Raw genomic sequence first — 72,089 nt, 5'->3', positions numbered from 1 at the left:
AATATTCAAATATATAATATAGCTCAGGACTCAGAAATCGATTCTCTCTCATTTAACGTCTTTGACTGTATAATGTCACATGTCATTCAATTCTATCATCACCTGAATTGACTCTATAATGTTTCAGCTTTAATTAGTGCTCATCTGATCATTTTTAAAATAATTATTATTTATTTAACTTTTTTTAGGAATAAAAAACAATTAGTTTTGGAATCTTTTAACGTCTCTAAATTATTGCACTTATCATAAATATAAATATTTATATGTAAATAAATCAATTGCTATTAATTTTGCCTGTTGTCTTCTTTATTTATTTATTTTTTTTGAATAAATATATACAATATATGTAGCTATCTTAGCTTGGCCTAATTACTTCATCCTGCATAATTTAAATGGCACATAAATATTTACAGAGAAGAGAGGATCAGAGAATAGTGTTTCAAATTTAAAAAATAAAAATAAATGGCAGTATTATTTATGGTTAGAAGAGACATTATGACAAAATATTGTCTTCTTTCTTATTTATTGCAATGTCTAAAAATAATTTTGGTGCTCTGTTCAAGCTTTATTTTTCACTCATGCCTTCATATATTTGTTTTAATATTTCATCTTGGTCACAAATTTTGTTGCAAACAGAACTTTAAACAATTACATACGGCTGGTTGGTAAGAAGTCCCATCACTACAATAATATATAATTATTTTCATTAAAAAAAACAGAACAGAAGAGAACATCATTCGATATTTTTATAACTTTTTTTTTTGAAAAATTATCTTTTTTACCTCCTGTACTTATGACACTATACTATTATGCCCCTTAATCTATTCAGCTTATTACAAATAGTCCTTGTATAATTTTATATGCATACATTTAGTCCTTCTGTTTATTTTGTTTAAAAATACTGTTTGTATTGATGATGTGGTATTATAACAAAGGATAGAGTAGTAATTTCATCTCTTTTTAGAGGAAAAATTGACTATGAGGTGGCATAATAACTGACAATGAAAGATGATTAAAAAATGATTTCATAACCTTTTAAAAAAAATTTAATAAAAAAATTTATTAAAATAATTCCAATCGTTTTTTAGCAATTCAAATTAGAAAAATGTGTAAAATTAGGATTCTACAGTATTTGAAGAGATGGATATCACTAGAAAGAACATGAGATTTTTGGAAAATTAAGGTAATGATATTCTATTTTTTGGGATGTTATTTTTCATTTTTTTTTTCCTGTGATTGTAATTTTTATGACTTGTAATTTATTTTCCTAATGGTATATAATTTTTCAACTACTATCTATGTATAATGCCACATTATTAATTTAACAGTCAACTTTAGTCAATTTTAACAAAATTAGATAGAAGGATTATACTATTCCAACTGATATATTTTAGGGGGTATTTTTAACTACACTTATAAATTAAGGGGCATCATAGTATAGTGTCATAAGTACAGGGACTAAAAAAGCTAATTATTCTTTTTTTTTTTCAGTTATAGCATGGACTCTCACTACATTAGCTATAACTTTTTTTTTTTTTTTTGAGGGGAAGGTGCCCATTAAGAAGAAAGGAACTCCGATAAATCACAAGGGTCATCACCAATCCAGATTGCTACTTCATCTAACCCTTTAGCCCAAGCTGTCAGATTGTGCGCGAACGAGTTTGCAGATCGGTTGACATAGGTAACAAAGGCTCCAGAGATGAGAGATAAAGTTTCCTTAATTTGCTTGATGAGGTCACCAAAAGGCGAAAGATCTTCTTTAGTGTGCGAAATAGCATCCGAGATAGTTGTACAGTCCGTTTCCACGCAGTGAATGGGGAAACACTCATCGATACACCACCGCAAGGAGAAGAGAAGAGATTTAGCTTCCAAAGTAGGAACGTCTCCTCCCCTGCATGAGAAGACGCCACTGCCGCCACTACCAAGCCGTCACTGTTTCGAATAATTCCTCCAAAGCCAGCTCTTGAAAAATCCTTCGGGACTGTGGCATCCACATTCAGTTTTAAGCGACCTGGATCTGGGGTTGTCCAAGAAGTGGCCGAGCGGGTTCTGCTTACACCTGCTTGATGGTTCCGAGTTGAAGTTGCTGATTTGTAGTCTGCCAAGAAACATTGTGCAAGTTCCACTATGGCGTCAGACTGATCTTGAGTTTGTCTTCTAACAGCCCTGTTCCTGTTATTCCAAATAAGCCAAGCAATGCAGAGAAAGGATTCTACCTCCTCCTTTGTTAAGTTAACATAGATGGTATGTGCAATATCATGAAAAATAATAGTGGGAAGGGAATAAGAAATGTAGTCATAAAAAATCGTACCTTTCAAGACTCTTCGAACACTCTTGCAAAAGAAGAGAGCATGAGAAACAGACTCAACATGGTATCCACACCGACTACAGGTAGGGGACTGGACGATTTTCCTAATGGCCAGATTCCTAAGAGTTGGAAGAGTAGAGTTTGAAGCGCGAAAAGCAAAATGTTTAACCTTAGGAGGGATATCAAGGTGCCATAGATTTTTCCACCAAGGGGAGGGGGTCGAAGAGGAAGGGATATCGGGAGGGGCAGAAGAAGATAGACTCAGATGGTAACCAGATTTAACCGAGTAAACCCCCGATTTTGTGAATTCCCAAATCAGAGTGTCGCTAGAGGGTTGAAAGGGTAGGGGGATGGAGAGAATTTCCTGAACAATGTGATTAGGAAAATAGTTTCTAAGCAGATGGGTATCCCAAGACATATCATTCCTAATCAGAGAAGAGACCGTATCAAGCGCAGGTATGAGAGTGGTAACTTGGCGATGCCCAGGAATCCAGTGATCACGAGAAATGAAAGTGCTATGCCCATTACCTATTTTAGAGATAAGGCCTTTTTGCAGCAGCTCTTTTCCCCAGAAAATGCTTCTCCAAACAAAAGAGGGGGAGTGACCTAAAGAGCAATCGATGAAAGAAGAATTGGGATAATACCTGGCAGCTAAAATCTTGGCAACAGTTGAGTTTGGATGCTTTAAGATACGCCACGCTTGTTTAGCCAGCAGAGCTGGATTGAAATGGGCAAGGGAGCGAAAGCCGAGCCCACCATCTTTCTTAGACTTACAGAGCTTTTGCCAACTTTGCCAATGGGTTTTAGGCCGGTTGTTGTCATTGAAACCCCACCAAAAGTTGGCCATAATGGACTCAAGGGAATAGCACGTGGCAGCCGGGAGACGAAAGCAGACCATGGTATAAGTGGGGATGGCCTGGATGACCGACTTAATAAGAGTCTCCTTGTCACCTTTGGAGAAGACCTTGTGTTTCCAGTGGTTTAGGTGGCCCCAAACTTTATCATGAAGGTAATGGAAAACTTGTTTTTTTGTTCGGCCAATATTTTGAGGGAGCCCCAAGTACTTTTCGAAAGAGGATCTCACCGGGATAAGCAAGTAGTCCGAGATAGGGGTTTGATCACGTAAGGCCACATTCGGGGAAAAGTAGAGCGAAGATTTTTGGAAGTTCACTTGCTGCCCTGTTGCTTTCCCATAGAGAGTCAGGACCTCTTTAATGATATTGCAAGAATGGATGGAGGCCTCACAGAATAAGAAATTGTCATCTGCAAAGAGGAGATGGGAGATGGTCGGGGCCGTGCAGGCCACTTTGAAGCCAGTGATTGTATTGTTCCTTTCGTGCTGCCTAAGAAGAGATGAGAGGCCCTCACCACAAAGAAGGAAGAGATAAGGAGAAAGAGGATCCCCTTGACGGATTCCCCGCGTGGGAGTGACATGACCTGCAATTTTGCCATTGATATTAAATTGGAGAGTGATTGTAGAGATGCAGGCCAAAATAAGCTGAATTATCTGAGGCGGGAAATCGAACTTCCTGAGAATGGCCAAAATAAACGACCATTCCACTCTATCAAAAGCTTTAGCCATATCCAGCTTAACAGCCATCCAACCTTTTTTTCCCCTGGCTTTGGTTTTGATTGAGTGAGCGACTTCCTGGGCAATGATTATATTATCAGAGATAAGTCTTCCCGGGAGGAACGCACTTTGGTTAGGGGAGATGAGGTTGTTAAGGACTAGCTTAAGTCTGTTCGCAATCGTTTTGGAGATGATTTGTAAGTTATGTTGCACAGACTTATAGGCATGAAATCCTTGACTGAAGTGGGCTGCTTGGTTTTAGGGATAAGAGTGATGAGAGTGGTGTTAAGAGGTGCTGTGTTTCCATGCCCATTCAAAAAGCTCATTACCGCAGGAAGCACATCTTTCTTGACAACTGACCAATTAGCTTTGTAAAAATTGGAATTAAATCCATCCATGCCAGGTGCTTTATCTAAAGGGAGCTGAGTAAAAGCTTTTTCAACTTCGTCAACAGTGAAAGATTCACTCAGGAAAGATTTATCAGTGTTAGACAGAGAGCAATCGATGCCATCCAAGACACTATGAATGTCGTGGGTAGATGGCGTTGAAGAAGAGAACAGCTCGTAAAAGTAGTTTTCAATTTCGCGAGTGATGTCTTCGTCCGAAGTGACAAGGCCTCCGTTGTCCGAATAGAGTTTAGAAATCTTGTTGACCTTCTTTCTTTGGGAAGCTTGGCGGTGGAAGAATTTGGTGTTCTTGTCACCATGGGACAGCCATTGAGTTCTGGCTCTTTGTTTCCAGTATGTCTCTTCTTTGTATAGAAGAGCATCAACCCTAGATTGAGTATCTTTGATGCTTCTAATAGTATGATCATCCCAAGTGCTGCTATTTCTAGCACGCTCCAGATCTCTCTCTAACTTTTCAATTTGAGTTTTGAACTGGAAATCTTTTTTGTGCTTCCAGGTATTCAGCTGAGTAGCGCAGGTGGCTTGAATTGCCGCAAGACGAGAGATTTCATCAGAGAAGCCAGGCTGAGTGGTCCAAGCCAAATCTAAGGTTGAGTCCCAATTCGGCTCAGAAAGCCAAACATTCTCAAAAAGAAAACGTTTATTGGTACGATCAGGAGATGGAGCAGCATCCCTGCTGGTAACAATTTCAAGGGCTCTATGGTCTGAGCCAAAGAAATCGAGATGAGAAAGAAGAGCATCCGGAAAAAGATCAAACCAATCAGGGTTAGCGATGCCCCAATCAATGCGTTCTTGGATATTTCTTGGGGAAGCAACATTGTTGTTCCAAGTAAGCAGAGGGCCTTTCGGGTCAAGAGGGGCTAAGTTAAAAGAGTTGAGCAAAAGCCTGAAATCAGGGGAGGGGCCCCTATCGGGATTTCCCCCTGTTTATCATCAGGGGAAAGAAAAGCGTTAAAGTCTCCCACAATAAGCCAAGGATCACGGGGGTTGTTATCCCCTATCCTATTTAGAATTTTCCAGGTGTGGGGTTTATTCGCCTCATTAGGAGAACCATAAAAAACAAGTAAGATAGAAAACGACATTATCAACAGAGAGCGAAACATAACAATCAAAATGACTAATGGATTGAGAAAGCAAAGTTAAAGTTACATCATTAGTCCAAAATAATAAAAGACCTCCACCTCTACCAATCCTAGGGACTTCCAAACCGGAGTCAAAGTGGAGCTTAACTCTAAGCATATCAACAACGTTTTTAGAGAGTCTAGTTTCCATGATAAACAAAATATCAGGTTTACATAAATTAACCAAACGAGAGAGGTGATGGAATGCACGATCACTCCCGATACCACATGCATTCCAGCTCACCAGCTTCATGGTTGAGGGTAGGCCTGCCATAACAGGAGAGATCTCAGTGTCCTGACGATTGTCGGAGCGTGAGTGCTTAACTTGGTGGCAGATACGCAAATAAGGACCCCAAGTTTCACGAAAAGATGGCCGATAAACTTCAAGAAGGTGGTCGAGAAAGGAAGAAACTAACTCCGCTAGTTGCTCAGATCGTTTAAAGAACGGCAAGTTGAATACTTGCACCCAAAGAGAAATTTTTAGAAGGCTATCCCCATTGAGAGTATCCAAGGAATTAGGAATGTCCATTAACAGGGGCTGGTTTAGATAAGTCCAAGACTGCTGGAGCAACACTCGGCGCCTATCTTTTTCGCATCCAAACTCAACTAAAGAAAGGCCATTTGACCGATCGGTAATAGTAACTGGGATTCGGGAAATGTGGTTTTACTTTTCGGTCATTTTATCAATAAAAACCTTATGATTGAAAGACTTAACTGAATGCAATTTAGCCACCAGGAAAAATTGGGTTGGGACTTGTTCGGTTTCATTTATGATTGCTGGGGTGGGTTCGTACAGGGTTCGAATGGTGACCTCGTGAGTGTAGAAATAACAAGAGGAGGAAATTGTGAAGATACTAGAAAACCAGAGCAGTAAGCTACAAAGGAAAGAAAAATTAGGCTTATATTTCGGCTCATTTAGGAATGAAAACAGAGATCCTTTTATGGTAAAATTTCCTAAAAGAGCAATAAATAAAGGACTTAGCAGTTGAAAATCACATCCCAGAGATAAACACTCACTAAAATAGGTGAAGAGATCTGCAGTGCAAACATTAAATGAGAAAAGCTTTGAAATAAATATAGGGCAAAGTACTTTCTATATTTAGAATAATTAAAAGAAGATGATTTTCTTTTCCATAGGAATAGTGAAGATCAGAAGAGTTATTTGGAATTGTAGTGCGCATACAATACCAACAAAATGAATAAAGCAAAAGGTCAGGGAAGGATTTAAATTTCCTTCTGTATTTATATCTAAGCATCATGATTGTTTCCTTATTTTGCAGGGACGATTTGACAGAAATCAAGAGATTTTGAGGGGGAAAAGGAATACCTGAGGGGGACGCATTAATGCTGGGTTGGGAAGATGAGAGGAGGTGCTGGCCGGAGTTAGTGGTGAGGCGGCTGGGGTTGCACAGATTGGTTCGACGAGGGTGGTTGTAGCTAGCCGAACTAGCAACGTCACCGTTCGAAGAGGAATCGAAGCCACCATGATCTCGAGATCTGGGGCTGAGAGAAGGTTTCACCGTGTGGAAACAGGTTGGGTTCAGATGTGAACAAGAAAAGTTTGATGAAGCCATGTTCATCTGAATGCTCAAAAGGGAGAGAGAAGCTTGAGATATTCGAAGAGTCTAAAAAGTTTTTTTCCCCACTCATTAGCTATAAACATTTACACATGATATTATTGTTGGGAATAATAGAAAGTATTTCAATTCTCCTTTAAGATTAGTATTTGCGGGAAAATATAATGAGGATTTGGAAATTCTTTTCTTATATAAAAGATCAGTCGCAACTACAATCATACAACATATTTAGAAGTTTTGAATATCTTCCAATATAAAAAGTACTTTACAAATAATAATTAAATGACTAAGTGCACACTAAGAAATTATCTGGTAGAAAATAAAAAACACAGTAAACTTGCCACTATAACAATAATAATAGGTACATAATATTACACTTTCAAATTATGATAGATACTTGAGGAATACGCTCAAAACTTTCACACTCACTAGTGTGATAATCTCACCATCTCTCTACAAAATATTTTTCACAATTTTATAGGAACTCTCAGCTTTTTTCTTCTCTCTTAAATTTTTCTCACTAAGAGGTATTATTCTCGCTATTTTTGTGATGGTTGTGATGGGATAAACAAATGAAAGGGATGAAGCTCTATTAATAGGCCTCCTTGAATGTATGAACAAGACACAAATTATCAATCTTGCATTAAATGCATAGTTCAATATATGAATATCCCTCAAGTCAAAAATTACCATTGTAATTCCACATAGTTGAAAAACACAACCCCATTTTCACATGGTTGAAAATCAACCACTACCCATCAATTCTCCCCCATTTTCAATCCATGAGGAAGAATTAGTCTTATATCTTCATCATCGAGAACTCATCTTAGGAGGCTTGGAACACAACTCAAGCTTATGCTAAGAAATCACCTTTGTTAGCATATCTGCTGCATTCTTGTCTATATGAATTTTTTGTACTTGGTATAACTTCTTTTCAAATGCGTCACGAGTCCAATGATATCTAATATCAATTAATTTGATTTGTTCTATAGTGGTAAGTAGCATTCTTACTTAGGCCAATCGCACTTTGACTGTCCCAATGAATCACGTACCTTTCTTACTTCAAATCCAATTATTGGAGAAAATTCTTTAGCCATAACATTTCTTTCCTAGCTTCTGCAAGAGCGATATACTCTGCTTCTATGGTAGATAAAGCAACACATTTTTGTAATTTAGAATGCCATGACACAACTCCCCCTGCAAAAGTACATATATATCCAGATGTGGACTTTCTATCGTCAAGATCACCAACCATATCTACATCTGCATATCCTTCCAACATTGGTTCTCATTTCCCAAAACTTAGGCACATTTTATATGTCCCTGTCCAATATCTGAAGATCCATTTTATAGCCTCCCAATGCTGCTTGCCCGGATTTGTAAGGAAACAGGTTACGACTCCCATTGCATGAGCAATATCCAATCTCATATAATCTATTGCATACATCAAACTTCCAACCGCTGAAGAGTAAGAAATAGCCAACATGTTTCACTTTTCTTCTTCCGAAGAAGGACGTGGGTTCTTAGTGAGTTTGAACTGGCCACCAAGTGGCAAAGAAATTGTTGGAGCTTATTTTACTAAGATCTAGATTTACTAACATGTATGTTGATTATGATCTATAGTCTAACATCCAAAATATGAATTTCTTAAAATAATAAAATAAACACATATAAAGTTGTAAAAAACCTTACATTGGTGGCAGCGAAATATAATGGCTTCTTCTGTTCAGATCTCTAACCCTTGTTCCTTTCTGTCGCGGAGTATAACTAAGAACTGAACCTGTACGTATCTCCTTAGATGATAGAATCTTCACAATCTTACACACTATATTTGAGTATTGCCTTGAATTATGTGGGTAAACACTCACTCACTATAGGGATCTCAAAAATTTGAAGAGGAAAAAGATAGGACTTTGAATTCTAGAGAGGAGCCTCTCTTATTTTGTCTGACAAAGTGATTTTGAGTTATCAGCTTATGAAAGTAAGAGCCTATCATTATCTATTTATAGGATTTCTTCTAGGATTAGGATTTAAATTATATGGAATTAAAAATATATATAAAAAATAATGGCTTATTTTTAAACCTTATGGCCAAACCCTTTAATGGGCCCTATAGGTTTCAATTTTATTATTTATTTAACTATTTATCTTTTCTTTTACAAATTTCATATTTTAATTCTTATCCTATTAATATCAAATTTATTTATTTAATAATATAAATAATTATCAAATAAAATTGTTATATAATCTTATTTATTAATTAGACCTTAAAGTCTGTTAATTAACATATAAATCCTAAATTATGTCTCTTTCTTCTCAGTTAAGCTCTTGCTTAGTGAAAATTCATAAACAAGACATAGACTAGTTTAGAATTCTAATTGGTTAATTAAAACGAATTAAATGAGTCTACAAGCCAATATTATATCAACTAGTGTGGAGACCATAATCTATATAATCAAGCTCTCAATAAGTAAATTCAAAATTTAACAAGTAGATTTCCAAACTTATTAATTCATCCTGACTCTACCATAGATTCAAAATTTCACTTTTGATTTTATAAAACGCTCTATATGTTTCAAATATAGATACACTATTAATTATCTATTTTTTCAATCCAAATAATTAAAGATCCTCCATAGATGATTTACATCGAGTAGGGATAAATTTACTGTTCTACCGCTCAATGTATTTTATCCTTAAACCACTTAGCTTCCTATAAATGATATTTTAATAAACTAATATAATTACTGAAATAAGAGCTATTCCATTTATCTCTGTTAAGCCAAGCTCAAAGGAAATCATTATTTCACTTCTATGTCATTATAGAAGTTATAGATTTTGTATCTATTGTTAGAGATTTTATTACAATGGAAGAAAATCAAGATGTATTACATCTCTATTGTAAAATAATACAAAGACTAAAATAAGAGATTGATTAAATATATGTTACAACACACATATATACACTATATATTGCATATATATAAAGTAGAAGAAGAAGAATACAACACATGTAATATAATACATATATAATAAGAGAATAATATACATGTATATACACTCACTGACAACCTTGAGTGTTGATTAGTGGGGATCACCTTGACTTGAACAAGGTATAACACCTTTGTCCAAAAGCTTATCTCCCCTATCTCTAAGCACTAAGGGAACTCTCTAGCTAGGAAATAAGTTTGGGAATTATCAAACCTTAGAGTTTTCTAGCAATTTACTATAGAAAACTTCTCATCTCAATATGAGCACCTTAGACCACTTTATATAAGTGTTTACGATATCACCATTTGAAATTCAAACTCATAACCCCCATGGATGTTATGGACTCAAATGTAACTCATGCACACACCATAACTCGTATAGCATTAAGAATTTCAAATTAAGATGTGTAACACTTTTTTACACTCTTAATATTGGTGATAATGGTGGAGGTTACTCATAGTAACAAGTAACTCCCTCAAATGTTACAAAATGATGAAACCTAATATATAATGTCATATGTTACATATTAATTTGTTACACATGTTACCTATTAAACTTAAGACTAGATCTTTACAAGTATTAAGATAGCTAACCATCAATGAGTGAAACACTAAGGAAGTTTAGGTCCCATCCCTAAAAAATTCATGCTTTAATCTTTTACGGAGATTGAGCGATTTGTTATAACCTTTCACTATTTATTACTTGTGAATCATACATGCCAAAATGTAGTGTTCACTTTGTGACCACTTTTCTCCTTAAGTACTTAAGCTTTGAAAATTCAATCATAAAAGATTAATTTTTACACAACTCAAATTATCAATAATTTTGATATCATGCATATCAAAATTAAATACTAATTTAGACACCAAACATGTCTTAATTATACTTTATTTTAAGACACCGAGAATGTCTCAAATTCTCATATCGGAGTATGTGCTCCCTCACTTTCACAATTCACTATCAAGATAATATCTTAATTTTAAAATATAGAAGACCACATTGTCTCTATAATTTCTCTAAAATTTAATTTCCTTCTTGAAATTATTTTCACTAAAATTTGACACCAAATATGTCAATATCTCCACTTATGCACATAGCCAAACTTGATTTAGAATTTGAATTCAAAATCAAATAAATTAATTAACAATATTTCAACACACTTTGATTAAATTTGTTGCTCACCCCCACATTACTAGCATAAAGTGAAATTTTTTATAAGAATCACTTTTAACCGATATTAGTTATCTATAAAATCTCCACATTATTTAAACAGCTTTAATTTAATTATTTTTTCAAAATGCCTCTTAGAGATCATTATTAGAAAAATATCATTTGACACTCTTAGTTTTCTCAACAAAATTAGAATATCAAACTTACATCATCACTTACAAAATAATGTGATTATTTTACCCATTATTTTAAAGTTTTCTCCTCAATTAGATTAACTCAAATAGTACACCAAAGTTAACAAAATTCTCATGAATTTTGTTCACAACTTTGATTATTTAAGATTCATAATTGCTTCTCCAATTTGTTATCTTTGCATAATTTTTGAATCCACATTGATTTACTTTATTTGAGTCTAAAATTGCTCTTCCAATTTATGACTCAATTCACAAGTGTAGATCCACTTTTGATCCATTTGTTCTTGTTATGACAAGATAATTCTCATAAATGTAACTCTCATAGTTCACTTTTTTTATCTCATAAAATGAGATAATTATCACTTTTAATTATTAAAGAATGTAAGTTCTCACAAATTATAATTTCTTTTCTAAAAATCACTAATGAAAAAAGAATTTCAAATTCTCTTTATTCAATGATAATAATAATCTTTACATCTATAATATATACAATATTGGAACACTTCTTAATGGGTATTACCCATTGATGGGTACTAAATAAATTTAACTATAAATATTAATTTTAAAAATATTAAGCCATTAGATTTTGATCCGATGGCGAATAATAAAAGAGAAATTTAAATTTCTACGCTTAAATTAGCTACTTAATTAAAAAAAAAATCAAAAAATACATCTTTTTACAATATATCAAAAATAAGTTTATATGAAATATATTTAAGTAAAACTCAATATTTTTTTATCATTTTTTTTGCTGAATTTTTTTTATTATTTTTTTTTTCAACCTATGGAACAACCTCAGGCCATATAATGAAAAAATGAGAGATTTTTCTAATTAAATAGAAAAATTAAGCACAAAAACTCAATTTTTTTAATATTACCCATTCATGGGTAATACCCATTAAGAGTGCACCCATATAATATTATATTACTATCAACATTATATTATCATACTACATAACTCATATATCAATATAAAATTAATGTATAACTCCCATACATAAAATTATAACTCCCAAATAATAATTTTATCCTAATTAATATGTTATGTATGTTACTAACAATATCTCATGTATAACATACACATAATATATTAATTATTACACAACTATATATGCTACATATCTCACATATATATAATCTTTAACATACATATGATTTATATTATATACACATAATATATATTATTTATGCATGTCTCATATAAATACATAAAAATAATTATTTCTACATATTTAATCTCACTAATATATATTATATTACATGCTCTATATATATTACTCATATATACATATTATATATTATATATATACATTTAATAACATGATATAAATTCAAATAGCATATTATCTACTATATATAATATATGATATAAACCTATATGATCACATAAATAAGCCACGTATACAGATATATAACTCACATATATATATATTTATCATATAAAATAGCAAATCACATAATATTCACCACCATGCTCACCCAATAAATGATTTTCACTCAAAATCTCTTATCCTTGTATTCTCAAAATCTTATTTATTTCCTATTCCATTAAAATTGGATAAGCTTTTAATTGTTAGAGAGTTTATTACAATGAAAGAAAATTAAGATGTATTACAACTTTATTATAAAATAATACAAAGACGTAATAAAAGATTGATTAAATGTATGTTCCAACACACATATCTACACTATATATATTGCATATATATAAAAGTAGAAGAAGAATACAACACATGTAATATAATACATATATATAACAAGAGAAGAATAGATATGTATATACACTCAATCACAACCTTGAGTGTAGATTAGTGGGGATCACCATGACTTGAACAAGGTATTACACTTTTGTCCAAAAACTTATTTCTCCTATCTCTAAGCACTAAAGGAACTCTCTAGGAAATAGCTTTGGGAATTATGAAGTCTCAAGGTTTTCTAGCAATGTGCTTTTTGATAGAAAACTTATTGTAAAGCCCGCTTAGTTAATTTGGAAATTAGCAGTTAATCATGATTATTTATGAAAATTATTTATAGCTATTTAAATAATTTATTATATTGTTATTTATGGAATTCAGAAATGTATGGTTATGTTATTCAGTAGTTTTCATATTTTGCATTTCCGGTGCCCGGTATTTTGGAACTCGGCGTTTGGCTCAGTAGAAATCACAATTTAGTACGTTAGTAGTTTGGGACGGGTTTTAGACATTGGGAATGTCAGGAATGGCCGGGAATTTAGAATTTCCCAAAAATACCCCTTTAGTATGATTTATGTGATTTTACTGTGGAGGGGCAAAATGGTCTTTTTGCCCCAATGACTTTTGTCTTTTAGTGACTTGATTAAATTGAAAATAAATGTTATTTTATTTAATTATTGGCTAAAATGTAATATGATATGTGGCTTTAATTCATTTTCTTCATTTTACAAAAAATACTAAGTTTAGAAAATAGAAATTGGAAAGCTCTCTTTCTCTCTTTTCCTCTCCTTTTCGGCTGGGTTGTGCAGCAAGGAAAAAGGAATTTTCCTTGGTAATTCAAGCTCATCTTGTGTAGATTTTGTGATCCCTAGTTGCTAGTAAGTTTTTCTTCAACCTTTCTTTATGTTCTTGAAGTTTTTGAGGTGAAAATGGTAGGTTGCATGTTAGTTTGTATGGCTGTTTGTTACTGTGTTTAATTGTTGTTTACAGAAGCTAAATTAGGTTTAAAATGAATGGATTATCTAGGTTTTATTGCATGCTTGCTACCTTGTTTAAAGCTTTGAGTTTTCTATGTAAAATATGTGATTTTGATGAAATGTGGTGTAATCTGTTTCTGTGTTGTTGCTGTTGTTTTTGTTTGTTTTCAGAAGCTTAATCATGCATATTTAAGTAGAATTAACCAGGTTTGAATGCATGTTTGTGGGATTTGCTTAAGTTTGAGTTTAGAACTCAAAGCTTGAGCTTTAATGGCAAATTTTGTATCTGAGGTTTCTGGGTTGTTTTTATGCTTTGAAAATGTTCTTTGGGGTATTTAGAGCAGGTCTGGAAAGTTTGGTTTGAATTGGGTTTGATTTGAGTGAGTTAGGAATTTTTGAAAAGTTCCTGCGAGGAACCGGAATTCCGGTTGTGCAACCGGAATTCCAAATGAGGGTTCAGTAATTCCCAGAACCCAATCCGGGCTGGGCAACCCGTCCGGGTTGGGGAATTTTCAGAACCCGTGTTTTTCCTCGTTTTTATGTTTTAAGGGGTATTGCCATGCTTTTTATCGATAGGGAAACTTTTAGTTCCTAGTTTAAGTCCGCGGGAAGTGATTTAGCATGTCACTTATAGTGTTGTGATTTTTATGGTTTAGGAGCTTGTAATCCGCCGCTCAGCTAAAGTTCCAGTCAGGTTGACCGGCACACCTGAATTCCGAATCCAGGTAAGATTAGTATAACAGTATGCATATGTAGATTACATGTTTAGCGTGCATGTAGGAAGCCTGTTAGATTACATTAGTTATGTATGTTGGCTTCGAACCATCCAACCCTGCCACGTCGGTACAGGCTGGAGTATGACCGGTTCGACCAATCAGGCTGGCACTTGGTTGGTGGTTCCGTGCTATTGACCTATCCCGTCGGTACAAGCTGGAGTATGACCAGCAGCCGGAGTATGACCGGTTCGACCGATCAGGAGGATACTTGTCAATAGTACCGTCCCTGTGAATGTTCAAAACTCAGTACCATGTTGGACATGGCAGTAGTGGCTCAGTACCGTGTTGGACACGGCAGTAGCGGGACTCAGTATCGTGTTGGACACGGCAGTTAGGCTTATGTATGAGTATTATTATGCTTTTCTTACTGAGTCTGTCGACTCACAGTTTATGTTTATGTGTAGGTAAAGGCAAGGCTAAAGCTGATGGGCCGTGAGCGAGCTTGTGAAGATTGTACATGTCGGGGCGGTTAGGCCTGGAGCGTACGATCATCGGGACAGCGAGGCTGATTTTTGTAACTGGTCGTTAGACGACCTTTATTTTGTGTAGTTAAATCTTTTTGTAAATAATTTTATAATCGGGATCCCGAGTCTTTTGTAATATTGTTTTATAAGTTTAATTAAAAAGCAAAATTTTAATTAATCACGTTTTTCCATAAACCTCGTTGATTAGCAACGAGCTGCACAACATGTTTAAAAATCACGTAATACGCCTATGTTAGTTAGGGTTTTACAATTTGGTATCAGAGCCGCCAGGTTGTCTTCCGAAGATCGTTACGACATGTACAATCGTCATCAGCAGTTAGCTCGTTTCACGGTTCAGTAAGCCTTTATTGCTTTAGTAGTTTATTTTATTCAGTTATGAAAAAGAAAAGCCTGTTAGGAAGCATGTTAGTAGCCTGATAGTAGAATAGGCGCATGTTTTGTTTTTAATTTCCAAATTAAGCGGCATTAGTAAGCTCTCCTTGAATACGACCTGATATGCCAACTCTTGGTTTCGCAGGCGGTTCTAATCAGATGGACGCCAGGCGGACTACCAGGAGTCAGGGCAACTCCGTAGGGTCGAACCAAGGACAGGGAGCTTAGTTTCCCCCACCTGTTAGGGGCCGAGGTAGAGGTCCCTGAGGCAGGGCTCGTGGTCGGAGTGATGAGAACCCGCCACAGGCTGCCCAGGCTCCCCCAGCCGATCAGGGAGCCCAGAATTGGGAGTTACGGTTTGCGGAGATGCAAGCTCGGATCGAAGAGCAAGACCTCGAGATTCAGAGGTTGAGACAGCAGGGTGCTCCTGCAGTTCCAGTGCCCATAGTTCCAGTGGCACCTGCCCCTGCTGCCCAGGCCGAGATAGTGGTGGCGGCCCATAGATTGGAACCTCTGTACGAGGGGTTCCGGAAGCAAGCCCCCCGTTGGTTTTCCTGGGAGGTCCGGACGTAATGAAAGCCGAGCAGTGGCTGACGGTGATCACCAAGATTCTGAATTTCATGGGTGTCACCGGTAACGACAGAGTGGTGTGCGCCACATTCCAGTTCCAGGAGGACGCTCTGGTCTGGTGGGACATGGTGTCTCAGATCTATGACGTCACCACCATGACCTGGGAAAGGTTCCAGGAACTCTTTAATGCAAAGTACTACAACGAGGCGGTCAGAAGCGCCAAGAGGAAAGAGTTCTCTCACCTGACTCAGCGTGAGAACATGAGCGTCACTGAGTATACTACTCAGTTTGATCGGTTGGCGAGGTTAGCCTCGAGAATTGTGCCGACCGACTTCAGCAAGAAGGAGAAGTATCTGGACGGGTTGAATGCCAGGATCAGGCATGATTTGATGATCACCACAGACGACAGCACCACCTATGCTCAGATGGTGGAGAAGGCACTGCGTGCTGAGGGTGCAGTTGGGTGTATGTCAGAATCAGCCAGTACTCCGGTGAGTGGCGGGGCTCCTACCCCTCCTGCATCAGGCTATAACAGGGGGAGTAGTGGTTCGGCCATTGATCAGAGGAAGAGAGCACCCACTGCTTCCGGTGGCTCGAGTCAGAACAAGAGGTTCCGGGGGAACCAGAACAGAGGGAGTCGTCCTGGTGGTACTGAGACCCGATTCTCCTATCCCGAGTGCCCTAGCTGCAAGAGGCACCATCGGGGCGAGTGCAAAGGTCAGGGATGCTTTCACTGTGGCATGCCCGGACACTTCAAGAGGGACTGTCCCCAGCTCCGATCAGAGGCACCGAGAGCTCCAGCGATACCCACTCCAGCCAGGGTGTTCGCTATCACTCAGGCTGATGCAGATGCCAGCCCATCAGTTGTCACAGGTCAGCTTTTTATTAACAACTCGCTATATTCAGTGCTGTTTGATTCTGGGGCTACACATTCTTATGTGGCGGCCAGAGTCTTTAGTAAATTGGGTAGACCGTATGATAGATATGAATCAGGGTTTGGAACCCTATTACCTGGCGGAGAATTGGTTATCTCCAATAGGTGGATTAGGTCTATGCCGATCAGGATAGATGGTAGAGAGTTAAGTGCTGATCTGATAGAGATGAGTTTAGTCGAATTCGATATTATTTTAGGAATGGATTTCCTATCTAAATATTCGGCGAGCATTGATTGTAAAAGGAAGATGGTGGTCTTCCAACCGGAAAGTGAAGAACCATTTGTGTTTGTTGGTTCAGAGCAGGGATCTCGGATCCCGGTGATCTCGACTATGTCAGCTAGAGAATTGTTGCACGGCGGTTGCTTAGGGTTTCTGGCCGTGGTGGTGGACACCACTCGGCCAGATACCATTCGGCCAGAGGACATCAGAGTGGTTCGGGAATTTTTGGATGTTTTTCCCGAAGAACTTCCAGGGTTACCCCCTCAGCGGGAGATTGATTTCGTGAGAGACTTGGCACCAGGGGTGGAACCGGTTTCCAAAGCCTCGTATAGAATGGCTCCAGCTGAACTTAAGGAATTAAAGATTCAGCTCCAAGGGTTGCTTGACATAGGGTTCATTCGGCCCAGTGTGTCACCCTGGGGAGCCCCGGTTTTATTCGTCAAGAAGAAGGATGGATCGATGAGGATGTGCATCGACTACAGGGAATTGAACAAGCTGACGGTGAAGAATAAATATCCATTACCTAGGATCGATGATTTGTTCGATCAGCTTCAGGGGAAGACGGTCTTTTCTAAGATTGATCTCCGTTCGGGTTATCATCAGTTGAGAATCCGAGAGGAGGACATTCCAAAGACGGCTTTCCGCACTAGGTATGGACATTATGAGTTTCTAGTTATGTCATTCGGACTAACCAATGCTCCTGCAGCATTCATGGACCTGATGAATAGAGTATTCAAGGATTTTCTCGATATCTGTGTGATTGTGTTTATCGACGACATCCTCGTGTACTCTCAATCAGAAGAGGAGCATGAGTTACATCTTCAGATGGTACTGCAACGGCTTCGAGAACATAAGCTTTATGCCAAGTTCAAGAAATGTGAGTTCTGGCTATCTCAGGTGTCCTTCCTAGGGCACATTGTGAGCAAAGATGGGATCAAGGTAGATCCCGGGAAGATCGAATCCGTCAGGGATTGGCTGAGACCGAAGACAGTGACAGAGATTAGAAGCTTCTTGGGTTTAGCTGGGTACTACCGTAGGTTCGTCGAAGGGTTCTCTAAAATTTCAATGCCCCTAACCGAGCTTACAAAGAAGAATCAGCGATTTATTTGGTCAGACAAGTGCGAAGCTAGTTTTCGACAACTAAAGCAGAGGTTGATTACCGCTCCAGTACTAGCTTTACCTTCGGACAAGGAGAAGTTCGTAGTATATTGCGACGCATCCAAACAGGGTTTGGGGTGTGTATTGATGCAAGCCGACCGGGTCATCGCTTATGCCTCCCGTCAGTTAAAGGATTATGAACAACGATACCCGACTCATGACCTAGAATTGGCCGCAGTGGTTTTTGCATTGAAGATTTGGCAACATTACCTTTACGGGGAGAAGTGTGAGATCTATACCGACCATAAAAGTCTCAAGTATTTCTTTACTCAGAAGGATTTGAACATGAGACAGAGACGTTGGTTGGAATTAGTGAAAGATTATGATTGTGAGATCCTCTATCACCCTGGAAAAGCCAATGTAGTGGCCGATGCCCTGAGCAGAAAGGGTCCCGGGCAAGTAGCTAGTATGGTTCAAATCTCACCTCAGCTAGCAGAGAATATGGTTAGATCCAGCATTGAGTTTGTGGTAGGTCAGCTTCACAACTTAACGCTGCAATCTGATCTGTTGGAAAGAATAAAAGTCGCTCAGATGACGGACCCAGAGTTAGTAAAGGCCCGGGATGAGGTGTTGGCTGGTCAAGCCAAGGACTTTTCAGTGTCAGACAGTGGGATGCTTTTGTATAAAGCCAGGGTTTGTGTTCCGAATAGTGTGGAACTTAGGAATGAGATCTTTGAGGAGGCTCATTCTACCCTGTATTCTCTGCATCCCGGCACCACTAAGATGTACCAAGATTTGAAACCGTACTTCTGGTGGAACGGTATGAAGAAGAATTTGGTAGAATTCGTATCGAGATGCCTCACTTGTCAGCAGATTAAGGCTGAACATCAGAGACCAGCAGGGTTGTTGCAGCCTTTAACCCTACCAGAATGGAAGTGGGAGGATATTACAATGGATTTTGTGGTCGGGTTACCTAGGACCACGGGTTTATTTGATTCTATCTGGGTAGTGGTGGATCGATTTACGAAATCTGCTCATTTTCTGCCCGTTAGAACAACATTCACAGTGGATCAGTTGGCAGAATTGTATGTTAGGGAGATTGTAAGACTTCACGGAGTACCGAAGTCTATAGTTTCAGACAGGGATCCGAAGTTCACCTCCAAATTTTGGCAAAGTTTGCAACGGGCAATGGGTACAAAACTGAAATTTAGTACAGCATTCCATCCTCAGACAGATGGTCAGTCCGAAAGGACAATTCAGATATTGGAGGACATGTTGAGAGCCTGTGTTATGGACTTTGAAGGCTCATGGAATAAATATCTACCGTTGATAGAATTTTCTTACAACAACAGTTATCAGAGTACGATAGGGATGGCTCCCTATGAACTGTTATACGGTAGGATATGTAGATCCCCTATCCATTGGGATGAGACAGGGGAGAGAAAATACCTAGGTCCAGAGTCAGTGCAGCGGACCAATGAGGCAATAGAGAAGATAAAAGCTAGAATGCTTGCCTCACAGAACAGACAGAAGAGTTATGCAGATCCGAAACGTAGAGATGTTGAGTTCCAAGTAGGGGACCATGTGTTCTTACGGGTATCTCCGATGAAGGGGATTAAACATTTCGGGAAAAGAGGCAAGTTATGCCCTAGATTTACAGGACCTTTCGAGATTCTCGAGAAGATAGGTCAAGTGGCATATCGGTTAGCATTGCCTCCAGCCTTATCAGCAGTTCACAACGTATTCCATGTCTCGATGTTGAGAAAATACGTTTCAGATCCCTCTCATATACTCAGTTATGAGAGCCTTGAGCTACAGCCAGACATGACTTATGAGGAACAGCCAGTGCAGATCCTGGATAGGAAGGATAAAGTCCTTCGGAATAAGACCATAGCTTTAGTCAAAGTTCTCTGGAGAAACAGCAAGGTGGAGGAAGCCACCTGGGAGCTAGAGTCAGATATGAGAGCTCAATATCCAGAGTTATTCAGGTTAGATTTCGGGGACGAAATCCTTTTTAAGGGGGGGATAGTTGTAAAGCCCGCTTAGTTAATTTGGAAATTAGCAGTTAATCATGATTATTTATGAAAATTATTTATAGCTATTTAAATAATTTATTATATTGTTATTTATGGAATTCAGAAATGCATGGTTATGTTATTCAGTAGTTTTCATATTTTGCATTTCCGGTGCCCGGTATTTTGGAACTCGGCGTTTGGCTCAGTAGAAATCACAATTTAGTACGTTAGTAGTTTGGGACGGGTTTTAGACATTGGGAATGTCGGGAATGGCCGGGAATTTAGAATTTCCCAAAAATACCCCTTTAGTATGATTTATGTGATTTTAGTGTGGAGGGGCAAAATGGTCTTTTTGCCCCAATGACTTTTGTCTTTTAGTGACTTGATTAAATTGAAAAGAAATGTTATTTTATTTAATTATTGGCTGAAATGTAATATGATATGTGGCTTTAATTCATTTTCTTCATTTTACAAAAATACTAAGTTTAGAAAATAGAAATTGGAAAGCTCTCTTTCTCTCTTTTCCTCTCCTTTTCGGCTGGGTTGTGCAGCAAGGAAAAAGGAATTTTCCTTGGTAATTCAAGCTCATCTTGTGTATATTTTGTGATCCCTAGTTGCTAGTAAGTTTTCTTCAACCTTTCTTTATGTTCTTGAAGTTTTTGAGGTGAAAATGGTAGGTTGCATGTTAGCTTGTATGGCTGTTTGTTACTGTGTTTAATTGTTGTTTACAGAAGCTAAATTAGGTTTAAAATGAATGGATTATCTAGGTTTTATTGCATGCTTGCTACCTTGTTTAAAGCTTTGAGTTTTCTATGTAAAATATGTGATTTTGATGAAATGTGGTGTAATCTGTTTCTGTGTTGTTGCTGTTGTTTTTGTTTGTTTTCAGAAGCTTAATCATGCATATTTAAGTAGAATTAACCAGGTTTGAATGCATGTTTGTGGGATTTGCTCAAGTTTGAGTTTAGAACTTAAAGCTTGAGCTTTAATGGCAAATTTTGTATCTGAGGTTTCTGGGTTGTTTTTATGCTTTGAAAATGTTCTTTGGGGTATTTAGAGCAGGTCTGGAAAGTTTGGTTTGAATTGGGTTTGATTTGAGTGAGTTAGGAATTTTTGAAAAGTTCCTGCGAGGAACCGGAATTCCGGTTGTGCAACCGGAATTCCGGATGAGGGTTCAGTAATTCCCAGAACCGGAATTCCGGTTGGGCAACCGGTCTGCGGGTTGGGAAATTTTCAGAACCCGTGTTTTTCCTCGTTTTTATGTTTTAAGAGGTATTGCCATGCTTTTTATCGATAGGGAAACTTTTAGTTCCTAGTTTAAGTCCCCGGGAAGTGATTTAGCATGTCACTTATAGTGTTGTGATTTTTATGGTTTAGGAGCCTGTAATCCGCCGCTCAGCTAAAGTTCCAGTCAGGTTGACCGGCACACCTGAATTCCGAATCCAGGTAAGATTAGTATAACAGTATGCATATGTAGATTACATGTTTAGCGTGCATGTAGGAAGCCTGTTAGATTACATTAGTTATGTATGTTGGCTTCGAACCATCCAACCCTGCCACGTCGGTACAGGCTGGAGTATGACCGGTTCGACCGATCAGGCTGGCACTTGGTTGGTGGTTCCGTGCTATTGACCTATCCCGTCGGTACAAGCTGGAGTATGACCAGCAGCCGGAGTATGACCGGTTCGACCGATCAGGAGGATACTTGTCAATAGTACCGTCCCTGTGAATGTTCAAAACTCAGTACCATGTTGGACATGGCAGTAGTGGCTCAGTACCGTGTTGGACACGGCAGTAGCGGGACTCAGTATCGTGTTGGACACGGCAGTTAGGCTTATGTATGAGTATTATTATGCTTTTCTTACTGAGTCTGTCGACTCACAGTTTATGTTTATGTGTAGGTAAAGGCAAGGCTAAAGCTGATGGGCCGTGAGCGAGCTTGTGAAGATTGTACATGTCGGGGCGGTTAGGCCTGGAGCGTACGATCATCGGGACAGCGAGGCTGATTTTTGTAACTGGTCGTTAGACGACCTTTATTTTGTGTATCAGTTAAACAGTTAAATCTTTTTGTAAATAATTTTATAATCGGGATCCCGAGTCTTTTGTAATATTGTTTTATAAGTTTAATTAAAAAGCAAAATTTTAATTAATCACGTTTTTCCATAAACCTCATTGATTAGCAACGAGCTGCACAGCATGTTTAAAAATCACGTAATACGCCTATGTTAGTTAGGGTTTTACACTTATCATCTTAATATGAGCACCTTAGATCTCTTTATATAGTATTTAGGATATCACCATTTGAAATTCAAACTCATAACCCACATGAATGTTATCGATTCAAATGTAACTCATAAACACACCATAACTCCTATAGCATTAAGAATTTCAAATTAAGATGTGTAACCCCTTTTTACACTCTTAATATTACTGATAATAGTGGAGGGTACTCATAGTAACAAGTAACTCCCCAAAATATTACAAAATGATGACACCTAATATATAATGTCATATGTTACATATTAGTTTGTTACACATATTTAATCTATACATTATATTATTTATAAATAATATAACAATGCCCCACTAGATTAAATATTATCTCATTAGTAACAAACTTATAATGTAATGACCGCTCTAGTTTATGAATTAGTAAAGGCAATTAGCACTAATTTTTATTATTTTATTATTATTTGTGAATTAAATTTTAATGTGGACCCCAATATTTAGAAATAAATATTAGAGTTATAATTTCTCAATTTCGGAGATTTTATTAAACTCTAGGGGTATTATCTAGCTTATATGTGTAATATGTTATTTTTGTAATTTTTATTCGGCGACAACGGAAAATGCGATGGATGGCTAGATTAATCACATGGGTAATTTTAGAACCCTATTTTATAGTGGGGAATATTTTAGAGAAAATAAATTACCGGGATTGAGCGGGGTTATGGATTTTGACCATTTTACCCCTAGCTTTAGAAATACCCTAGTTTTAAGTCTAGGGGCATTTTAGTCTTTTGGTTAAGCTTAATGTGGTGGCTGCCCATATAGTTGACACCTAGCATCTATTTTGGAAGAGTTAAGTAATTAACTCATTTTCATTTGGAAAGTAAAGGAAAATCAAAGAAAAAATCAAGAGGAACTCTCTCTTCTCTCTATTTCTCTTCGAAGGCAGCAAGGGGCAAGGATTTTGGGAGCTTGAGTTTGTGTTTTCAGCTAAGAATTCAAGAGGAATCAAAGCAAGGTAAACCCTAGAATCTTTGTGTATGTGAAGTTTCAAGTTTATGTTAGTTTGAATTAGTGAAATTGTGATATAATGGCTGTTAGGTTTAGGTAAGTTTAGGGTCCGAATTTTAGGGTTTAGATGAGTTGATTCTAAGTCCTAGCTACTGGTTTTAATGGCTGTAGATAGTTTTTATGCAAATTTAGGTTTAAAGTTCAAGCTTTGTTCATTAATGGCAACTTGGGTTGTGATGGTTTGTTCTGTGAATTACTGCCTGGAAATCATTGTGTATGCTTTGTATAGGTATACTGGAGAGTTTGGTAAAGATTGGGCTTGATTTGAATCAAGGGGGAGAAATTTTTGGGTTTCTGCAGATGAACCGGAATTCCGGTTCTGGGTGGTCTATACCAACCGGTCGACCGGTTGGTGACCCAGAACCGGGATACCGGTTGGATCCGGTCTGCCTGTTGGGGGTTTTTCCAGAACCCTAGTTTTAGCCAATTTTGGGTTATATAGGGTATTGCCATGAGGTTTATTGATAGGGAAACTTTTAGTTTCGAGTTTTAAGTCCCGAAAAGTGATTTGGCGAGTCACTCATCTGTGTTACCGTTATTGTGATTAGGGCATCCATCTAGCACGTGAATTCCGTTCAGGTCGGCCAGCACACTTGAATTTGGAAAACAGGTAAGAACTGTGTATAATGTATGATGTGATTATCTGAATGTGTGTATATGTGTTTATATATGCATGCTTGAGTTATGTTAAACACTACCAACACTTGTATAATTAAGTTATAGAGTGTATTGGTACAGTGATTGTTGTTGATTTGAGTACGATATGGTGATACCAACACAAGCATAGGAAAATGCTAAGGTGTGTGGTACATCACTCAGTGTTACTCACTGATCGAGGTAAACCCTACCAACACTCGTACGGCTAGGTACGTTGTGTATGTGGTATAGTGGTCGTACCCTGGTATTGAACGTTCATGCTCATCTGTTAAGCTCTGTAAATAGGTGTATGGGCGCCTATGTACAGGTCGGAAATTATATGGTATGTTATATGCATTTCTTACTGAGTCTGTTGACTCACAGTTTCTGCTTCCATGTGTAGGTAAAGGAAAGGCGAAGGCTGAACAGGAGTGATCCTGAGCTCGGGTGAGATTGTACATGTCAAGCAGCGCGACCTGGAGTGTTCGGTCTCGGGACATCTGGGAGTTGTATTTTGAATGTCGCTGTGCGACCTGTAAATCTGTATATTTTGGAATGTATATTTAAAAAGTAAAGTTTGTAAAGTTTTAAAAATCGGGATCCCGGCACTTGTAAATATTTTATTAAATTACAAAGTTTAATGTTTAATGCAAAAGTTTTAATTTGACACGTTTTTCGAGAAATTTCTTTGATTAGCAAAGATCGCACAATTATTGAAAAAGCACTGTAGCGTGCCTTAGCATTAGGGCGTTACAATTTTGGTATCAGAGCCGCCAGGTTTGTCTACCGAAGCTTGCTATGACATGTACAATCTTCATCAGAGAAAGCTCGGTTCACGGTTCAGTAAGCCCGTACTTGTTTAGTATTTTAAATAAGTGTGATGTAAAAGCATGTTAGGAAGCATATTAGATTTAAATTAAAAAAAAAAAAGAAAAGAAAGTGCGTTGCCTTTTTGCTATTAAGAGCGGTGTTAGTTTTGATCGTCGTCTAACCTGCCTACCTTATGGATTCGCAGGCTAAGTCCTATTAAATGGACGCCCCGCGAAATATAAGAAGCCAGGGTGGCATGGTTGAGGCCGGAGGCGGTCAGGGGAATCCTCAAAATCCCCGTGGTCGCGGCCGTGGCCGTGGTAGAGCTCAGGGTGGTCGCCCTGTAAATCCACCTCAAGCTCCTCCTGATTGGGAGCAAAGATTTGCTGAAATGCAAGAGAGAATTCGTCAGCAAGACGAAGAGATTCAGAGGCTGAGGCAGCAGGGTCCTCCTGCCGTGCCTCCTCAAGAAGTTCAGGCCGTTGCAGTTCCAGCGGTGCCAGCAGAACAACCTGTTGTTGGCAACCGTATGGAACCGTTGTATGAAAGATTTCGAAAGCAGGCACCCCCAGTGTTTCTGGGAGGCCCTGATGTGATGAAGGCCGAGCAATGGCTTTCGATGATTGAGCGTATTCTCAACTTTATGGGAGTGGTTGGAAATGATCGGGTGACCTGCGCCACTTTCCAGTTTCAGGAAGATGCCCTTGTGTGGTGGGAATTGATAACCCTCACACGGGACGTCGCGCTGATGACTTGGGAAGAATTCAGGGAGTTATTTAACTCCAAGTATTACAATGAAGCGGTCCGCAGTGCAAAGCGGAAAGAGTTCACTGATCTAGTTCGTACCGAGTGGTATGTCGATCCACTGAGTATACAACGAAATTTGATCGGTTGGCTAAACTGGCAGCAGGAATTGTGCCCACGGACTTCAGTAAGAAAGAAAAATATTTAGCGGGTTTGAGTGCAAAGATCCGGCATGATCTGGTTATTACCACTACCGAAGCAACCACGTATGCAGATATGGTTGAGAAGGCTTTGAGAGCCGAAGGTGCAGTAAAATTTCTTCAGGAGCCCCGGGTGACTCCGAGTGTTGGTGGAACCCCCACTGTTCCTACTCCTGTTTATGGTAGGGATGGTGGTGACTCCACCATTGAACAGAAAAGAAAGGTTGTTCCAGCTTCTGGTGGCTCGGGGCAAAGCAAGCGGTTCCGTGGGAACCAAGGCAGAGGAGGACGTCAGGGTTATTCTTATCCTGAGTGTCAAAGGTGCAAGAAACATCATCCGGGAGAGTGTAACCGGAAGACATGCTTTCTATGTGGCATGGTGGGGCATTTCAAGAAAGATTGCCCCCAGGCAAAGAAAGAGGAGCCAAAAGTTGAGGTGAAACCGGTTCCTGCTCGTGTGTTTGCCATCACCCAAGCCGATGCCGCGGCCGGTCCTTCTGTTGTGACAGGTCAGCTTCCCGTCAACAACTTGTTATTTACAGTATTATTTGACTCGGGAGCTACACGTTCATATGTGGCTACAAGGGTGATTGATCTTTTGGGTAGACCTTGTGACATTTTAGAAAGAGGGTTGGGAACCCTAATGCCTAGCGGGGAATTGGTTATCTCTAATAGGCGCATTAGGTCTATGCCGATTAGGATCGAAGATAGGGAATTGAGTACTGACCTTATAGAATTGAAACTAACTGAGTTTGATATTATACTGGGAATGGATTTTCTATCCAAGTATTCGGCCAGTATAGATTGTAGACGTAAAATGGTGATTTTTCAGCCGGAAGGTGAAGATCCATTTGTTTATGTTGGATCGATTCAGGGGTCTCGGATCCCGGTTATTTCTGTGTTGAGAGCTAGGGATTTACTATGCAATGGTTGTGTAGGATTTCTAGCGGTAGTATTTGACTCCAGCAGACCTGAATCATTTGGGCCTGAGGTAGTTCGAGTAGTGAAAGATTTTCTTGATGTGTTTCCCGAGGAGTTGCCGGGATTGCCGCCACAACGAGAGATTGATTTTGTTATTGATTTGGCACCTGGAGTCGAACCTGTTTCTAAAGCTCCATATAGGATGGCTCCAGCAGAACTCAAGGAGCTTAAGTTGCAACTTCAGGGGATGCTGGATATTGGGTTTATTCGACCCAGTGTATCGCCCTGGGGAGCTCCGGTTCTTTTTGTAAAGAAGAAAGATGGTTCCCTCAGAATGTGTATTGATTATCGGGAACTAAACAAGCTGACGATTAAGAACAAGTACCCGTTGCCTAGGATCGATGATCTGTTCGATCAGCTTCAAGGAAAGACGGTGTTTTCGAAGATTGATTTACGGTCTGGTTATCATCAACTCAGAATTCGGGAGGAGGACATACCGAAGACTGCTTTTAGAACCAGATATGGGCACTATGAGTTTCTGGTAATGTCATTCGGATTGACTAATGCTCCTGCGGCCTTTATGGATCTCATGAATAGGGTATTCAAGGATTTCCTCGATAACTGCGTTATAGTGTTTATCGATGACATTCTTGTGTACTCTCAGTCAGAAGAGGAGCACGAGCATCATCTCCGAATGGTGTTACAGCGACTTAGAGATCACAAGCTGTATGCCAAGTTCAAAAAGTGCGAATTCTGGTTGTCTGAGGTGTCCTTTTTGGGTCACATAGTTGGGAAAAATGGAATTATGGTTGATCCAAACAAGATAGAATCAGTGAAGAATTGGCCGAGGCCCAAGTCTGTGACAGAAATTCGAAGTTTTCTCGGGTTAGCAGGGTATTATCGACGTTTCGTCGAAGGATTTTCTAAACTTTCTATGCCCCTAACCGAATTGACCAAGAAAAATCAGAGATTTGTGTGGTCAGATAAGTGTGAATCAAGCTTTCAGGAGTTGAAGCAGCGTTTGATAACAGCTCCGGTGTTAGCTTTGCCATCAGATCAAGAGAAATTTGTTGTGTATTGTGATGCATCCAGACAGGGTCTGGGATGCGTTCTGATGCAAGCTGACAGAGTCATAGCTTATGCCTCTCGTCAACTGAAGGATTATGAGCAGCGTTACCCAACTCATGATTTAGAGCTCGCTGCTGTGGTTTTTGCTTTAAAGATTTGGCGACATTATCTTTACGGTGAAAAGTGTGAGATTTATACGGATCATAAAAGTCTTAAATACTTTTTCACCCAAAAAGATCTGAATATGAGGCAGAGAAGGTGGTTGGAGTTGGTTAAGGACTACGATTGTGAAATACTGTATCACCCCGGGAAAGCCAATGTTGTGGCCGATGCTCTAAGCCGAAAAGGTCCCGGTCAAGTGTGTACTACGGTTATGATAGCTCCTCAACTAGCCTCGGAAATGGTTAGTGCAGGAATTGAGTTCGTGGTCGGGAAATTACATAATTTAACACTCCAATCTGATCTGCTGGAGAGAATCAGAAAGGCACAACTGGAAGATCCCGAGCTAGTTAAAGTTCGAGATGAAGTGTTAGCTGGTCGGCCTAAAGGTTTTACAGTCTCGAGCAGTGGAATGTTGCTATATAAAGCTCGAGTTTGTGTTCCTAGTGTGGATGAGCTTAAGAAAGAGATACTTGATGAAGCTCACACCACACCTTATTCGTTGCATCCGGGAACCACCAAGATGTATCAGGATTTAAAACCCTACTTCTGGTGGTATGGGATGAAAAGAGATGTGGTGGACTATGTGTCCAAGTGTTTAACTTGCCAGCAGATTAAGGCTGAACATCAGAGGCCGGCAGGGTTATTGCAGCCTTTAGTCCTTCCAGAATGGAAGTGGGAGGACATCACAATGGACTTCGTAACTGGTTTGCCTAGAACCACAGGGATGTATGATTCTGTTTGGGTCATCGTGGACAGATTCACAAAGTCAGCTCACTTCTTACCAGTGAAAGTTACATATTCAGTGGATCAATATGCTGAATTGTATGTGAAGGAGATAGTTCGTCTCCATGGAGCCCCTAAATCTATTGTATCAGACAGGGATCCAAAGTTCACATCGAAGTTTTGGGTGAGTCTCCAGAAGGCTATGGGTACCAAGTTAAAGTTTAGTACAGCCTTTCACCCTCAGACTGATGGTCAGTCAGAAAGAACTATCCAGATTTTAGAAGACCTATTACGAGCCTGTGTCATGGACTTTGAGGGTTCATGGGTTAAGTACTTGCCTCTAATTGAATTCTCCTACAACAACAGCTACCAAAGTACAATAGGGATGGCTCCCTATGAGATGTTATATGGTAGAAAATGTCGTTCTCCTATTCATTGGGACGAGACAGGAGAAAGGAAGTACCTGGGTCCTGAGTTAGTGCAGAGGACCAATGAAGCTATTGATAAGATCAAGGCTCGGATGCTTGCTTCTCAAAGCAGGCAGAAAAGTTATGCTGATCCGAAGCGCAGAGATGTTACATTTCAGGCAGGGGAACATGTTTTCCTGCGGGTTTCACCAATGAAGGGTATTAGACGCTTCGGGAAGAAGGGTAAGTTAAGCCCTAGGTTCATTGGGCCATTTCAGATACTTGAGAAGGTCGGGCAGGTAGCGTATCGGCTAGCCTTACCACCAGCATTGTCAGCTGTTCATGACGTATTTCACATTTCTATGTTAAGGAAATACGTGTCAGACCCGACTCATGTCTTGAGTTATGAAGCCCTTGAACTTCAACCAGACTTATCCTATGAAGAGCAACTTTGTTCGGGGGATTTTGGATAGAAAAGAAAAAGTTCTTCGGAACAAGACTATTGCACTGGTTAAGGTGCTCTGGAGGAATAGTAAGGTGGAAGAAGCCACCTGGGAGTTGGAGTCAGATATGAGGACTCAACATCCAGAGCTATTCAGGTTAGATTTCGGGGACGAAATCCTATTAACGGGGGGATAATTGTAATGACCGCTCTAGTTTATGAATTAGTAAAGGCAATTAGCACTAATTTTTATTATTTTATTATTATTTGTGAATTAAATTTTAATGTGGACCCCAATATTTAGAAATAAATATTAGAGTTATAATTTCTCAATTTCGGAGATTTTATTAAACTCTAGGGGTATTATCTAGCTTATATGTGTAATATGTTATTTTTGTAATTTTTATTCGGCGACAACGGAAAATGCGATGGATGGCTAGATTAATCACATGGGTAATTTTAGAACCCTATTTTATAGTGGGGAATATTTTAGAGAAAATAAATTACCGGGATTGAGCGGGGTTATGGATTTTGACCATTTTACCCCTAGCTTTAGAAATACCCTAGTTTTAAGTCTAGGGGCATTTTAGTCTTTTGGTTAAGCTTAATGTGGTGGCTGCCCATATAGTTGACACCTAGCATCTAATTTGGAAGAGTTAAGTAATTAACTCATTTTCATTTGGAAAGTAAAGGAAAATCAAAGAAAAATCAAGAGGAACTCTCTCTTCTCTCTATTTCTCTTCGAAGGCAGCAAGGGGCAAGGATTTTGGGAGCTTGAGTTTGTGTTTTCAGCTAAGAATTCAAGAGGAATCAAAGCAAGGTAAACCCTAGAATCTTTGTGTATGTGAAGTTTCAAGTTTATGTTAGTTTGAATTAGTGAAATTGTGATATAATGGCTGTTAGGTTTAGGTAAGTTTAGGGTCCGAATTTTAGGGTTTAGATGAGTTGATTCTAAGTCCTAGCTACTGGTTTTAATGGCTGTAGATAGTTTTTATGCAAATTTAGGTTTAAAGTTCAAGCTTTGTTCATTAATGGCAACTTGGGTTGTGATGGTTTGTTCTGTGAATTACTGCCTGGAAATCATTGTGTATGCTTTGTATAGGTATACTGGAGAGTTTGGTAAAGATTGGGCTTGATTTGAATCAAGGGGGAGAAATTTTTGGGTTTCTGCAGATGAACCGGAATTCCGGTTCTGGGTGGTCTATACCAACCGGTCGACCGGTTGGTGACCCAGAACCGGGATACCGGTTGGATCGATCCGCACTGTTGGGGGTTTTTCCGAACCCTAGTTTTAGCCAATTTTGGGTTATATAGGGTATTGCCATGAGGTTTATTGATAGGGAAACTTTTAGTTTCGAGTGTTAAGTCCCGAAAAGTGATTTGGCGAGTCAACTCATCCGTGTTACCGTTATTGTGATTAGGGCATCCATCTAGCACGTGAATTCCGTTCGGGTCTGGCCTGGCACACTTGAATTTGGAAAACAGGTAAGAACTGTGTATAATGTATGATGTGATTATCTGAATGTGTGTATATGTGTTTATATATGCATGCTTGAGTTATGTTAAACACTACCAACACTTGTATAATTAAGTTATAGAGTGTATTGGTACAGTGATTGTTGTTGATTTGAGTACGATATGGTGATACCAACACAAGCATAGGAAAATGCTAAGGTGTGTGGTACATCACTCAGTGTTACTCACTGATCGAGGTAAACCCTACCAACACTCGTACGGCTAGGTACGTTGTGTATGTGGTATAGTGGTCGTACCCTGGTATTGAACGTTCATGCTCATCTGTTAAGCTCTGTAAATAGGTGTATGGGCGCCTATGTACAGGTCGGAAATTATATGGTATGTTATATGCATTTCTTACTGAGTCTGTTGACTCACAGTTTCTGCTTCCATGTGTAGGTAAAGGAAAGGCGAAGGCTGAACAGGAGTGATCTTGAGCTCGGGTGAGATTGTACATGTCAAGCAGCGCGACCTGGAGTGTTCGGTCTCGGGACATCTGGGAGTTGTATTTTGAATGTCGCTGTGCGACCTGTAAATCTGTATATTTTGGAATGTATATTTAAAAAGTAAAGTTTGTAAAGTTTTAAAAATCGGGATCCCGGCACTTGTAAATATTTTATTAAATTACAAAGTTTAATGTTTAATGCAAAAGTTTTAATTTGACACGTTTTTCGAGAAATTTCTTTGATTAGCAAAGATCGCACAATTATTGAAAAAGCACTGTAGCGTGCCTTAGCATTAGGGCGTTACATATAACTTTTGTAACATTTATTTAATCAATAAAAAATATAATATCAAAATAAAATATCTATGATTAGCGCTCCCACTCAATTGTATTACCATGATTCCAAGATTTAAGTATTGGGCCGATCTATTTGGTCAACTCTAACAAACAAGTCAAAGAACACAAATAATACAGTTAAGCTAGAACCTAACCATCTCAGGATTAAGATCTATTGATCTAAGATCAACTAAGTGATATTGACTTACAAAGATATAATTGTAAGTTTACGATATCTTATCCAAGTTCATTATCGGTCCAGCCTGATATATACTCCATACATCCGATACTAGTATACTTTATCAATGCCCTAGAAAGGACTTACCACATATCAATGTGTAAGTAAACTTTATCATTGATTATCACATCAGTTAAATCTAGTGGACTGATAAATCATGGGACTAGAACTTTGAAGCATATAATCACAATTACTTTCCACATTTGAAGACATCACTATAATTATTAATAACTATATGTTTTGGATTTAACAAAATTTGTATATTAAAACTATAAACATGAAAATAAGATGTAAACATAAATGGCTTCTAATATTCTATTGATGGCAAATTATATTATATTGAAATGAGTTTTATTTACAACATAAAATCCCAATAGAAACTGGCTTTGCATCTTTTATGTTGAACCCAGGGCCAACCCTAGGCATAGGCGGGCTAGGCCTGCGCCTAGGGTCCCCTCATTTTAGGGGCCCAAATAAAAAAATTTACCTTTTAAAAAATATACATATTTTTTTAATAATTTTTAAAAATACCATTTATCTTTATATTAAGGGTCCAATTTTTTTTGCTTATGGCCCATTTCAACTCAGTGCCGGCCCTTGAATCTCCCAAGTATTCGTTCAACATAGTTCTCTAGTGACAAGCATAACCTTAGAGAAGGTCTATCACGAATGATTTCTATTCCTAGCATTTGTTTAACTGCCCCCAAATCTTTCATATCAAAGACTCCTCATAGTTTGTTCTTCAGCCGATTTATCATCTTACCATTCTGGCTGACTATTAACATGTCATTGACATATAGTAATAAGATAAAAAAAAATTCATTAGAAAATTTCTTAATATAGACACACGAATCTATAACTAATCTCTTATAACTTCGATCCACCATAAGTGAATCAAATTTTTTGTACTACTATTGTAGAGCCTATTGTAGACCATACAAACTCTTTGTATACAAATTGAGTTGCACACAAAACTTTGAACAATTACATATAGTTATATAGTTGGTAAGAAGTCCTATCACTACAATATTATATAATTTTTATTTAAAAAACAGAACAGAACACATTCGATATTTTTTTAACTTATTTTTTTAGTTATAGCATGCACTCTCAGCACATTAGCTATGAATAACAAAAAAGAAAAATGATAACGTCTCAATCACCAAAAAATGTATCAAACTACTATTCGTGAAATTTAATATTAGATTTAACATTTTTTTTATTTAATAAATAATATGAGTAATGTTATTGGATAACAGTGGTGCCTAGCACCTTTTATAGGTGACATTTCATGATTGGTTAGTGATATTTTCTAAACACTATTTTTTTAAGTTATATGGGAGTCGATACTTAATTACACTAATGATGGTATGACACCTAGGATTGTAAATAGGTCGAATCTGATCTAACTATGATTCGACCTAAAGATCATGTAAGGATCTGCCCTGTCCCGCCCCGCTAGATCATATACTTAGATTGGATCTGATCCAAGCAATTTTTTTTTAAAATTTAATTTTATATCTAAACTTATAATTTTATATTTATTTTAATTTTGTATTAGTATTATTTAATACAATAATATATTTAGTATTGACTTGTATTAATAGATTAACTCCGGGTCCGGTTCTTGGGTTTGGATCCGGGTTTGAGTCCCGGGTCCCAAGTCCCATCTTTGGGTCTGGGTCTGGGTCTAGGTTTAGGTTTGTATCCTGATTCGGGTCCGGGTTTGGGTCTAAGTCTTGGGTCCAATCTAGGTCCCACGTTCAGGTCTGGTCCTGAGTTTGTGCCTCGGGTCCGAGTCTCAAGTCTCAGGTTCGAGTCTAGGTTCGGGTCCAAGGTCATGGTCTCGGGTCCCGTGTCTAGATTCAAATCCAATTTTGAGTCCGGGTTCGGGTTCAGGTCTATGTTAGAGTCTTAGTTTTGGGTCCGAGTCTAGGTTTGAGTTTGGGTTTGGGTCCAAGATCCGAGTCTAGTTTGGGTTCTAGGTCCCAGGTTTGGGTTAGGTCCGGTTCCTGGTTTAGGTCTCGGGTCTTTGGTTCGAGTCTCGGGCCTAGGTTCGGGTCTGGGTGCTGGTCCAAGTCTCCAGTCTCGAGTCTAGGTCCAGGTCCTTGGTCTCGGGTTCAGGTCTGGGTCCGGTTTGGATTCGGGTGCAGGTCTGAGTGTTCGGCTTCAGGTTTGAGTCCCAAAACCTGGGTCTTGGTCTAATCTCGGGTTCGGGTGAGGGTCTGGGTCTGGGTCTTGGGTCGGGGTCGAGTCCTAGGCTTGGTTCCCGGGTTCGGGTCTGGGTCTTGGTCTGAGTCCTGGGTCTGGGCCCGAATCCCAAGCATGGGTCCCAAGTTCGGGTGTGGGTCTTGGTCTGGTCCTGGGTCCGGGTTTGGATCCCGGGCAAGTCCGATCTGGGTCTTAATGTTAGAATTTATTTTACCAGGACCTAGATTTACTAACAAGTATGTTTTTAACATCCTAAACATGAACCTCTAAAACAATATAAAATAAATACATAAAAGGTATGAGAAACCTTACATTGGTTGTAGCGGAATTAAATGACTTCTTCCGCTTAGATCTCTAACCCTTGTATCCTTTCTGTAGCAGAGTATCACCAAGATATGAGCCCGACACTCCTTCAGTTGTTTACATTCTTCACAGTCTTACACACTATGATTGAGGACTAACTTTTTATGGGTGGGCATGCACTCAATCACTAAGGCTCAAGTTTTGATGGTGAAGAACACTAAGAATTTTGAAATTAGTAAAGAGAAAAGAAGAAGAAGAAGTCTCAAAAAAACTAGTTGTCTAACAGAATAAAAACTAGGTTTAAAAGCTATAGAAGCATTAGTTGGATAGTGAGACCTTTCTTTTTTTATACTAATTCTCTTAGGGTTAGGGTTGAATTATTTGAAATAAAAAATGATAAAATAAGAGCAAAAATAGGACCTAGTGGCCGACCCCTATGTGGATCCATCACTAGTTAAATTTTTGCCATTTTCTCAATCATTTATCTATTTTTCACAAATACCACTTTTTACACTTTTAATCCTACAAATGCCAAAACTATTTATTTAATAATTAAATTAATTATTAAATAAAATTGTCATTTATATTATTTATTAATTAGACTCCACAAAGTCTCTTAATTAATAAATAAACCCGAAAATTCTATTTCTTCACATTTAAGCTACAACTTAGTTAAAATTCATAAACTAGACATAGTCTAACTTTAGAATTATAATTGATTAACTAAAATCAATTAACTGAGTCTTATAAGCAATTTGTCTTAACTAGTATGGGGACCATGGGCCTATATAACCGAGCTTCCAATAAGCAAATCTAGAATTTTCCAAGTAATTTCTCTAACTTATTAATTTCTCCTTGCACCACTATAGATTTGGAATTACACTCTCAATTATATAGAATGCTCTATATGTTCCACAATATAGATGTAACACCCTAACTATCTTAGGCGTATTACGTGATTTTTAAACGTACTGTGCAGCTCGTTGCTAATCAACGAGGTTTATGGAAAAACGTGATTAATTAAAATTTTGCTTTTTAATTAAACTTATAAAACCATATTACAAAAGACTCGGGATCCCGATTATAAAATATTTACAAAAAGTTTAACTGTTCAACTATTACATAAAATTAAAAGTCGTCTAACGACCAGTTACAAAATTCAGCCTTGCTGTCCCGAGGATCGTACGCTCCAGGCCTAACCGCCCCGACATGTACAATCTCATAAGCTCGCTCACGGTCCATCAGCTATAGCCTTGCCTTTACCTACACATGAACATAAACTGTGAGTCGACAGACTCAGTAAGAAAAGCATAATAATATCATACATAATACTAACTGCCGTGTCCAACACGATACTGAGTCCCGCTACTGCCATGTCCAACATGGTACTGAGCCACTACTGCCATGTCCAACATGGTACTGAGTTTTGAACGTTCATAGGGACGGTACTATTGACAAGTATCCTCCTGATCGGTCGAACCGGTCCTACTCCGGCTGCTGGTCATACTCCAGCCTGTACCGACGGGATAGGTCAATAGCACTGAACCACCAACCAAATGTCACCGATCGGCCGAACCGGTCATACTCCGCCTTGGTCATACTCCAACTCGTACCGACGTGACAGGGTTGGATGGTTCGAAGCCTAAATACATAACTAATGTAATCTAGCAGGCTTCCTACATGCACGCTAAACATGTAATCTACATATGCATACTGTTATACTAATCTTACCTGGATTCCGATTTCAGGTGTGCCGGTCAACCTGACTGGAACTGAAGCTGAGCGGCGGATTACTGGCTCCTAAACCATAAAAATCACAACGCTATAAGTGACACGCTAAATCACTTTCCCGGGGACTAAAACTAGGAACTAAAAGTTTCCCTATCGATAAAAAGCATGGCAATACCCCTAAAAACATAAAAACGAGGAAAACTAGGGTCCCTGAATTTTCCCCAACCGGTAGACCGGTTGCCCAACCGGAATTCCGGTTCTGGAAAATTCAGAACCCTCATCCGGAATTCCGGATGTACAACCGGAATTCCGGTTCCTCGCAGGCAGCCAACTAAAATTTTCATAACTCGACCAATTCAACCCCAATTGGTACCAAACTTTCCAGACCTGCTCTAAACACCCCAAAGAACAAATCTAAGGCCTCAAAACCACCCAGAAAACACATAAACAAAAATCACCATTGGAGCTCAAGCTTTGAGTTCCAAACTCAAGCTTGAGCAAATCCACCTAAACATGCATTCCACTAGCTTAAATCTACTTAAACTAGCATATAATCACCTCTGAAAACTATAAAGAACATCCAGCAACCTCACAGCAACAAATAGAACCATTTCATTCAAAAATCACATATTTTAACATAGAAACTAAAAGCTTTGAACAACCTAACTAACATGCTTCAAACAACTCAATTAACATCAATTAAACATGCTTTGAACCTCAGAAAATAACAACCAAACACAGCAATAATAACAGCCACAAAAGCATGCATTTTACTCAACTTTTTCATCATTTTTTTCATAATTTTAAGGAAGAAATCAAGAGAGCTAACCTAGCTTGGAAAAATGCTTAGATTTGGATGAGAATCCACTTGAAAATTTGAGCAAAACCCAGCTCCAAACACTCACATGCACAGCCGAAATGGAGAGGAAAAAGGGAGCTTTTCTTTTCAAAGTTTTCTTCTAATTTTTGTTAAGTGTTGAAAATGAAATAAAATAAAAGAATGAAGCCACTTAACTATTTTATTTCAGCCATTAAAACACATAAAATAACTATTTAAATTCAAATAAACAATTCACATAAGACAAAACACTAATGGGGCAAAAAGACCATTTTGCCCCTTTACCATAAAATCATGAAAATCATACTAAAGGGGTATTTTTGGGAAATTCTAAATTCCCGGCCATTCCCGACATTCCCAATGTCTAAAACCCGTCCCCAAACTACTAACATACTAAGTTGTGATTTCTACTGAGCCAAACAGCGAGTTCCAAAATACCGGACACCGGAAATGCAAAATATGCAAGATACTGAATAACATAAATAACCGAATAATAAATTATTTAAATAGCTATAAATAATTTCATAATTAAACATAAACAACTGCTAATTTCCAAATTAACTAAGCGGGCTTTACAATAGATACGCTATTATCCATTTGTTATTACCCTAATAATCAATGATCCTCTATAGATGATCTACATTAAGTAGGGACTAATTTACCGTTACACTCTTCAATGTACTTTATTCTGAAAACACTTAGCTACCTATAAATGATATTCCAGTGAACTTATATAATCACCGAAATGAGTACTCAATTATTTATCTATGTTAGGCCAATCTCGAAGGAAATCATTATTTGACTTCTTTATCTGGATAGAAGCTATAGATTCTGTATCTATAATTAGCGCTCCCACTCAATTGAACTACCATGTCCTTAACCTATATGTCACGAGAAGAACCATTTGGTCGACTTTAACGAACAGATTTAAGAACACAAATAATACAACTGAACAAGAACCTAACCATCTCAGGATTGAGATCACTTGATCTAGGATCAACTAGGTGATATTGAATTGAATAGATATTATGGTAAGTTTATCATATCTAGTTCAAGTTCAATATCGGTCCCTTTCGATGCATACTCCATGCATCCAACCCCAAGCTTACTTTAACCAATGCCCTAGAAAGAACATAGCACTTATCCAAAGTGTAAGTAAACTACATTGTAGATTATCCAATCAGTTAAACCCTGTGTACTGATAAATCATAGGAATACATTTAATCACACAATCTTGATTATTTTCTACTGTGTTAACAACACAATAAATAAGAATATCAATGTGATAAGGATTTGGATGAATTTATAAATCAAATAAATAAATAAATGATCACATGAACCAAATAACACACTAAATAAGTACTTAAAATAAATCTATTTCTTTATTGTTGATTGAATAGAAAAGATTACATTGAAATAGAGTTTTATTTAGGGCACAAAGCCCAACACCCGGATCCTAGGGGGTCCAAGTTCGGGTACGGGGTCTGAGTCTTGCATTAAGGATTTTTTAAATATATTGAAACCGGATCGGATCAGATTCAATTTGAAAAAGTATTAGGCGGGGCGGGGTGGATCTGATCCGAGATCTAACAAGTATCTGAATGTTTTGGATCAGAAGTGATCCGCCTAATGACACTGAAAGAGTCCTAGACACCAACAATACTTTTTAACAACTTTCATACACTACTAAAAAACTCAAAATTCTCGATATGTTTACACCGTCGAGTAAAGAATTCGCGACAGTCTATAAAACTGTGTCGCCTATACGAGCGTCACAAATACTAAGTAGAATAAGCAACAGTAGAAAAATATCCTTATAAAAAAATTCCTGATAGTTTAAAACTGTCGGCTGTAGTTGTAACTATAGGCCACGGTTTAAAACCGTCGGCTATACTAAACCGTCGCTATAGTGGATTGCCCCCAAAAAAATTATCGTCTTCATCCTCCTCAAAACCACTTCTCGCATATATCGCATATGCTCCAAAACCTTTACAAGAATCATCCTCCTCCACTGTAGTTGTGCTTGTCTTCATCCTCGTCAAATTTTTTCTTACAAGTTTCAAATTTCTTTCCACTTGACGATCCTTGAAACTTTCTTCGCATTGCAAGCTTTAAATTTATTTTAAACACACACAGATCAATATCAACAAACCAAATCATGGCTAATTGAAATTTAAACAACAAGTAAGAGAATATTGTGCTTACCTTTGTGCTACCACGAGAGAGCATTGGAAAGGGACAGAGTGAGAGAGTAGAGGAGAGGGACGACGTGGCTCGTGGTCGCAAAGGAGCGAGAGCTGGGAAATAAAATGAAATTTACAAATGACTTTGAAAATAAGATATGATTTTTTTTTTTTTTGGGGGGGGGGGGGGGGGGGGGGGGGTTATATCTTAAAAGGAGGGAAATGAAATTTAAGATAGGGAAATTAAAAATTTGAAATTTAAGAAGTGGGAAATGACATTTTGATCCGAAACTCATGAAATTGAAGCATGAGAATTGTCAACGGTTTAAAATCGTCGGCAATTCCCTTTTACAAATGCATGGGAGTTTTTAAGGCACATTTAAAAACTGTTGCCTATACCTTTCAACAGTTTAAAACCATCGAGAATATCTTATTTTTCCTAATAATTTTAAACACTCAATTTTTTTAGTGACAGTTCTAAAAAAAAAAAAAAATTTAAAACCATCGCGAATATTCTTTTTTGTAGTAATGATATTTTCACATCGAGATAGTATTAAGTATCTTAAATGCCTTCTTGAATAATGCACGTCCATTTCTCGGGTATGCACAAAACCATCTTTTTCGTTATTGTCTTATTATTACTTTTTTTACAAGCTCAAACTCCCATGAAATAGAACCAAATCCTACGTATGATTCTCCTATATAGCATATACCCTTTTATAAACGCTATAAATATATATATATTAAATATATATAAATAGGATTAGTGGTTATTATCCTTGATTAATGTGTTCAAAATATTCTTTTATTAAGTACTATCTCATGATTTCTTAACAATATATTAACAGTTTTCACCAATCAGTTAACATTATCCTTATTTGCTAGCTGCCAATTATTCAAATTTATCCCTCTCATGTGCATCCATAAACAAAAGTACTACATATTAATGTACATTTATATATTAGATAATTAAATAAAAGTAAGAGATTGTTTTGAATTAATTATTTTATTCACATCTTAATAAGCTAGCTTCGTCATCAAGTCATTACGTACAATGACTGAATGACAAGACAAAGTGTACACGTATTATCCATATTCCATAATATATATCACATGATCAGCGAATCATATTAAAAGCTGAGCTGAAACATCACCTTAAAAGTTTCTTAAAGTTAAAGTTGAAAGAAAAGAAAGAACAACATCCCTATTTATATCAAACAAAAACTCGAATATATTAATATACAAGAAAGCAAGACAGAGAAGGAAGAGGATTATTTGAAGGGATTCCTCTGTCAATATTATTGTCTTTTGAAAACTGATCTTTAGAGAGCGCGCGAGGCCTTGTCGGGGGGACCCATCAAGACTCTCTGTCCTACGTGTCAACCCCTTAATCTCTTTACACATCAACCCAAGTAAAAACGACACCGTTTTCTTTATTGCATTTCTACTAGTAGTACGTAAGAGATCCAACCATTAGCATTGTCGTTTCAAGTAGTATTGTGTTAAGTATGTCTCTTTCAATCTCCATAACTAATCCTTCTCCTTCTTCTTCATATGCCATCTCACTTTGGATCTTCAACTGATGAGGAAGATCTCTATCGATTAACTCGTCAATGTCTTCCAACACCTGGCAATCTTTGTTGGGAAAGCTCTCAACTCTCCAACACAACGTGTCGATCAACTGGGACCCATGCATGATCCAAAACTCGGATGAGGAGGATGATCTTGACCGTCCACGTGTACTCCTATTATTAGTCCACGGCTTCAAGTTCATACAAGGTTTTAATATCTCCACCAAGATTTCGTCAACCACATCGAACACTAACCTCCGGTTCGACCGGAGTCGAAACTGGGACGAAAGATGTGCAAAAGTAGTTGATTCTTGGAGGTAGAAGGAGTTCTCGAGTCGGTGAAATATTGATTGGTCTAATGGGTGTGAGGGAGAGAACCAATTGGTGAAGGACACGTGGGATGTTCTCGCTATTCCTACACGGAATAGTATTCTGGAAATGTACTGGTTGAGGTCCGACCACCTGGCGCCGCGGCTGGTGGAGGCGGTGGTGGTGGTGGTTGTTACGACGTCGTTTGTAGTGTCTCGGGGTTCGAGCACGTGGGACTCTGTTTGGTGTTGGTACTTTTGGCTCTGAGAACTAGATAACTGTGACGACCTACGTTTCGATTCTTGGGCATTATTAGATACCTCTGTTATTTCTGCCTGCTTTTTCCAAAAACGCAACGTAACAAAGGATAAGTTGAAAAAATTATGAGCACAGAAATTATTGAAATTCAAAAATTAATATAATGAAACAAATAAATGGGTTTAAATTAAAAAAAAAAAAAAAATTGAAATATAGTTTTTGGACCTGTTTATTATGAGAGATGGGATGACTTTTCTTGACCGAAAAGAGAGTTGGGACATTGATGTTATTAAGAAGATTGTTAGACAAAGGGGTCTTCTTGCATTTCTTGTCAGGAATATTGCTTCTGGTAGATGTTGAAGAACGAACAAATGTCTCTTCCTGCATCTTTTGTAGCCTTGCACCGAACCCTGCTTCACGCCCAGCTTTTTTCGTTGATGTTCTACTTTTTTGGTGAAACGACGTCGTCTCATGATGGCCTCCTCTCTCTTGCAATGCCTTTGACTTGACTGTAGCTAATTTGTCCGGCGCAAGTGATGAAGATGATGTCGTCATTATTGGCAATGGCCTTGAAATTTGAATGCTAATTTGATCTTTACTACTGGCGCATAAAGATGTTGTTGCTGTTGATGCTGTTGTTGTTGTTGTTGTTGGAGCAGTAGTAGTACAAGTAGTACTAATAGTACTAATAGTCCTAATAGTCTTGGGGTCTGTGAATCTGAGCCTTGGAGAACAGGAATTGTTTGATATTGATAACGAGTAATTCTTTGCTCCGCTTGCTTGGTCATCAAGTTTGGCCAAACCCTTTGAAACTTTCTTGGATTTGAGCTGTTTAACAAGTTCATCTTTGCTCTGATTATATTCTCTGTTCCTAGAAGATGTGTTTGTTATGTCCACCAAACCAACTTTCCTGCTTACACTCTCTTTCACCTGCTTAACAATCTGTCTAGCGTAATGACCTGGACTTCGAGTACTGCTCTCGTAATGATGATGGTCGGTTTCATGAACTCTTAACTGCTTTCTTCTTAAAGCAGATAACTTTGAGAAGTCCAAATCATCAGTACAAAGATTAGCAGCGTTGTTGTTGTTGTTGTTGTTGTTGTTGTTCTCTTTATTGATTTGAAGCGAGAGACGGGGGTGATAGTCGACGTCGGATCTTCTGGCCAATGATATTCTTGGAGTCTCCGGCAATGAACGAGTGCCTGAATAATTAGTAAGATCTTTGGTTTGGAGCTGAGGTTGGCGAGGCCTTAGAGGTAATCTCTTGACACGATTTTGTTGGGCTGAATGAGAGGCCGGTGGAGTAAAACTTGGGGAGTTGGTCTCTGGAAGAAGGTCTAGGCCCATTAATCGTGCTACCAAGCTTGGAGTTTTGGTACTTGGAGAGCTACTAGTGTCCGAGGAAAAATCACTGATAGCTCCTCCAGCTTTTGATGATGATCTTGACCCTCCATTTGTTTTGATTTGAATACCCATCTGGATTTTTAATCAACCATCATAAATATTTATATAATAATAATAGTAATAAAATATATGAAATGTGGACACTGATAAGTACTTATTAAGACTCTTACAGTTGGGATAGTCAAATTGAAATTTTCTTTAGTATCTTCTTCTTCCTCTATGATAGATGATAGTGATGTACCCTCATCAGATTTCAAACTGTTTCTTGGTGCCTCTATACCTGAATGAATTTCACAAATTCCAGCCATAATATAGTAGTATAGTCAAGACATGAATACAAAAGAGAAAATAATTCATAATAACATTCATTATAAATAAGTGTATGTGCTTACCTTTTGGACTAACAGGCTCTTGGAGCTGAATGAAAGGACTGCTGCCTTGTTTGAAAGAGGGTTTAGCATCCTGGTTTAAATTAGGGAGCTGAAACTGTTGAAAATCAAACAACTGAAACACTGCGCACATGCAACCCGCCGAAGCAGTGGCTGCGTCTTTAGCTACTGCTTCTCTTCCTCTCTTCGAGGATTTTCCACCCCAATACCAGTATTCCTTCCCCATAACTACTTTAGCAACTACTTCACAGACCACAAAGCTCGATCTTCTTTATTTATTTATATAAAGGCTCGTTTTGAAATATGTGTGTTGTTATGAGCGAGAGAGAGAGAGAGAGAGAGAGAGAGAGAGAGAGAGAGAGAGAGAGAGAGAGAGAGAGTTTAGGCTTGAAAAGATCAAGAGCTTTGTGTCTCAAGTCTCAACTCCTAAAAAGAGATAGGAATAATGTAGTTTTATTATGGTGAAGGAGTGAAGAGAAGCGGGAAAAGTGGATCCATACGAAGCATAAAACAGCTCCATTTGATTTGGGGGAATTAAGTATTAAGTACAACAAAAGGTTTGCTTAGTAATATATGTACGGTAGTTATATTTAGTACAACACCCACCTCTATTCTACTTTCTCCTTTTCTATCTCTCTATCTCTTACACCAAATTTATTTATTTGTAATTTTTTTTTTAATTTTCTACAGTTCAAACACTCACTCCCAAGTTTTACCAGACCAAAAATCAGAACCAACTCTGCCTTTATTATCTCTTTCTCATTGGGAATTGAAACCCAAAGAAAATAAATAAAATAAAAATTGAATTAGCTGACGATATAGATGGTCATCCCTGGCCCCATTACCTCCCACGTATTAATAGATAATAAATATACTCTGTTTACTGCTAATCTATTTAAGCTCAATTTACAATGTGATGATTCCCCCCTCATGCCAGCCACGGGACTTGAATATATTTTTTACTCTTATTTTCAAATACGAGGTGAGTTTTATTGGGGATCTGCAATCTAATCCAACTCTTTTGTTAATTTTAGGATTATTATCATTACAGATATTATAAGACTATATCCTCCATACACTTTAGTTTTGCTTGCTTAAGACTACTCCCTATTTTTATTATCTTGGGCCTAGAGGAGGTTACTCCGACCAAAACAGAACAAAAGGACTAGGCAATGATGGGTCCAAGGACTTTGGATGAAATAATTGATAAGTTACACCGTCCTTTATAATCATATATCATCATGCCAAGAAATTTAAAATCCTACACTAATCGAAAGTTGCAAAATATATAGTTTATATATGTGGTTTCTGTTAATGGAAAACATTTACGGTACAAATTAAGTTGAAATTATAATCACTAATGATGAGTCCCCTCATTAGAACACTATAAATGGTTTCTGACTTCAGAGTGGTATAATTCGTTAATTGTTTGATGAATTGAGCTGGAAAGCAATCAATTCAAGGTATAGGCAATTATAGAATAGGAAATGTAGTGCAAATTAATCAGCAATACTATTATGTACATATAACGAGTTTGTTTATGTCAACAAGTTTTTTCCCCTTTTTACCATACACCCTCTAGTTTTAATTGGGGGACTTTATTGAATTTCAATTGATGGGTGGGTGGTCATTGATGTAATGTGAGTATCCCAATGTAACTTATATATATATAAACATAACTATGTAGATCTAAGAATTAAAAGAAGGAAAAAAAATGAGGCAAAATATAAAATTTGAAAAGCATATAGACATTGTGATAGAATATTGGTGAGTGGTGAGTGTGGTGAGTGGACCCATGATAAGATTATTATTATTAATAGGAAGCGCATCATGTGATGGTACAATGGCGAGTTGTATATATATGAGCATTAAGCAGCAGTGGACTTGTAATCTAACAGAGGACGTTGGAACAAAACGACGACGCTGCATGGGGCCCCAAAAACTTGTAATAAAATCCGAGTTGCACTGGCATTTTTAGGCGCATACTTGCAGCTCCAATGGTCCTACTGTTATAAATAACTTATAACGACACTTAATTAGGGACCACACATACCATACGATCCCAACCTATATGATTCTTCTCTACTTCTAGTTTTAATACCTTAATATGATTCTTTTCTTTTTTTTTTTTTTTTGAAATGACATTATATAATATATACTTTTCAAGGGTTTAATTTGTTCCCTCAGTGCATATCCCAAAAAAATCATTAGCAATATGCGTTTGTGTGTGTGAGTTATATGTATCTGCTTGTGAGAAAAATGAAAAAGTTGTGTGTTTTGAATGGTTACACTCACATCATCTATTACGTTTTATATCTCATAATTATAAATTTAAGTGTAAATTGCTAGATGTCTAACAATGAAAAATTGAGAATTACTAGCGACAATAATGTTTTCTCTAGATCCTTTTTAGGTATTGTAATAATTTATCACAAGAGAAATTAAAGATTTGAAAAATTAATTAAGAAAGAAATGTGTAAATATATATATATATATATATTTTTGAATCAAAGGTTTCATTAATTATCAGGTCTCGGCCTGAACAATGTCACACAAAAAAAAAAGAAGGAGCATTCAGCTCATTAAACATACAACCTGACGATAAATAAGAGGCCCTAGCAACACAATGCGCAGCCTTATTTGCAGATCGATTAACAAAAGAGACAAGGCATGATTTAAATATATATTAAATAGAGAACATTGTATAAAAAAATAAACTGCTAAATCTCAGTTTTAACATTAAAACATATATTAAAATCTCAGAAAGAGACGTTGTAACTAAGTATGCTTCCAAGCCAATTATATATATACAATATATATATAATTTTTGAAATGACCCAATTATATATTGAAGGAAATTGAGTACACCATCGATCAATTTTAACGTTTGGCCAGCACATGGTGAAAGTAAAATATTGTATTTTTACGCATTGCTAGTGGGACAATACTTATATTTTATATATTAAATTTAATTTTTCCCCCACTAATTAAACAAAACATATACCCGTTCAACGTCGACATTTTTGTTTTCTTTATTAGCTAAGATCCCTTTTATATTAAAAAGTATACTGATATATGTATTAATTATTTTAATGCAGGAATATTTTAATATATATAATAAAAGTAAATATATAGTGTGAAATAGTCCAATTTCAAATTCAGATTATGTTGGGACATTCACCCAACACAATATTCCTGACCATTAACAATTTTCTCTAAACTCCAAATTGAATCTTTCAGATAGAGTATAGTGTCTGTGGTATGTATACGTTGAGAGAGAACTATTTGAAATTCAAAGTGGTCCTTATAATTCTCTTCTTCGCGGGGACCTTATAATATTAATAATACATGCATAGAATCAATATCTTATAATATTTGAGACCATACCATATGATATAATATATATATATAATTATATCAAAGGGAGAAAAGCGAGAGAGAGAGAGGGAACATGTCATAAGAGAGCTATTATTGAAAATGAGAAGAAATGGAAATAATAGAGATGTGATCATGTGAGAGAGGTCCCATAAGTTTATGTGTTATGTGTATAGATATATATACATAATAGATATTCTTTGTAAAAAGGTTCTAAAAAAACATGATGATTGAAAGGGAAAGGCCCATACAACAACAATTAAAATAGGGTGAGATCTCTGTTCCACGTGGTGCTGTGTTGCCCTTGATTGATTCATTTTATAATAAGTTTACACAAGAAAGGACCCAATTCAAAAGGCGCCTGCCTTCCCTGCCCTATATATATATGGTTGTATATGTAACGTTGAATGCTATTACAGTCAAAACTTGGCTTTCTTATCTACAGTACAATTATTCTAAATCATAAGCTCTTTCTCATGACCAATACAATAATTTTTAGTTTCATTCTTCCAGTGGTAAATCGTAATTGTTTAGTGGGAAATTTACATGGTATACTAACTTTTGTTATTTTTTTACAAAAATACTGTCAGGCGGTATATTTACTTTTTTACTGTGTCTTTTTATAAGTTTCATCTTGTAGTATACTGTGTTAAGTTTTCACTGGTGTTTTACTGGTGTTTTGAGTTGGTCTGTCTTGTGTTCTATTGGTGTTTTATAAAAATACAGTATTTTTGTAAACTTTTCCGTGTGACAGTATTTTTGTAAAAGTTACCCCAAATTCCAGTATTTTTGTAAGTTTCCCTTGTTTAGTGGTACCTGCTCGGCCCAGAAAACTAAAAACTTAAGGCCCATTTCCATATTTTCTATAACATTTAGACTAAAAAAAGGGATATATTGAGAATTATTATTTTTTTTTATTACAAAGTAACTAAGTATAACTGTGAAATAATTTTAATTAATAAATACTTTTTTTACCATTAAAGTATCAAATATAACTTCAGATAATTTATTAAAATTAGAATTCCTAATGTATATAATAGGAATATGATCTATAAAATTAGGTATAAATTAAAAAATAATAAAAAAACATAAAAACTAAAATAGAAAATAAAAAGTGAATATACAATATAATTTTTTAAAAAAAAAGAAATTTAGGTAGACATATTTTCTTTCGCTCATTATTTACACAAATACCATTTATTATTTTATTTATATATATGTATACCGAATTCGAAAACAATAATTTATTTATATCAAAATGTTTCATCAGCATCATATATTAAAATATAAGGCAACTTTTATTAATGAGGAAAAAGATGAAGAAAAAGTGAGGAATTCAGGAAAAGATAATTATTTTGGAAGCTGAAGTCTAGACCAAACTCAACAACTACCAACGAAATTGATTTAAAATAGTTAAAACAACTTAGAAATGATTTCAGAAACAAACTGTAACCCTAATAATTAGGCACGCTACAGTAATTTTTAGTTACAATGTCCACCTTCGCTAATTAAAAATATTTTTTGAAAATCGTGATAAATTTAAACTTTTAATTTATTTAAAACTTTTATAACAATAACCATATATATCTGTACAAAAGGTCGGGATTCCGCTTTTAAACTTGTTTACATAATTAAAATAAACTTTACAACTTGTAGCACAACGACTACCAAATAAAACCTAAGTCATCCCGAGATCGAACTCTCCAGAACGTACCATCTTGACATGAACAATCATTCCTGAGCTCTTGACTCACTGTTGTTTAGCCTTAGTCTTTCCTTTACCTACACATGAAAACAATATCTGTGAATTGACAGACTCATTAAGAAAAGCATATAACATACAATATAATCAGATTTACTAATTAATAAAGATCAGAAATCGTTTTATGTTCCATGGTTCACATGATTTATTTCATGATTATGTTTAATGTATAAATTCTATTAAGTCCAGAACATATGTATTTATTCATGATTATAGTGTCGTCAGCACAATGGAATATAATCATGATTATATGTTCAAAAGTTTAATTCTCTACTTTGTCAGTTCACTGGATTTAGACTGGCATGATAATCAGCATGTTGGAAATATTTTACCAGAATCTAGATTTACTACCAAGTATGTTTCATTAACATCCTAATATGAATTCTAAAACAATGAAATAAACACATAAGAGTTTAAGAAAACCTTACATTGGGTGCAGCGGAATATAATGACTCCTTCCATTCAGATCTCTAGCCCTTGATTCCTTTATGTAGCAGAGCATAATCAAGATCTGAATCTGGATCTCTTTCTCTCCTTCCTTTGATGCTGATTCTCCTTCTTGTTGTTTGGATTCTCCTACAGTCTTACACACTATGATTGAGATACCACTTGATGTGTATGGGCACTACTCTATCACTCAAGGAATTTTCGAAATTTGAAGAGAAGAAAAGAGAGAGGAAAGTGGCTATGGCTTTCTCTGAAAGAAACAATGTGCAAGTCATGAGTTTCCTGAAGCCAGCACTTTCTATTTATAGAATGCCATCTAGGTTTAGGTTAGAATTGTATGGCATTAAAATAATAAAAAAAATAAATGGTAAAGGCTTTGCATAGTGGGCGGCCATATAAGGAAATTGGGCCTCACTTTGCAACTTTCCCATTTTGTTATTTTTCATTCCCATCTTCTCAAATATGCCAATTTTCCAATTTAACCATTTAAATGCCAATTCTAATTATTTAATAACTTAAAAATAATTATTAAATAATATTGTCATTTAATATATTTATTAATTTAGACATGTAAAGTCTCTTAATTAATAAATAAACCTAGAATCTTTTTTCTTTACAATTTTGCCCTTGCTTAGTGAAATTTCATAAAGTAGACATAGTCTAACTTTAGAATTATAATTGATTAATTAAAATCAATCAACTGAGTCTTACAGCAGTATGGTCTCAACTAGTATGGGGACCATGGGTCTATATAACCGAGATTCCAATAAGTCGAACCGAATTTACCAAGTAAATTCCCTAACTTATTAATTCCTTATTGAATCCACACTTAGAACTTGGAATTGCACTCTCAGTCATATAGAACGCCTTATATGTTCCATGATATAGACACGTCATTAGTTATCCATTGTTATAATCCTAATTTGATCAATGACCCTCTAATAGATGATCTACATTGAATAGGCACTAAATTACCGTTACACCTTCAATGTATTTTATCCTTAAAACACTTAGCGATGTATAAATGATATTTCAGCAAAGTGAAATGAGATTTCCACCATTTATCTCTGTTTAGCTAAGCTCGAAGGATATCATCGTTTCACTTCTAAATTCCTATAGAAGTTATAGATTCCATATTTATGGTAGCGCTCCCACTCAATTATACTATCATGTTCCCAAAATGTACGTATCACCCTGACCCAAAAGTAGGCTTAACTAACAAATCAAAGAACATGTATAATACTCTTGAGATCGAACCTAACCATATCAGGATTAAGATCATTTGATCTAGGATCAACAGGTGATATTGAATTGAATAGATATTACGATAAATTTTAACAAATCTAATCAAAGTTCAATATCGGTCCCTTCCGATGTATACTCCATACATCTGATACTGGTAAACTTTGCCAATGCCCTGGAAAGGACATTACACTTATCCAAGGTGTAAGAATACCTATCCCTGATTATATCATGCCATTCTAAATCCAGTGTACTGACAAATCAGGGAATAAACTTTCGAACATATAATTAAGAGTATATTCCACTGTGCTGACAACACTATAATCATTAACAAATTCAAATGTTCTAGACTTAAAAAGAATTCATACATTATATATATAATCATGAAATAAATCATGTGAACCATGGAACATAAAATATTATTTCTGATCTTTATTAATAAGTAAATCTGATTATATTGAAATGGGTTTTATTTAGGGCACAAAACCCAACACAATGATAGGTATACTTACACCTTGGATAAGTGTTATGTCCTTTCCAGGGCATTGGCAAAGTTTACCAGTATCGGATGTATGGAGTATACATTGGAAGGGACCGATATTGAACTTAGATAAGATATCCTAAACTTACTGTTATATCTTTCTAAGTCAATATCAATGGTTGATCTTAGGTCTATGGAACTTAATCGTGACATGGTTAGGTTTGATCTCAAGAGTGTTCTTTGTGTTCTTTGATTTGTTAGTTTAGCCTACTTTTTAGTCTGGGTGTTACGTACATTTTGGGAACATGATAGTACAATTGAGTGGGAGCGCTAATCATAGATATGGAATCTATAGCTTCTATCTGAACATAGAAGTGAAATGATGATTTCCTTCGAGCTTGGCTGAATAGAGATAAATGATTGAGATCTCATTTAAGTAATTATATTAGTTTACTGAAATATCATTTGTAGGTAGCTAAGTGTTTTAAGGATACAATACATTAAAGGGTAAAATACATTAAAGCGTAGATCAGTAAATTTGTCCCTATTCAGTGTAGATCATCTATAGAGGATCCTTGACTATTAGGATTGTAACAATGGATAATCATAACGTATCTATATCGTGGTACATATAGAGCGTTCTATATAGCTAGGAGTGTATTCAATTCCAAGTTCTATAGTGGTTTAATGAGGAATTAATAAGTTGAGAATTTACTTGGTGAATTCTAGATCTACTTATTGAAAGCTCGGTTATATAGGCCCATGGTCCCCTCAGTAGTTGAGATAATACTGCTTGCAGACTCAGTTAATTGATTTTATTAATCAATTATAATTCTAAAATTAGACTTTGTCTTATTTATGAATGTTCACTAAGCAATGGCTTAATTGTGAAGAAAAGAGGTTTTGGGGGTCAATTTGTTAATTAAAAGACTTTGTTTGGTCTAATTAATAAATTACATAAATGAAAATTTTATGCTAACTATTTAATAACTATAAATAATTATTAAATAATATTGTCATTTATCATATTTATTAATTGAACCATACAAAGTATCATAATTAAAAAATATGCCCCTATAAACTCTTTCTTTACAATTTCGCCCTTACTTAGTGAAAAATTCACAAATAGACATAGTCTAATTTGAGAATTATAATTGATTAATCAAAACCAATTACATGAGTCTTACAAGCAATATTATCTCAACTAGTGCGGGGACCATGGGTCTATATAACCGAGCTTCCAATAAGTAGATCAAGAATTTACCACTAAAATTCACTAACTTATTAATTCTTCGTTGAATCCACGCATAGAACTTAGAATTGCACTCTCAGTATATAGAATGCTCTATATGTTCCACCATATAGACACATCATTAGTTATCCATTGTTATAATCCTAATGTGATCAATGATCCTCTATATGAATGATCTACACTGTAAAGGGATTAGATTACCGTAACACCCTACAATGTATTTATTCCTTAAAACACTTGACCCCGTATAAATGATATTTCAGCTTATGTGAAATGAGTACTCCACCATTTATGTTCGTTTGGTCAAGCTCGAAAGAGATCATCCTTTGCTTACTATTCGCCAGATAGAAGCTATAGATTCCATGTTTATGATAGCACTCCCACTCAATTGCACTACCATATTCCCAAAATGTACGTTTCACCCTAACCTAAAAGTAGGCTTAACTAACAAATCAAAGAACACGAATAGCCTTTCAAGATTGAGCCTAATCATATCAGAATTAAGATCATTTGATCTAGGATCAACTAGGCGATATTGACTTGAATAGATATTACGGTAAGTTTAATGAATCTAAGTCAAAGTTCAATATCGGTCCCTTCCGATGCATACTCCATGCACCCAACCTGAGCTTTACTTTAACCAATGCTCTAGAAAGAACATAGCATTTCTCCAAATGCAAGTAAACTCTGTTGTAGATTATCATATCAGTAAAACCCTATGTCTGATAAATCTAGGAAACTTTATTCACATAGTCATGTTTACTTTCCAATGTGTTGACGGCACAATAAACAGGATCAAGTATGTGAAAAGGGTTTCAGATGAATTTATACATTATGTACATATAATCATGAAATAAATCATGTGAACCATGCAACATTAAATGTTATTTCTGATCTATATTAATAAGTAAATCTGATTATATTGAAATGAGTTTTATTTAAGGCATAAAACCCAACAGTTTTGGGGGTCAATTTGTTAATTAAGAGACTTTGTATGGTCTAATTAATAAATTACATAAATGAAAATTTTATTTAGTAATTAATTATAATTATTAAATAAATAGTTTTGACTTATAAGGACTGACTTGGAAAATATGGTATTATTGAAAAGAAGAATAAGTGGTTGAAATAAAGTGGCGAAAATCTAACTAAAAAAAGGTCAACTATCTTGTACGGCCAAGGTTTTTTTTTTTGCCCAATATATTAATCTTTTTTAATCCATATAATTCAACCCTAAGCCCTAGTTGAAACACTATAAAAGGAACATTATACTCTCACTCATCCACTTTTGTCTACCTGACTATTCAACCAAACCTAGATGAGAGAGTTACTTCTATAGAGATTTCACCTCCTTCATTGTTCTTCACCATGTTCGAAACCCTTAGTGATTTGTGATATGCCCACACATAGCAAGTGAAGTACTCAAGCATAGTGAGTAAGACGGTGGTAATTAAACCCGTGTTGAATATGTTTTACCAGGATCTAGATTTACTACCATGTATGTTATTTAACATCCTAAATATGAATCTCTAAAACAATGTAAATAAACACATATAAAGTTTCAGAAACCTTACAGTGGGTGCAGCAGAATATTAATGCCTCCTTCCACTCAGATCTCTAACCCTTGTATCCTATCTGTAGCAGGGTATCACCAAGATCTGAGCCCGAATATCCTTCTCTTGAATCTGGATTCTTCACAGCCTTACACACTATGATTGAGTACCACTTGATGTGTGTGGGCACTTACTCTATCACTCAAGGGTTTGAAAATATGAAGAGAGAAAGAGGACAATGTGGTTCGAATATGGTATAGAATAGATGGCTCAACTTTTTCTTGAAGGCAAGAATTTTCATCATCTTTTAGTGTGAGCCATCACTATCTATTTATAGGCAACCACCTAGGTTTAGGTTAGGATTTATTAGGCATTAAAATAATGAAAAATTAAATGGTAAATACCCTTGCAAGTGGCTGACCATAGTAAGTGGGCCCCACTTTGCAATTTTTCCATTTTTCAATTATTTTCCTTATATTCTCAAAAATGCCATTTTTCCAATTCTAACAACTTAAACGCCAAAACTATTTATTTAATAATTAAAATTAATTATCAAATAAAATTACCATTTAATATATTTATTAATAAGACTTAATAAAGTATCGTAATTAATAAATAAACCCTAGAATCTGTTTTCTTCACATTTAAGCCCTTGCTTAGTGAAAATTCATAAATTAGACATAGTCTAACTTTAGAATTATAATTGATTAATTAAAATCAATTATCTGAGTCTTACAAGCAGTATGGTCTCAACTAGTATGGGGACCATGGGCCTATACAACCGAGCTTCCAATAAGTAGAACTAGAATTTACCAAGTAAATTCCCTAACTTATTAATTCCTTATTGCATCCACGATAGAACTTGAAATTGCACTCTCAGTCATATACAACGCTCTATATGTTCCACAATATAGATACGCTATAAACATTTAACCATCGTTCTAATCTCAATAATGAAAGATCCTCTCTATAGATGATTTACACCGAGTAGGGATAAATTTACCGTTTCACCCCTCAGTGTATTTTATCCTTAAAGCACTTAGCTTCCTATAAATGATGTTTCAGTGAGCTAATATAATCACTGAAACAAGAGCTCTTCCATTTATCTCTATTAAGGCAAGCTCGAAGGAAATCATCGTTTCACTTCTATGTCCAGATAGAAGCTATAGATTCCATATCTATGTTTAGCGCTCCCACTCAATTGCACTATCATGTTCCCAAAATGTACGTATCACCCTGACCAGAAAGTAGGCTTAACTAACAAATCAAAGAACATGAATAACACTCCTGAGATTGAACCTAAGCATGTCACGATTAAGATCTTTTGATCTAAGATCAACCGGTGATATTGACTTAGAAAGATACAACGGTAAGATTATAATATCTTTACCAAGATCAATATCGATCCCAATCCAATGTATCCTCCATACATCTGAAACTAGCATACTTTGCCATTGTTTTGGAAAGAACATAACACTTATCTAAGGTGTAAGTACACTGTATCGCTGATTATCACATCAGTGTAAATCCAGTGCACTAATGAATCAGGGACATTGTCTTTTGAAGCATATAATCACAATCACATTCCACTGTGTTGACATCAGTGTAATTATGAGTGACTATATATTCTGGACTTAACAGATTTTGTATATATTAAACCATAAACATGAAAAATACATGTAAACATAAATGACTTCTAATCTTATATTGATAACAAATCAAATTAGATTGAAATGGATTTTATTTAGGGCATAAAATCCTAACAACCCGAATGAGAGAAAGAGATCCAAGTTTAGATCTTGATAATGCTCTGCTACAGAAAGGAATCAAGGGCTAGAGATCTTGAACAGAAGGAGTCATATAATTTCGTTGCAATCAATGTAAGGTTTTCTTAAACCCTTATGTGTAATTTCATTATTTTAGAGAATTCATATTTAGGATGTTAATTCAACATACTTGTTAGCAATCTAGATTCTGGTAAAATATTCCCAACAATTGGCCTTAGAGCCATGGTAATGATTTACTTTCATGAAATATGGATTTAAAACGATGAATATTATTTGTGTGTTGATTTGGATGTGTTCATGTTAGTTTATGTGATTATTTGATGATTGAATGTGTATTACGAAATTTTTCCATGAAAATAATTTTATTTTCTTTCTGAAAATATTTTATTTGGATTCCTTGTGAAAAATTAAGCAACTTTTATTTTTACAGAACTTAATTACGATTAAAAATGTGAGAGATATGGCAATTTAAAAATCGGGGTCCATTGGGTGTCGAGGGTGGTGCTCATGCGCACCAGACCCTCAGACAAGAAGACCCAACGTGCGCGGAATTCAGACATTCGCTGTCTGAAGACACGGTCGAGTGCCTCGCTCAGATAGGAGATTCACGCCAGAAAGACTCTGCACACGCCGAGAAACCTCGGCGTAGGGACCCTACATTTTCCCTATGCGCGCGCGTCCATGGGCATTTGCAGCCTATCATGGCTGCACGTGTAGCCTAGCTGTGAGGAACCTTAAAAATCCATTTTTTGTGGGATTTTCCCCCAAATTTTAAATTTTTGCAATTTTCAAACCCTAAAATAAAAATAAAATTTTATTTTTGATATATAAAAACTTAAATATCAATTTTGAATTAATAATATTTAATTTTTAATAGATTATTATTAATTTTTTATATTTTGAGGTTTAAATTTAAAAATTGATTATTTTATTTTTAAATTATGACTAGAATTTAAAAATTTGTTAATTTCTTTAATATTTATATATTATTTAATTATAAGATCAGATATTTTCATATTTTCATATTGGACATATTTTATATTAAATGATAAGCCTTATCTTTTAATTTGAAATATTATATTAAAATTATCTTATACGATAAATTAAATAATTAATAAATTTGAAATTAACCTAAATATTTTTATAGATATTCTAACCATAATATTTTCAAATTCAAAATTAGTGATTTTGCTAAATATTTTAATTGTTTATAAATTATAAGTTAGAAAAATAATATTTATGCTATTTTATATCATTTTACTTATTAGAAATTTATAAATTGTATTTTAAATATTTAAATAACTTAGATATTTTTGTAGAAATTTAAATAATGCTTAATTTGAGATATTTTGACATATAATTAGGATAATTATTATCTTTTTATTATTTTATTCTTAAAATAATAATTACCTAACCATATCTATTTTAAAATTGGTTTATTTTATTATTTTAATATTATTAAATTATAAGATTAGAAAATAATTTTGAAAATATCTCTTTTAGTTATTTTCAAATCATTTATCTTATTAGATATTTAATTTAACTTGATAAAAATAATTCAAATAAACCTAGATATTTTAAATTAGTTTCATTTTTGAATTTTAAATTTTGATGAGATATTTAAGGTTGTTTTTAAGAGCCCTAAATTTTCAAAATTTAGTTGGTTAGTTTAAAATAATAATTTAATTATATTAATATCTTATTTCAAAAATGTTACATGGATATTGTGTTTGTTTTATTTAATTGTTTATTTAAAACTTTTTTTTTAACAAACCTATTATTTATTTGATCTAAATTGCTATGATTAACTTGTTCACAGATCCAATGATCTGATTTTAATCATAGTCCAATTGTCAATAGATCTTATAAATAAATTGTAACAGGTAAATTTTGTATTTCTTTCATCTATGTAAACCTAGAAACATGATAGGGCCCATCCAAATTAGTTTGACCTGTGTGAGCCTATATATTTGCTTTTAGGCTTAGATGCATATAGGAAGCCCATTTATTTCTAAATATTTAAATGGACTAGGTTGCTAAAATAAAATATCACCATATGATAGTTTTATTTAGGCCCAATTAGTGTTGGACTTATTTAATGAATAACAATTATTTAATGAAAAGTTAAATTCCTCTCCTTTGGGCCTTGTGTGAGAGTTAGGGGGCCATTAGTAGTGGGTACGACATACTGAACCCAACCCCCCCTCACATGAACAACCCGAATTGTGAAGGCCCATTTGCCTTATTTAAATAACTGTATTAGGCTAATTATGCTAGTTTAATGTAATTAAAATTGAATTAGCAACATAGTTAATTTTAAAATATGAAATTAATTTTTCATTGGATTATTTTAAAATTAATTTAGATAAATACACTTAGTTTAATGAAATATTTTAGATAGTGATTTCTAGTAACTAATTTATATTTTCTAATATTTAATTAAGTAGAAAAATATATTTAAGTTGAAAATTAATTATTTAATTAATTTTGGACCAACTTAAATTAGAATATTTTTCTTAGAACTTAAATAGAATTAATAAATAAGTTGATTTTATTCAAGATACTCAATTATTTGTTTCTAATTCATGAAATTTAATTAAAATAGAAAATTATATTTAAGTTGAAAATTAATTATTTAATTAATTTTAGACCAACTTAAATTAGAATATTTTTCTTAAATATTAAATTAGAATTAATAATTAAGTTGATTTTATTCAAGATACTTAATTATTTCTATTTTAATGAATTTACTTAAGTAGAAAATTATATTTAAGTTGGAATTTTTTTTAATTTCAGATCAACTTAAATTAGAATAATTTTCAGTATATATTTTAATTTATTTTAATAATCATTTTCCCACCTAATTTCGAATTACATTTATTTATTTTAAATGCAGATATTTCGAAATTTTTTTCAATTTTGAAAATTAAATTAAAGTTGAAAATTAATTTATTAATTAATTTTATATCAACTTAAATCAAGTAATTTTCATTAATGATTTAATTAAAATAAATAGATTAAAATATATTGTTTTATATTAGAAAATTAGTAATTAGTTTATGAATTATCTAGATAGATATTTTCTAGGTAGACTTTTTGGTATTTTTCTAGATATATTTAATTAAATTAGAAAATTAATATTTAAATTGATTTTATTCAAGACACTTAAATATTTGATATTTTTCTTAAGATATTTAATTAAATGGGAAATTTATATTTATGTTGAAAATTAATTTATTTAATTTTAGACCAACATAAATTAAAATAAATTTTCCAATTTTATTTTATATGAATTTCGAAAAATGTATCTTTATACATTGGATTTCGAATTCAGTTATAAATTTATAGAAAATTAAATTTGAGTTGAAAATTAATTATTTAATTAATTTTTGACCAACTTAAATTAAGTTATTTTAATAATATTTATTGAAAAATTAATACTAAGGATGAAAAATAAATATTTTATTTTTCAGATCTTCCTAAGGTATAATTTTATAAATATTAAATTATATTTTATATTTAGAGTTATCTAAATTAGTAATTTTAATTAAATAATTATATGTTAAAATAAATATATTAAAATAGGTATCAAAAGAAAATACAACTCTTTAAAATAATGAGCTTTAGTTATAAGGACATTCAATCTCCATTGTCGGTCCTACATGGTTAATTTGTTTTCAATATAACCTCGAGACGCTAGACTTCGTCCCCCTAATGGTTGGTTATTCATCGAAGCATTTAATACAGTAACGATCTTATGATAAGTATTTTGTAAGTTTTCGCCCGTATTAGACTCTCCCCTACAGTGACTACTTAGAGATAAATTTACGAGGTATGAAACAATGGTAGATACTCATAAAATAAGAATAACCTTGACTCTCACCTACTGGGACAACATTGGATTCTTGTTTTGATCGAATAAAAGGTTGCTAGAATGGTGTCCATTTTAGATGAGCTAACAACTCTATTCAATGAATGATTACTTTGACTCTCGCCTACCGGGACACAGTATCAGTTTGTTGGAAACCTTGGAAATTATTTAAGATATGATAGTTTTGTATTTTCACATGTCTTTTTTATTTGCTAAATGCTTAATAATTTTTGAATTGTGTATGAATTTATATTGAACCATGTTATTTTGTGTTATTAATTGTAGTTGTAAATTTCGTGTAAAATAAGAATAACTTTGACTCTCGCCTACCGAGACATCGTTGGATTCTTATTTTAAATCAAAATTATCCTAATTTTTCCTCTAAGCTTATTCATTTCGAATTTGCTTAAATAGTCTATCATTGGATGAATGGTTTATAAATCATTTTCTTATGATGTCCTTCTGTTTTCTCTTATGAAATTGAATGGCGCAAATGACTATATTCCCGACATTCTATCCCGAAATGAGATAAATCCTCGATCTTAGAAATCTCCTACTTGTATAAGTTTACTATAGGCACATTAGACTTAGAGTTAGATTAGTAGTAGTGGTCCAAGCTAGAATCATTACTCAATGTATATTTGGTATAAATTTAAGTCTTTGACTTTAAATTTTAGATTCCAAATATAAATTTTATATTTCTGTTTCCAGAATACAATACAGTTCAACTTTAACAAGTTATTAATATCCATTTTCTGTCAATGGATCTAAAGTGTATGTTAATGTATGGAATTTGAGTTTAGCATTCTGTGACCAAGATCCACTTGGACTATTCTAAGAACTCTTTATTGTAACTAGACCTAAGTCATCAAAAGACCACAACCACATTCTTTATATCTATGTCATTCGCATCTTGTTCATAGTGGTTTTGACAAGATCATTCTCTGTAAAGAATCATTCGAATATGGATGTACATTCAGGGGTGGATATGAGTTATCGTTAAATTCTTAAAACGATCACTCTAGATGTTACCTTATGCAAAGAAATTTGAAATGTTTAAGAAATTTCATGACTTTCTAGCATTGGTGAAAACCATTAAGGTAAGTGGTTAAAGATCTTGCGAATTGATAGGGGTGGAGAAATATTTGGTGGATATGCAGTTCAAAGATCATTAAGTTGAATTTTGAATTGTATCCAAACTTACCTCCCTAGAAATTAGATTTGCATATTGATGATAGTATAAGGTCTATGATTAGTTACTAGTCGTTGCCTAAGTCCTTCTAGAGATATGCCCTAGTGATAGGAAAATTTCAGAATGATGGAATGGTTGTGTACTTAGTGTAAACCATTACTAGATTCATGGATGTCCTGATCGTGACCTTAAGAAAAGCTAGAACTGTTAACTAAGGTTTACATGTTTGATAGCTATTCTAAGTGATTAGGGGTGGACCATCCTATTGTCATTAAGATAAGAAAGTGTTTGTTTTAACAAATACTATTTTTCTAAGAAAATGACTAAGTCTGAAAACAAAGTAGCAAAGTAGACGAGATATTTTTTCTTGATTCCAAAAGTGTTCTATCATCTTATTTGATATAAGATGATCCCACTGCCTCTGTTGTTTTGACACAACCGAAGAGGACAATACCATTAGTGTTCTTAGACAAAAAGTCATGGTACCTTATCGTAGTGGGAGGGTTTCAAGGAACTCACCCTGTTATGACTTGGAAGACACTTGTGATGAAAATCCATTATTAGTTTAAACAAGTAATGGATTGTCAGAATAAGAAACTAAGAAGTAAAGCCAAGAGAACTATGGTTAAAACCATTCATATGGAGTAACCAAAAATTTTCTATTACAAGGACAAGAAAGGAAGTCTTGTTAATTACGTCTACTTAATGGACTTAACAAAACTTCCTGTTCCTAGTATTATAGGTTTGAGATTTTCTATACCTATGGCTTGTGGTATGCCTGGTAATTTGCTTACTCTAGTGCAAGCAACTTACTTTAGTAAGATGCTGGAGCATTTTTCTAATGGCAATCTATAGAAGCTTCTCGACTTTTAGACATAGATTTTATCTATCCAAGGAAAAGTTTCAACTATTCCAGAAAAGATAAAGGCCGATGAAAGAGTTTCCTGAATCAACAGTGAGAGGTCTCAGATATGCTTTGTTATGCATTAGACCAGACACCTGCTGTTGAGTGGGAGTAATGAGTTGGTGTGAGATTAATCCAGGAAAGGAACATTGGAAGACAATCAAGTAAATCTTAAGATCAAGAAGAGGAACTATATGTTAGTCGATAAGGGTGGTATTTAATACTCTTAGACTACACCAAATAAGGTTTCTAGACTTGCCTTAGTGCTAGAAAGTCTACTGATAAGATGGTGATTACTTTGGGGGTGGAATAGTGATTTTGGAAAAGTGTAAAAACCTATATGAAGTCTCTAAGTCTACTAGAGAGACTGAATGCTAAAGTTGCAGGAAAGATACTTATTCAATCTATGGAAAGTTCTATACATTTTTTTTTGGCATTGTACCAACATTTATTAACTATTAGTGTTACTTCCTGACTAACACAGAAGTAGTTGCCAAAAAGTAAAGAATCCATTATCCCTAGAGGAGTAGACATATAGAGAGGAATTTCACAATATCAAGGATTTTGTGATTAAGGAATTGTAATGGTGGAGGAAAGGTTGTATTGAATACAACTTGTCAGATCCTATTACGGAGAGAATACTACATACTATACTTGATCTAGATATCAAGGTGTTAAGATTATTTGAAATGCACCTTTTGTTTTATATTATTGCAAGTGGGAGTTTGTTGGGTTTTGCGCCCTAAATAAAACCTATTTCAATATAATCAGATTTACTAATTAATAAAGATCAGAAATAATTTTATGTTGCATGGTTCACATTATTTATTTCATGATTATGTTTAATGTATAAATTCTATTAAGTACAGAACATATGTATTTGTTCATAATTATAGTGTCGTCAGCACAATGGAATATAATCATGATTATATGTTCAAAAGTTTAATTCTCTGATTTGTCAGTTCACTGATTTAAACTGGCATGATAATCAGCGATAGGTATATTTACACCTTGGATAAGTGTTATATCCTTTCCAGGGCATTGGCAAAGTTTACAAGTTTCGGATGTATGGAGTATACATTGGAAGGGACCGATATTGAACTTAGATAAGATATTCTAAACTTACCGTTATATCTTTCTACGTCAATATCAATGGTTCATCTTAGGTCTATGGATCTTAATCCTGACATGGTTAGGTTCGATCTCAAGAGTGTTATTTGTGTTCTTTGATTTGTTAGTTGAGCCTACTTTTTGGTCTGGGTGATACGTACATTTTGGAAACATGATAGTACAATTGAGTGGGAGCGCTAATCATAGATATGGAATCTATAGCTTCTATCTGGACATAGAATTGAAATGATGATTTCCTTCGAGCTTGGCTGAATAGAGATAAATGATTGAGATCTCATTTCAGTAATTATATTAGTTTACTGAAATATCATTTATAGGTAGCTAAGTGTTTTAAGAATAAAATACATTGAAGGGTAGAACGGTAAATTTGTGTCTATTCAGTGTAGATCATATATAGAGGTTCCTTGACTATTAAGATTGTCACAATGGATAATCATAACGTATCTATATCGTGGTACATATAGAGCATTCTATATAACTAAGAGTGTATTCAATTCCAAGTTCTATAGGGGTTTGATGAGGAATTAATAAGTTTAGAATTTACTTGGTGAATTCTAGATCTACTTATTGAAAGCTCGGTTATATAGGCCCATGGTCCCCTCACTAGTTGAGATAATACTGCTTGCAGACTCATTTAATTGATTTTATTAATCAATTATAATTCTAAAATTAGACTTTGTCTTATTTATGAATTTTCACTAAGCAAGGGCTTAATTGTGAAGAAAAGAGATTTTGGGGTCAATTTGTTAATTAAGAGACTTTGTATGGTCTAATTAATAAATTATATAAATCACAATGTTATTTAGTAATTAATTGTAATTATTAAATAAATAGTTTTGACATTTACAAGGATTGAATTGGAAAATATGGTATTATTGAAAAGAAGAATAAGTGGTTGAAATAAAGTGCCAAAAATCTAACTAGAAAGAGGTCCACTATCTTATACGGCCAAGGTTGTTTTTTTGCCCAATATTTTATTCTTTTTTAATCCATACAATTCAACCCTAAGCCCTAGTTGAAACACTAAAAAAGGAACATGATACTTTCACTCATCCACTTTTGTCAACCTAACTATTCAACCAAACCTATATGAGAGAGTTACTTCTATAGAGATTTCACCTCCTTCATTGTTCTTCACCATGTTCGAAACCCTTAGTGATGAGTGACATGCCCACACATAGCAAGTGAAGTAATCAATCATAGTGAGTAAGACGGTGGTAACCAAACCCGAAGGAGAGAAATAGATCCAAGTTTGGATAAGGAATCAAGGGCTAGAGATCTCGAACGGAAGGAGTCATATAATTCCGCTGCAATCAATGTAAGGTTTTATTAAACCCTTATGTGTTTGATTTCATTATTTTAGAGAATTCATATTTAGGATGTTAATTCAACATACTTGTTAGTAAATCTAGATCCTGGTAAAATATTCCCAACAAAAAATCCCACTTGCACTAATATAAAACAAAAAGTGTGTTTCAAATAATCTCAACACTTTGATATCCATATCAAGTGTAGTATGTATTATTGTCTCCGTAATAGGATCTGACAGGTTGTATAAAATAAAACCTTTCCTCCACTATTATATTTCCTTAGTCACAAAATCCTTGAAATTGTGAAATTCCTCTCTATATGTCTACTCCTCTAGGGATACTGGATTCATTACTTTTTGGCAACTACTTCTGTGATAGTCAAGAAGTAACACTAGTAGTTAATAAATGTTGGTACAATGCCTAAATTGTATAGAACTTTCCATAGACTGGATAAGTATCATTCCTGCAACTTTAACATTCAGTCTCACTGGTAGAGTTAGAGACTCCGAATCAGTTTTTTACACTTCTCCAAAATTACTTCTCCAACCCAAAAGTAATCACCATCTCATACACTTTCTAGCATTAAGGCAAGTCTAGAAACTTGATTTGGTGTAGTCTAAGAGTATTAAGATACTACCCTTATCGACTAACATATAGTTCCTCTTCTTGATCTTAAGATTCACTTGATTTTCTTCCAATGTTCTTTTCTTGGATTAATCTGATACCAACTCATTACTCCCACTCAACAGTGTGTGTTTGATCTAATGCATAACAAAGCATATCTGAGACCTCTCACTGTTGAACCTAAGGAATTCTTTCATTAGTCTTTATCTTTTCTGGAATAGTTGAAACTTTTCCTTAGATAAATAAAATATACGTCTAGAAATCGAGAAGGAAAAAAAATGCTCTAGCAACTTACTAAAGTAAGTTGCTTGCACTAGAGTAAGTAAATTACCAGGCATACCACAAGCCATAGGTTTAGATAAACTCAAACTTATAATACTAGGATCAGGAAGTTTTGTTAAGTCCATTGAATAGACTTATTTTTAAAATTTCCTTTCTTGTCCTTGTAATAGAAAACTTTTGGTTATTCCATATGAATGGTTTTAACCATAGTTCTCTTGGCTTTACTTCTTAGTTCCTTATTCTGACAATCCATTACATGTTTAAAATAACAATGGATTTTAATCACTAGTGTCTTCCAAGTCATAACAGAGTGAGTTCCTTGAAACCCTCCCACTACGACAAGGTACTGTGACTTTCTGTCTAAGAACAAAAGTGGTATTGACCTCATCAGTTGTACCAAGACAACAGAGGTAGTGGGACCATCTTAGAGAATAAGATGATTGAACACTTTGGAATGAAGAATAAAAAAATATCTCCTCTACTCTGCTACTTTATTTTCAAACTTAGTCATTTTCTTAGAAAAGTGGTATTTGTTGAAACAAATACTTTCTTATCTTAATGACAATAGGATGGTCCACCCCTAATCACTTAGAATAGCTATCAAACATGCAAATCTTGGTTAACAGTTTTAGCTTTCTTAAGATCACGACTAGGTCATCCATGAATCTAGTAATGGTTTACAGTAAATACACAACCATTCCATCATTCTGAAATTTTCCTATCACTAGAGTATATCTCTAGAAGGACTTAGACAACAGCTAGTAACTAATCATAAACCTTTTACTTTCATCATTGTGCAAATTGAATTTCTGGGGAGGTAAGTTTGAATACAATTCGAAGTTCAACTTAATGATCTTTGAACTACATATCTACCAAATATTTCTCCACCCCTATCATTATTAGAAATTCATGAAATTTATCATACATCTCAAATTTCTTTGCTTAAGGTAAAATCTAGAGTGATCGTCTTAAGAATTTGACGATAATTCATATCCACCCCTGAATGTACATCCATATTTGCGAATATAGATGATCTTACTTTCAAGTGGATATAGGCATAATGATTCTTTGAAGAGAATGATCTTGTCAAAACCACTAAGAACAAGATGCAAATGCCATAGATATATAGAATGTGGTTATGGTCTTTTGATGATCTAAGTCTTGTTACAACAAAGAGTTCTTAGAATAGTCCAAGTGTCACAGAATACAAAACTCATAATCCATACATTAACATACAATTTGAATCCACTGACAGAAGATGGATATTAACAACTTTTGAAAGTTATACTGTATTGTCCAATGTATTCTAGGAAACTGAAATTTAAAATTTCTATTTGGAATCTAAAATTTAAAGTCAAATTATTTATACCAAATATTCAATGAGAAATAATTCTTGCTTGGACCACCATTATTAATCTAACTCTAACTCTAAGTTGCCTTAAGTAAGCATATACAAGTAGGAGATTCTAAGATCGAGGATTTATATCATTTCGAGACAGAATGTCGGGAATATAATCATATGCGCCATTCAATTTCATAAAAGAAAATACAATAACATTATAAGCAGATGATTTATAAATCATTCATCCAATATATTATTTAAGCAAATTCGTAGTGAATAAGCTAAGAGAAAAAATAAAGGATAATTTTGATTAAAATAAAAATTGAACGATGTCCTGGTAGGCGAGAGTCAATATTATTCTTATTTTATAAACTTCTTGATTGTTTCATATTGTAAATACTAGTCCAAGTTGTCATCTTTGGATGTTTAACTAGATGTTGCATTTACAAATACTTATCTGTCAAGATCTAACACTATTATGTTTGTCTAATGGATGACAATCCTTTGGGATTTGTCCCATTAAAAACAACAAGCTAAGTTAGATCAACTATTTATTTATTAATTATAATTAATTACTAAATAAAATTTTCATTTATGTAATTTATTAATTAGACCATACAAAGTATCTTAATTAACAAATTGACCCCAAAACCTATTTTCTTCACAATTAAGCCCTTGCTTAGTGAAAATTCATAAATAAGACATAGTCTAATTTTAGAATTATAATTGATTAATTAAAATCAATTAGCTGAGTCTGCAAGCAATATTATCTCAACTAGTGAGGGGACCATGGGCCTATATAACCGAACTTTCAATAAGTAGATCTAGAATTCACCAAGTAAATTCTCAACTTATTAATTTCGCCTTGCGCCACTATAGATTTGGAATTAAATAGCACTCTCAGTTATATAGAATGCTCTATATGTACCACGATATAGATACGTTATGATTATCCATTGTTACAATTCTAATAGTCAAGGATCCTGTATAGATGATCTACACTGAATAGGAACAAATTTACCGTTCTACCCTTCAATGTATTTTATCCTTAAAACACTTAGCTACCTATAAATGATATTTTAATAAACTAATATAATTACTGAAATGAGATCTCAATCATTTATCTCTATTCAGCCAAGCTCGAAGGAAATCATCGTTTCACTTCTAAATACTTGTAGAAGCTATAGATTCTATATCTATGATCAGCGCTCCCACTCAATTGAACTACCATGTCCTTAATCTGTATGTCACGAGAAGATCCAATTGGTCGAATTTAACGAACAAACTGAAGAACATAAATAATACAACTAAGTTGAACCTAACCATATCAGGATTAAGATCCACAGGCCTAAGATCAACCATTGATATTGACTTAGAAAGATATAACGGTAAGTTCATGATATCTTATCTAAGATCAATATCGGCCCCTTCCAAAGTATACTCGATACATCCGATACTGGTAAACTTTTCCAATGTCCTGGAAAGGACACAACACTTATCAAAGGTGTAAGTATACCTTATCGCTGATTATCATGCCAGTCTAAATCCAGTGAACTGACAAATCATGGGAATTAAACTTTTGAACATATAATCATGATTATATTCCATTGTGCTGACGACACTATAATCATGAATAAATATATACATATTTATATATGTTATGGACTTAATAGAATTTATACATTAAAAATAATCATGAAATAAATCATGTGAACCATGCAATATAAAATAATTTATGATCTTTTATTAATTAGTAAATCTGATTATATTGAAATAGGTTTTATTTAGGGCATGAAACCCAACACCCAGAAGCAATGTAGTATCATCATTCAAGTACAACACATTGGTGATAGTCGATTGCCCCCTGCTTTCAACCCCATTTCGAAAAGTCCATTTTTAATGGATGTCGGAGTAGTAACTCCAATGCCCATTTTTAATAGATTTCTAAATAGTACACTTAGAGTTTAATAAAATCTCTGAAAATGAGAAATTACAACAACAATGCCCATTTATGAAAATGGGGCCGACAATAAATATAAATTCATAAAATATCAATAATTAATGCTAATTGCCTTAACTAATCCATAATTTAAATATGTGTTCATTACACTGAGAAAGATATCCCCACCTCTGCCCTCGTGGAGTGAGTTTTATCGAGGGTCTTCCCTTGGTTGCTATATAGTTCCTTGTGCGTTGAGCGTCTTCTGAGTAGGGGTTTTTGTATGTCGTTGGCTAGTCACGTGAATACTTGTCTACCAAGCCAGAAAGTTATTTTATTAATCATGGATATCATACTTTGGGCATGCCCATCGCGGTGATCTGTGTAGACCCAACTATATTCGTGTATTACATTCCATCTTTAGGCTTTTTGCATGTGGAAAAATGAGCTTGCACGGTTGTTTATTCATCTTCACTGGAGGTAGCTCCAATGAGTGGAACCTCGGCGCGTAGATAGCTTTTTCTTACAAACAAGGTCAGGGGCTTCTTTTTGCTGGAAACCATTTTGGTCATTTGAGGTCGAATTTCTTAGGAAAGGGATATTTTTTTTGCCCACATGCCCTTTTAAAAATCATGGGTGCACTATCCTTGCCTTTGCCACCATGGGGTGAGTATTACTAGGGGTTCTCCCTTGGACATAGTGAGATCCCGATTACGAGGGGAATTTTCTGAGTAAGAGTCGTCGTATGTCTCTCGTAGGACATGTGGACGTTTGTTTCTTGAGCTGGAAGGTAACTTTGTTATCATTTGATACCATATTCAAGTGTCCTTCCTGGGAGGTACTGAGCCAATTTGACCACCCTTGCATTTTGTACCTCTTCCTTCAGGCATTTTACTGTTTATTGAACAAGAACATAAGATCTTTTTTTTCGATGTAGGAGATTGCCCCAATATTTGGTTTAGTAGAATTTAGGTGGACTTTCTCCGAAATGGTCTAAGGTTTCCCTTTGTTATATGTCCCATGGGGTCACCCTTCTGGTGTTCCCTTGAAGTAGCCTTTGCTGTGGTGGGGACCATGGTTTACCATAGTTTACCATGGCAAACCTTCTTGTCACGAGGAGGCTGAAGCTTTTCTCTAGGTACTTTGCTAGATTATTATTGGACATTGTCTTTATCCTTTCAGCTTGCTTTGGCATGCTTAGAGTCCTAGTTGAGTTAGAGAAGAATGTTTTGTAAGCTTGTTCTTCCCATAGATGGCAGTAAGATATTAATGGTTGGATCTGCTCATCTACGAATTTAAGGCCAAAAATTAAAGTCAAGATAGCAAATCTAGAATAATAATGAAAGTAAGAAAGCTTGAGGAAATATTTCCAGAGCAATAATGGAGAGAAAAAATGAGTTTTGTATTGCTCACATATGCTTGTGATTACAATGATTTTCTAACCCCCTTCTCAAACTGCGAATGGAGTTTTTATAGGCTCTAATGGCCTAATATACACAAGTGGTCCCCAAAGGCACAAGTAGGACGTTGTACTCTTACAGGTGGTAGGATGCAGGAGGTGGTCTTCTTTCAAGTGGAGGTTTTTGGGTGTTATGTGGTCCCATCATGTAAAAGTAGTGCTTGCAGTATACCCCTTATAATGCGTTAGGGCATGTAGGTGAGGCCTCTTCACTACTCGTACCCTCTCTCATAACTGTTTTCTTGTTCAAGGTCTTACAAGTGGCATAGCTTAACCATGATGTGTACTCGATCGCATCCTTGCCTTGTCCTTTTCATTCTTCATAAAATCCTTTCCTTCCCCTCTTAGAGAACTTTCACTAAGTGTTGGTTACATCACATCATCGAGATGGTCACTTAACTGAAGCTGGCTGCGATGGTCACTCACCAAGGTTGTCGAGATGGTCTCTTCACGAAGGTGTCTGAGATGGTAACTTCACCAAGGTGGTCGATATGGTTTCTTCACCAAAGTGACTAGATGGTCTCTACACTAAGGTGGCCGAGATTGTTGAAAATTTCTTTTCCTGATATAGTTTCCTTCTCTCCCTTCAAATTCCCTTATGTTCAGTATGAATTCAAGATTCTTACTTGGAGAATTTTGGGGTTAACAATATATATACTAGATGAAGTGAGGTGAGAGGGGGATAGCTTAGCCTTCAGGCCCATGAGACGAGGGGACTATGGGAGGAGCATAGGCCGATGAGACAAGGGGACAAGGGTGACAACTGTTGGGTTTTATGCCCTAAATAAAACTCATTTCAATATAATCAGATTTACTTATTAATATAGATCAGAAATAACATTTAATGTTGCATGGTTCACATGATTTATTTCATGATTATATGTACATAATGTATAAATTCATCTGAAACCCTTTTCACATACTTGATCCTGTTTATTGTGCCGTCAACACATTGGAAAGTAAACATGACTATGTGAATAAAGTTTCCTAGATTTATCAGACATAGGGTTTTACTGATATGATAATCTACAACAGAGTTTACTTGCATTTGGAGAAGTGCTATGTTCTTTCCAGAGCATTGGTTAAAGTAAAGCTCAGGTTGGATGCATGGAGTATGCATCGGAAGGGACCGATATTGAACTTTGACTCAGATTTAATTAAACTTACCGTAATATCTATTCAAGTCAATATCGCCTAGTTGATCCTAGATCAAATGATCTTAATCCTGTTATGATTAGGCTCAATCTTGAAAGGCTATTCGTGTTCCTTGAATTGTTAGTTAAGCCTACCTTTTGGTCAGGGTGATACGTACTTTTTGGGAACACGGTAGTGCAATTGAGTGGGAGCGCTATCATAAACATGGAATCTATAGCTTCTATCTGGCGAATAGTAAGCAAAGGATGATCTCCTTCGAGCTTGACCAAACGAACATAAATGGTGGAGTACTCATTTCACATAAGCTGAAATATCATTTATACGGGGTCAAGTGTTTTAAGGAATAAATACATTGTAGGGTGTAACGGTAATTTAATCCCTTTACAGTGTAGATCATTCATATAGAGGATCATTGATCACATTAGGATTATAACAATGGATAACTAATGATGTGTCTATATGGTGGAACATATAGAGCATTCTATATACTGAGAGTGCAATTCTAAGTTCTATGCGTGGATTCAACGAAGAATTAATAAGTTAGTGAATTTTAGTGCTAAATTCTTGATCTACTTATTGGAAGCTCGGTTATATAGACCCATGGTCCCCCCACTAGTTGAGATAATATTGCTTTTAAGACTCATGTAATTGGTTTTGATTAATCAATTATAATTCTCAAATTAGACTATGTCTATTTGTGAATTTTTCACTAAGTAAGGGCGAAATTGTAAAGAAAGAGTTTATAGGGGCATATTTGTTAATTATGATACTTTGTATGGTTCAATTAATAAATATGATAAATGACAATATTATTTAATAATTATTTATAGTTATTAAATAGTTAGAATTGGCATTTAAATGTTTGAATTAGGAAATTGGCATTTTTGAGAAAATCAGATACAAAAGGTGTTAAAATTGCAAAATTGCAAAGCCCAAGGCCCAATCCATTAAAGGCATGGCCGGCCACCTATTGTAGCATTTTAAATTGATTTTTTCATTATTTTAATGCCATATAATTCAAATCTAACCCTAGTGAAATGCTATAAATAGATAGTGCAGGCTTCAGAAAAACACACTTTTTCTTCTGACTTTTTCTATTAAGAAAAACTGAGCCTCTCTCTCTCCCTATCTTTAGCAACCACTTCTTCTTTCTTCTTCTTGATAATTTCGAAATCCTTAGTGATTTGAGTAGTGCCCACACACATCAAGTGATACCTCAATCATAGTGAGGAAGATCGTGAAGAAAGATCATCAGCAAAGGAGATTCAGCATCAAGGATTCAGAGAAAGAGATCCAGGTTCAGATATTGATAATGCTCTGCTACAGAAAGGAATCAAGGGCTAGATATCTGAACGGAA

The 72,089-nt window shown here is 35.3% G+C and overlaps 1 protein-coding gene across 1 annotated transcript; it reads right to left on the bottom strand.

The window, feature by feature from the left end:
• Positions 1-40,679: 40,679 nt before the first annotated feature.
• Positions 40,680-44,301, bottom strand: LOC115716917 (uncharacterized). The gene is made up of 4 exons (XM_030645838.2): positions 43,627-44,301; positions 43,405-43,514; positions 42,056-43,306; positions 40,680-41,907 (listed from the first exon to the last, which is right to left on the bottom strand). The coding sequence occupies exons 1-4, from the start codon at positions 43,847-43,849 to the stop codon at positions 41,140-41,142; spliced, it is 2,352 nt and encodes a 783-aa protein (XP_030501698.2). The 5' UTR covers positions 43,850-44,301; the 3' UTR covers positions 40,680-41,139.
• Positions 44,302-72,089: the final 27,788 nt, after the last annotated feature.

Source organism: Cannabis sativa, chromosome 5 (assembly GCF_029168945.1).
Source record: "Cannabis sativa cultivar Pink pepper isolate KNU-18-1 chromosome 5, ASM2916894v1, whole genome shotgun sequence".
Lineage (NCBI taxonomy): Eukaryota > Viridiplantae > Streptophyta > Magnoliopsida > Rosales > Cannabaceae > Cannabis > Cannabis sativa.
The sequence above is the reverse complement of the archived record's forward strand: the minus strand, read 5'-3'. Positions and strand labels throughout refer to the sequence as shown.

Coding starts and splice junctions, on each gene's coding strand:
- LOC115716917 (XM_030645838.2), bottom strand. CDS start 43,849: ATGGGGAAGGAATACTGGTATTGGGGTGGAAAATCCTCGAAGAGAGGA. Junction 43,515..43,626: donor AGAGCCTGTTAGTCCAAAAG/GTAAGCACATAC, acceptor AAATTCATTCAG/GTATAGAGGCACCAAGAAAC. Junction 43,307..43,404: donor TCAATTTGACTATCCCAACT/GTAAGAGTCTTA, acceptor TTAAAAATCCAG/ATGGGTATTCAAATCAAAAC.